This window comes from Malania oleifera, chromosome 12 (genome assembly GCF_029873635.1).
Source record: "Malania oleifera isolate guangnan ecotype guangnan chromosome 12, ASM2987363v1, whole genome shotgun sequence".
NCBI lineage: Eukaryota > Viridiplantae > Streptophyta > Magnoliopsida > Santalales > Ximeniaceae > Malania > Malania oleifera.
In genome coordinates, this window is record NC_080428.1 from 68,094,379 (window position 1) to 68,146,150 (window position 51,772).

At 36.7% G+C, this 51,772-nt stretch overlaps 1 protein-coding gene across 1 annotated transcript; it reads left to right on the forward strand.

Annotated features, from left to right (window-relative positions):
* Window positions 1-908: 908 nt before the first annotated feature.
* On the forward strand, window positions 909-7,067 carry LOC131145206 (probable methyltransferase PMT2). The gene is made up of 7 exons (XM_058094351.1): window positions 909-1,286; window positions 2,173-2,827; window positions 2,970-3,180; window positions 3,416-3,710; window positions 4,000-4,389; window positions 5,829-5,906; window positions 6,330-7,067. The coding sequence occupies exons 2-7, from the start codon at window positions 2,180-2,182 to the stop codon at window positions 6,553-6,555; spliced, it is 1,848 nt and encodes a 615-aa protein (XP_057950334.1). The 5' UTR covers window positions 909-1,286; window positions 2,173-2,179; the 3' UTR covers window positions 6,556-7,067.
* Window positions 7,068-51,772: the final 44,705 nt, after the last annotated feature.

Here is a 51,772-nt window from a genome sequence, read left to right on the forward strand (position 1 = left end):
GTCATATTATTTTTCTATTAAAAAAATTATACTGAGAAGCGAAATACATATTTTTATTGTTTTTAGATTTTTAAAATAAGACTGAACGTGAAAACATTTTTGTAATTATTTCAAAACTTGAAAATTAAAAATAAAGATTATTTTTTCACAAATGTAAAAACCCTGAAATTTTGTTAAGCTATATTTTACTCTCAAGAATTAAATGTAAATGTTTGCTTGCTTTATAAAATCTCAATTTCAATGATTTTGATGTGATCTAGACTTGTATTTTGACTTAAGACTCGTCTATAGTTGAATTAAATAAATAAATAATATTTAGAAAATATTTTCAACTTTTAAAATAATATTTTATTCAAAATATATTATAATAAAGCTTAGTACTAATTAAATTATGAAATTTAGAACAAGGAAAGATAAGTAAATCTTTTTGAAAATTGAAACTACGGAGTTAAAATTTAGAAACTTGAGCGAAAGTGGGTGCAAATTTACCCCGGTTGAAAATGGGTTACCATTACTCAAAAACCAATGGGTTACAAATTTACCATGTCCAAAATTTACCACGATTCCCCAAAACAATGAATTTACCATGCTTAAGATTTACCATGGCCGACAGGGCCATCACGGCAGAGGCCTCTTTCTCCACCGTGTCGTCCAATGCCACGTGGCCAACGCACATTGATCATGTCCCTTTATTTTTGCTGACAAAGTGGTGATGAACTCAGATCTCTGTCGGTGCTAAGTAGGATCCAATTCCACGTGTTCATTTACCATTTTACCCAATCTGGATCCAGCTTGATTAGCGCGTGGGCCCCCGCCGTTATGGCTAGCTGGGTCGCAAAGGACACGCGCTGGCGGTGCGCCGTGCGCACCCCCTCGCACTTTAGTAGGCCTCGGATAGATTTCGTTTCGTCGTAAATTACTTTTTGAATTAGTTAAAAACAGACATATACATTATTACATATCACTGGTTGGAAGAGAGATAAAGGGGGAGAGGGGAGAGAGAGAGAAACACGATCTATAAACTTCTTCGTCATCATGGAGCAATCTTTCTGCTCATAAACAATATATGTATACACAGATCTACCAATCTAAATCTTCAATCTACACCTTTATTTATTTGAATGGTTCAGTGTCATGATATAGTTATCGAGCTAGGGTTTTCAGAGATTTGCTGACAGCTCTGTGGATCGGGAGGTGTTGATAACATCTGTTGTACTTTTTGCTCTTTCGCCATTGCTCGGCTGTCGGTGATCTCAGTCCAGTGCTTCTGGTCCTTCATGCCATTGGTAAGAGATCTGACTGCTGCTAATTTGCTTACGCTCTCCATTTTTTTTTCCTTCTCTTTTATTTCTTGCTCTTCTGGCTTGGTTTTGGTTCATTTGTTTTACTCTCGTGTTTCGAAGTTTGTGATGTTATTGTTTGGTGCTAAATTTTATGAGTTTTCTTCTTTTTGAAAAGATATTTGTTGGGAGTCTCAGGTGTTGATCTGATGTTGGGGATTTTGTAGTCTTTCCGACCATTTCCTTACCACACGAACATACTTTTCAAATTTAGTTTTCCATTTTCTTGAATATACGAGCTTCACTGGAAGATCATGAATCTTGAGGTCTTTTTCGTTCAATTAAAATTAAGATAGAAGGCTGAAACTGAAGTAATTTGTAAACTTGGAGTTCCTAGAATGCTGCATCTCATAGTGTTACTTTCAGTAAAACCCTTAGCTTGTTTCATTACTTAAATATTCTACTTCTCTTTCTTTCTTAATTCTTTTCCAAAATTAATTATAATTTAGCAATTTACCAGATGTGGTTATCATTCACTGGACAATGGAGTGAAGAAATCACAATTTTCATTGTGGTTCGCTGATATGGTCTTGATTTTAATTTATGTTGAATGGAGGAGTGGTTGATCTGATCTTGGTTTTAGTTTATCTCTACATTTGTGGGCGGAGCAACATGGGCCGAATGGGATTCATAAAACAAAGATCTATGTTGTGGATCTGACGTTTTTGGGAGTCGGGGATTTGGTTTTGGGTTGATCAGTTGAGTGTAGTCCACGTTTTTTTTTTTAATTTTTTAATTTTTGTTTTGTTTTACACCGAGAGCTTGTTCTAACTTTGCATTTTAAGACACAATTGCTTTCATTTCCTAAACTGAAACTAAACTTAATCTTCAGGTGCTCCATGGCAACAAAGATTAACTCGACGGACAGTAGGACTAGGAGTTCTGTGTCTATTTTCATTGTGGTTGGATTATGCTGCTTCTTTTATATATTGGGTGCGTGGCAGAGAAGCGGCTTTGGTAAGGGAGACAGTATAGCTGTGGAGATCACAAAGAGTGGGGCAGACTGCAGTATTCTTTCAAATCTGAACTTTGAGACACATCACAATAGTGACACTGGGACTATTGATGATTCTGATTCAAAAGCCAAGGTGTTTGAACCATGCCATCCACGTTACACAGATTACACGCCATGTCAAGATCAAAGACGTGCCATGAACTTCCCTAGAGAAGATATGATTTATCGTGAAAGACACTGCCCTCGTGAGGATGAGAAGTTACATTGCCTTATTCCGGCACCCAAAGGATATGTTACTCCATTTCCATGGCCAAAGAGTCGTGACTATGTTCCCTTTGCAAATGCACCATATAAGAGCTTGACAGTTGAGAAAGCTATTCAGAACTGGATTCAATACGAGGGCAATGTATTCAGGTTTCCAGGTGGAGGAACACAATTTCCTCAAGGGGCAGATGCATATATTGATCAGCTTGCTTCTGCGGTACCTATTAAAAATGGGATGGTTAGAACAGCATTGGACACTGGTTGCGGGGTATGTTCAATTCCTCCAAAATTTTGCTGATTTCTATCGCTGGTGCACCACACTTGTTTCTTTTTGGTAGATTGAACTTATTTCCCCACTTTCTTTGTGTTGTGCACTTAGTTAAACCTCTGACCACGGGTTACTTTTTTAGGTTGCGAGTTGGGGTGCATACCTTCTAAAAAGAAATGTTATAGCTATGTCGTTTGCACCAAGAGACTCGCATGAAGCCCAGGTTCAGTTTGCTCTGGAGAGGGGTGTGCCTGCCGTCATTGGTGTTCTTGGATCGATAAAGCTGCCATATCCATCTAGAGCTTTTGACATGGCTCATTGTTCTCGATGCTTAATTCCATGGGGTGCTAATGGTGAGAAGTTATCTTTGTTAATAATAGTCTATGACATCCAACAATATAATTGTGAAGGACTTGCTTATTTTTCAATTTCTAGTGCAAATTCTAAAATTATTTCAACTAATTAAGCTTCTTCACCATCTCCCCCCTATCTGCTTCCTTTTCCCCCTTTTTTGGCCATTTTTACATTGTTACAGTTTTTAGTGATGGTTCTTTCTGTTCTTGAATCCTTGAAATTGTATCTCTATAGATGGAAAGTACATGATGGAAGTTGATAGAGTTCTTAGGCCTGGCGGCTATTGGGTGCTTTCTGGCCCTCCTATCAATTGGAAGAATAACTACAAGGGATGGCAGCGTCCTAAGGAGGAACTACACGAGGAACAGAGAAAAATTGAGGAGATTGCAAGGCTTCTTTGCTGGGAGAAGAAGTACGAGAAGGGTGAAATGGCTATTTGGCAGAAGCGAATGAATGCTGATTCTTGTCCTGGCAGGCAAGATGGTTCCCAGGCGACCTTTTGCAAATCTGCAGAGGCAGATGATGTCTGGTATGAAGCTGTGCTTACCTTTATATGCATAGCATTGCATTTTCAATAAATGCAGTTTCAGTAGTTGAATTTTCTCTAGTATTACCTTGAACATGATGACATAATATTCTAAAAGTTTCAGTAGCTATTTTTGTATTTGTAAAAGATATTAATTAATACTATACCCTGGGCTTACAGTTGTCTTCTTTGGAATTTGGAAGTTCTCCTTGTGTTCTTTGCGCCCTTCTATTTAAAGTGTTTTGCTTCTACCTGTGAGGTTTCAGTTTGCAATTCTTTTTTGGTGGTTTAGGTACAAAAAAATGGAGGCATGCATAACTCCATATCCCGACATTAGCAGTCAAGATGAAGTTGCTGGTGGGCAGCTGAAAGCATTTCCAGAAAGGCTTTATGCAGTCCCTCCTAGAATAGCAAGTGGGTCTGTTCCTGGAGTATCCACTGAGACTTACCTGGAGGACAACAAACAATGGAAAAAGCACGTAGCAGCTTATAAAAAAATCAATAAAATTATTGACTCAGGAAGATACCGTAATATTATGGACATGAATGCTAGGCTGGGAGGTTTTGCTGCAGCACTTGAATCTCCCAAATTGTGGGTTATGAATGTTGTGCCCACTATAGCAGAGAAAAATACTCTAGGTGCTATATACGAGCGAGGATTGATAGGCATCTACCATGACTGGTATGACTTGCAATCTTTAGTAATATCTTTTGCTAAATCTTTGATTTGAATCTACCAACCAGAGTATACATGATTGTATGTTTGTGTGGTTTGTGGGCTAAAATAGTATGGGAATGGAAAAGATACTGTATGGGGAACAATAGTGTTTTTAGGGGAAAAAAATTGTAGTGTCCTTTTCAGGTAAATGACAATGCAAACGTTTTGTGTTATTCAATCCAAAACGGAATAGAGATGGAATGGCTACTCCTGATAGCACTATGCAAATGCCTGTTTCCATGCTATTCCATGTTGATTGGAATGATACAAAATTTTGCATGTCATCTGCTTTAAAATGACACTACCTTTTTTGAGTATTGTTATATCCTTATACATTGCCTATCCCATGCCCACCTTATTTTATTCATACCAGACACAACATCAACACTTGCGTTGCCAAGAACCTGTCAGTAGATGGTCCCTTTTGGAATATATATTTTTGCTATTGATTTGGGATCTTGAGATATGTTGGGCTGTTAGATTTACTATTTTATGTTATATGGTGGATAATTTTAATAAAAGCTATACTGAAATTAGTATTAAGATGATACAAAATCATTCAGGCTGTGGCAATATTGAAAGGGTCCTGATCTTGTAACAGGTCTCTAATCACCGTAGTTATGTGTGGTATGTTTATTTGGTTGAGAACCTTAGTTACGATTTGAGATGACAGTTTTAAGTACCTTTTGGCACAATATTATTTTGTAGAAATGTGGTTTTATAGGTTAGTCTTAGAATAGAATTGTATTTTTTCATTATAGAAATCTAAAACAATTTGAGATTTTTTGTGCAATTTGGGATTATTGACATGGTCTCTATTCATGATAAATAACCGTGAGCTGCCCCTAGGGATTATTAAGAGAACTTTCCCTCTTTGCTGTAAAGAATGACATGTGACTTCTGTCTGCTTCTGCACACTTTTTTGTATGCGCTGTTTCTTTAGTAAAATAAACAACAATATAAGAATGAATGTTATAAAGAAGAACTAGTGACATTTATCTGCAAAAGATTTTACAAGTAATTGAATAGAAGTTTTGCTGTACCCCCCATTCTAAATGCTGATCTTCTCTGGCAGAAGAGCTGTCCTGAATGAAAAATTCTTCATTCTTACTTAAATCTCCTGACTAAAGCTTGGCAAACCTGGTTTTGTATCAACAAATGAAACAGTTGTCGATGTTTGACTTATGGCTTATGTGGTGTGCATATGCATGGCATTTTTTTTTTAATTAGTTTTTTTAGGTTTGTAAAGTCTTTACCTTCTTTTGAGACTTCTATTTGTTTCCTGAGGTCAAGTATTCCTGTGCTAGACCAGGCTTCTTTTTTGTTTAATTGCTTTTCGTCCATTGCCCTTTTCATTTAGCCATTTAAAAATGAAAATTTTCACTATTATCCTTCTGGTTCAGGTGCGAAGGATTCTCCACATACCCAAGAACATATGACCTTATTCATGCCCATGGTGTTTTCAGTTTGTACAAGGACAGGTAAGTGTACTTCAACTAACAGAAATTTTAAGTTTGGCCGTGTCTTTCATGTTGAGTAGAAAAATTGACACAGCTCATGATACCAATTCAAAATTTATTTTAAAATCTGGATGCAACTTTTTTTTTTTTCCCAGTTTTCAATGCAAATTAGCTTTTGAAACACAATTCAAAGTTCATTATATTCTTTGTAATGCCTTCATTGCTTTGCTGGCTTTTTGTTGGTTGCAACTGTTTATTTTGGCCTTCTGTTGGCAACTTTCAATGTCAACACAATTCCTGCCCCAATTATTCATTAGCCTGTTGTCGGTTTTCATTTTCTGATATGCATGCGCTCAAATTGATCTCAATCAAAGCAATCCATTGTTGTTATGGTCTGTTCTATTTCAAACCTGTCATCTCATGTATTTTTCCATATCAATGCAGATGTAACATGGAAGACATTCTTTTAGAAATGGACCGGATTTTGCGACCAGAAGGGGCAGTCATATTCCGCGACGAAGTCGATGTGCTGGTTAAGGTGAAGAAGACAATTGGAGGAATGAGATGGGATGCTAAAATGATGGATCATGAGGATGGCCCCCTTGTTTCTGAGAAAATATTGGTTGCTGTCAAACAATACTGGGTTGGTAATTCCACATCCTCACGATGAATGGCACCAATCTTTGAGGTGATATTCTTGTACGATTTGAACCCTGGCAAGTGCACCTGCCTCTTCTGTCAAGTCTTTGGCACATCTTTATTTACCTTGCCATAAGCATTATTGCTGGAAGAGAGATGCACACTTTGGAGGACGACTTTGCAGGCTATGCTTGACTGACCATTGGTCCATTGGTTGGCCCATGTTTTTTTTGTACGTAAGTTCTAAATGATATGGAGAGCCTGTAAGGGTCATATTATTTTTTGTGTTTTTGTTTTTTTAGCATAGCATGCTTTCCATATTGCATGATCTTATGGCAATCGCTTAACAAAAAGCACTCATGGCCTGTTAAAACTCTGAACTCAAATTTGTGAATTCAGTTTAAGTGTTGTGCTTTTTGGAGAAGGATGATTTAGGAAATGTCATTACGTTGTGTTTAGGATCATGAATTTATGTGCAAAACTTTAATACGCTACTTCCTATTGTATTTTGTTCAAATGCACAATTCAACTGCAAGTTCTGAATTTCCAGTTTCTAATTAACATATGGTTAGAACCTTGTTGCTTTCAATATTTATTGTTATAATAATACTTGAAGAGATAACCACTAGTGGTTGGGCCTACTGATGTGATAATGGTGGTCTCTTTCACTCAGTACTGTTTCTCTTGGTGCTTCTTGCTTGGGAGGTTATATGCATCAGGCTTCAATGAAATTAAAGATGGCTTGGTTTGGGAGTTGGGTAAGCATAGTCATATCTCTTTCATATCTCTTTCTGGCAGCTTAATTGACTATGCATGCTCTGTGTTTTGCCTCGAAGTCACAAGCATTTGGAATAAGATCATTGAATCAGACAACTGTAAATTTTAACTACGAATTTGAAATGTTAGATTTTCAGTAACTTCAATTCTAGACAGGACAATAAGTTTATGTTCGCCTATCAAATTGTTTGGATAGTAGGAAACCAGGAAATGATCAAGGGAGTCTTGTATCTCTCTATTTTCATTAAGTCAATACTTTTTTACTTTGTTATGGAATAATAAAATGGAAAAAAAATGGAGTTATTGCATATGCTTTTACATATTTGTCATATAATAAACCATTTTAACTTGCCAAACATTAGATTATGGCTGCATTAAGATTGGATTGAAGCTTCAGAACTCACTAACAAAGCCCCAGGGGAAGTGGGGAACCAGTCTCATCTTGGTTTCTTGGGGCCGTGTGGACTTTGGATTATGGCGTGGTTAAGTTGAACGTGGATGGGTAGCTCAAGTTGAATATGGATAGGTAGCTCACTAGGAAATCTGGGAGTTGCAAGTGTTGACGACCTGTTGAGATATCATTTTAGAAATTATATTATAGGATGTACTCTCTATAATACTGAACTTTGGGGTTATGTCGGAGTCAAAGACTCTCGAGAAGCATTGCGTGCTATTCAATGGAAACGGGGATAAACGCCGCTCTTATTCGGTCTTAATTTTGGACATTCAAGCCTTTGTTCATAGGGAAACTTAGTAAAATTGAGTATTAATCAAGACACCCCCTCCATTCACTATAACTTTACTCCCTTGGTGTCACGGTTTGACTATTTTCACACCGTTGTGAAGGGTTGTGCGGTGTTAGCTAAAACACTCTTGTTTAACTAGTCAGCCTATTGTTTACCAACATTCATCCACGAAACACTTTCATTAGCATTCAATCGAATGACAGTAGAAATAGTAAGCATTCATGAAAGTCGCAACAAGCAAGCAGTAAACATCGAAGCAAACGTAATTCATTAGCAACACCTCTGTTGACATTGTATGTTTAGCGAGGGAGGCAAGTAGGCTAAACACGTTGACAATAGTTAGGGAGTTTTACAATGACTAATGAACACTCACCCTCCCCTAAAGAGATTTTTATGTAATTATCATCCTAACACTAGGAAACATCAAAATGACCGAGGAGTCATACTGCTTTATTTGGCATACAAAGACAGTATTAGTAGAAAATAACCCTATATTAGTATTTATATGATGGAAACTCATCTCAAGCACACGAGATAAACAGTCACGTGTAAGCATAATGCCCTGAACAAGCTTAACTCGTGACACTTGGCTACTCAGAATCTCTACTACACACCAACATGTGCAATGTTGGTTTTTTGAGGATTTAATTTTCATTCTTCCTTCTTTCTTTTCCTCGCCAAAAAGGATAATGACCCTTGGAAAGAAAATAATGATGCAATCATGTTACAAAATTTTATTAAGTTTTTCACACATTTTTAAAAAGAAGAAAGACGTACAATGACACCCTTTTATAAACAGTATTATTCAGCTTCGTACTAACTTAACCTTCCCAATAATCTTTAAAAAAGAGAAAGATTACTTTCAAAGATTTGATCCCTTAATGTTTTACTTCTCACTGTAACCTTTGGTTCTTTCTTTACCCATCCAGTGCCATTTTTGTTATTGGTTACACACTGAACCAATTTTCATTTCATTTTCATTGGTCCAATGTTTAGAAATTCAAAGCTTGAATTTTAATTTTAAATTTGAATAAATTATGCTAAAATTTCTGAAAATTCATACAAACCCAAATCTTGAACTAGAAATTTATATCTCCAAACACTACCTCAGTATTTTTCTTCTATTTTCTAGAAACAAAAATTTTAGAAGAACTTACAGATACTAAGGCCAGAAATCAGAAATGAATATTAAAAATCAAAAACCAATATCCTATTTAATTAATATTTATAAAACTAAAACAAATTAAAAACTTAACTAAAAAAATGCTCATTTTCGTTTTTAAATCAAATAATATTAAAAAAGTATATGATTAAAATAATAAAATTACAAATAATATGCATTAAAAAAACTATAATAAAATAAAAATTTTTATGACTATTTTACTTAGTTGTTATACTTTCAAAATTTACTTTAAAATAAAAATTTTATTGGACATGAAAATAAAAAAATAGTAAAAATATTTTGTAATTGGATTTATTATTATTTTTTAAAATTTGTTTATATTTTTAGTTATATTTAAATTCATGTAATCATTTTATTTTTATTTTAATTTAAAAGAATATAAAATGTATGATTTAGTCTAAAAGAGTAATTTCTTAATGTTAAATTTTTTGACAATAGGTTGCCAAAACAACTTAAGACCACAAAATCTTATTGTGAATTTTTTTGTAAACAGTTGAAAATCTTTTTTGTAAACAGTTGAAAACCAACAATAGAAATAGAAAACTAACAACATATATAAATGCATATTTATAATTTTATTTATTCACTGTATAAAATAACAATAATATTAGACAAACACAAATCAAGTTTCTATTGCACAAAAGTGAAAGAGTTGGAAAGCTAGAATTTGGATCCTTGCTTGTATTTTGATTTACAAAGGGGGCTAAAGCCCAATGTTGGAGTATGTGGCTCATATTAAGTGGAATACATGCACGAGGAAAGCATGGTGAAATAAGAACAAGGAAGCTAGGCTGCAAGAAGAAACCGTAGACAGTTTGATCTCGGGAGATAACCATCAATGGTTTGCCTAAAACCATCGACGATCTTGTTCGGCGTTGATTATGGATTTTGAATCGGGAATACTAGTAGATTGGGAATTTTGGAGCATTTTCCTCCAAGATTACTACAAGGGTACTTTAGGAACTTTCTAAGCCTTCTGTACACATAGGATTAACATATATTTAATAAGATAGTGAAAATCAGCCACTTGCTTCTGTGGACGTAGGCACATTGTCAAACCACGTAATCTCTTGTGTCATTGATTGTTTGTTTTCTTTTATTATCTGTGTGATTGATTGTTTTGTATTGTTCATCGTTGGTTGTTGCATTGCATGATTCGATCGATTTGTCTTTCCATTGTGCATAAGGTATCTTTGCCTAACAAATTGGTATCAGAGCCAGGTTGCAATGGCTGGGATTTCTTCTACAAAGTTTGATATTGTCAAATTCGATGGATTGGGAAATTTCATAATTTCGTAGAGGAGGGTTAAGGGCTTGTTGGTGCAGTAAGGCATGGTGAAGACATTATATGGGAGGTGGCCAGAAGGCATGGACGACATGAGTTGGAAGGAATTGGAAGCGAAGGCTGTGGCGACTATCAAGCTTTGTCTACCTGATGACGTGATGTATCAGTCATGGATAAGGAATCGCTGTCGACAACTTGGCTAAAACTAGAGAGCCAGTATATGTCTAAGTCATTGATGAACAAGTTGTATCTTAAGAAAAAACTATATGAGCTTAAGATGGCAGAGGGTTTAGATATGAATCAACACATCAACGTATTCAATCAGATCATCAGTGATCTGAAGCGGGTTGATGTGAAGTTCGAGGACGAAGACAAGACAAGGCATTGATGTTGCTGAATTCCATACCAACGTCTCCTACGTATGAGAGTCTGGTTATAACTTTGACATGGGGAAAAGAAACGCTGGAGTTGGAGGATATCACGAGTGCCCTGTTAGGTTTTCATCATAGGAAGAAAGCCAGTGATGATAATTATCAAGGTGAAGGGCTTGTTGTGAAAAATAATTAGGATCATGGGAGAAGCAAGTTCCAAGGTGGATTGAGTAACTATAAGGCTCAGTCCAATTACAAGAAGAAAAAGGAAATTCAGTGTTTTAAGTGTGGGAAAAAGAGGCACATGAAATCAGATTGTCCAGAGAGAAATAAGGGGAATATAGAAAATAAAGAAGGTTCATCTAAGTAGGAAAATGTAGTGGAAGAATGAGACTTAGGGAGCAGTGATGGTGATATGCTTTTGGTCTCATCTGATTTAGATGGTCTCTCAGATTCTTGGATCTTAGATTCAGCGTGCTCTTATCACATGAAGCTCAACAAAGACTGGTTCACCACTTACAAATTGGTAAATTCTGGTTTTGTTCTGATGAGGAATGATGTTTCATGCAAAATTTTCAGAATGGGGAACATCAGAATCAAAATTTATGATGGTGTGGTGAAGACGTTCTGCGATGTTAGGTATATAATGGAGTTAAGGAAGAATTTGATTTCATTGAGCACTTTAGATTGTAATAGGTTTAGTTACAAGTCTGAAAGTGGGGCAATGAAGGTGATTAAGGGAGTTCTAATTGTGATGAAGGGGCAGAAAGTACCAGGGAATATTTATATACTGCTAAGCACCACAATTGTAGGTGGAGCTGCAACTATAGAGTCTGAGTCGGATAGTACTGTTTTGTGGCATATGCAGTTAGGGCATATGGGAGAGCGTAGAATGATGGAGATTTATAAGAGAAATCTTTTGAAGGGGGTCAAATCATGCAAGCTGGATTTCTGCAAGTACTTTGTGCTTGGGAAATAGAATAGGGTCCAGTTCAAGGAAGCCACGCACAAGACGGAGGAAATCCTTGATTACATTCATTTAGATGTTTTGGGGCCGGTGAGAGTAGCATCACAAGGAGGACATATGTACTTCATGAGTTTTATTGATGATTACTTAAAGAAGGTCTGGGTGTACTTCATGCGGCACAAGTCAGAGACGTTTGCCAAGTTCAAATTGTGGAAAGCTGAAGTGGAAAACCAAATCAGGAGAAAAATAAAATGCCTCAATTCAGATAATGCAACTAAGTACACTGATTCGAGGTTTATGGAGTTGTGCAAACAATATGACATTAGGAGACATTTCACAATACGTAAGACACCATAACAAAATGGTGTGGCAGAAAGTGTAATAACCCGAACTCAGAAAAATAAAAGAAAATAAATAAAAGGAAAAGGGAAAAGAATTTAAAAAGGGTTTCAAGCAGTGACTCGTCGACGAATTTGTTCTCCTCGTTGACGAATGCCCTTTTAGGTTTCGTCGACAAGTACACGTGTCTTGTCGATGAGCAATTATCGAGAGCAGGGAAAATTTAGGTTTTTAAACACTTCGTCGATGAACTTTTTGACCTCGTCGATGAAGATTCTTCTTGGCCTGATTCAACGATCGGATTTAGCCTGATTCGACGATCGAAAACTATCACGAAATTCCTGGGAAGATTCTTTGCAACATAGACGAAGCATATTTTCAGTTTGGAGTACTTAGGCAATACTCCAAAACCAGGGTAAGTAGGGTATTTTTAAGTTTTATTATTATTGTAAAATATCTAGGGTCTAGGGAACGATAAAATAACATTTTATTAAAGTTTGGGTTGATAAACTTGGGTTTTTGAATTAGGGTTCGGGTGAGTACCGCAGGCAACATTTTGGGATTTTCGTGGGCATAATTTAGGAAACCAGGTAAGGGGAAAACGTTATAGCAGCTTTTTATTAATTTTAATGGGTTAATTTCGAGAATACAAAAAATAAATATATATTTAGATTTGATTTATCTGAACAGTTAGGTATTTGAAAATAATGATTTTGTTTATATTTTATAATTGGGAAAATTCGTGTGGTAAGAAAATAATCTTCATAATTATATGGTTGTGAGTACTGCTTGATTATGATTGTTGTTTGCATGTGGTTGTTGATTGGGTTATAAATTCTGTTTGGTTGTGAATATTGTTCAGCTGTGGACATTACTGGATTGTGAATACTGTGGTGAATGTGATGGTGTGCCTGGATGATTGGATATGCTATGGATGTGTATTGTGCTATGGTTTATGTAAATTACGATATAGCGTTGGCAGTGGTATGAGGAGGTCGTTATATCGTACCTGATATAAATCACCATATAACGTTGGCAGTGGTATGAGGAGGTCGCTATATGGGCATTTATATTAAGAGGGTAAAACATTGGTAGTGGAATGAGGAGTTTGTTTATCGATTTACTATGATTCTGCCACAACACTTTCACTAACGGTATCTCCTTGGTATGCATCTTCTGAACTTTCTCATCCAGAATCTGAATGAGTGTCTCCTTATATGTCAAAGCATCCCTAATCTTTAAGGATTCGTAACTAATCACATGTGATGGATCCGGCACGTACCTCCTCAACATAGATACGTGGAATACATCGTGGATCCAAGAGAGCACTGGAGGTAGTGTAATCCTGTAGGCTACTGGACCCACTCGTTCAAGTACCTCAAATGGCCCTATATATCTCGGGATCAACTTGCCCTTCTTCCCGAACCTCATTACTCCTTTCATCGGAGCGATCCTTAAGAATATCTTACCCCCTACCTTGAATTCCAACTCATGACGGCGAACATCCGCGTAAATTTTCTACCAACTCTGAGCTGATTTAATCCTATCCTTGATCAAACCAACATTCTTAAAAGCCTGCTGCATGAGTTTGGGCCCCAATACCTGTCATTCACCGACCTCATCCCAATGTAGAGGAGACCAACACCTCTGACCATACAATGCCTCGAACGATGCCATCCCGATACTAGCCTGGAAGCTTTTGTTATAGGTAAACTCCACCAATGGTAAAAACTGAATCCAACTACGACCGAAGTTTAATACACAAGCCCGTAACATATCCCCCAAGATCTGTATTGTCCTCTCTGATTGTCCATCAGTCTGGGGGTGGAACGCTATACTTAAAGTAAGCTTCATCCCTAGTGCCTCCTGAAAGCTCTTCCAGAATCAAGAAGTGAACCTCGGGTTTTGATATGAAACAATGGACACCGGTACCCGTGCATTCTGATTATCTCCTACACGTATAAATCTGCTAGCCTACTCAAGGAGTAGCTAACCTTCATCGGCACAAAGTGAGCATATTTAGTCAACCTGTCCACGATCACTTAGATTGCGTTCTACCCATGAAGTACTGGTGGTAACCAGGTGACGAAGTCCATGGAGATGCTCCTATTTCTACTTCGGGATGTTCAATGGCTGCGAAGGCCCTGTCAACCTCTGATGTTCAGCCTTTACCTGTTGACACGTCAAGCATTGCTCCACAAATCGAGCAATCTCCCTTTTCATGCCACTCCACCAGAAAGATTCACACAAATCCTGATACATCTTCGTGCTACCCGGATGTACTATATACAAAGAATGATGCGCCTCTTCCAGAATCACCCTCCTTATCCCCTCGTCATTTGGAACACATAGTATGTTTCCAAACCTCAATACACCTCCCTCGGAGATGTTAAAATCTGCAGCCAATCCCTGCTGTACCTTCTCTACAACCTAGACTAACTCTGCATCATTAGCCTGCGCGACTTTAATCCTCCCTAATAATGTCGGCTGGATCACCAAGCTAACAATGATAGCTCGATGATTACCATCCACCAACTCCACACTAAGACTCTCCAGATCCCATCTGATGTGATGTTGAGCTGTCACAGTCCATATTGTTGCATGCTCTGATTTCCGACTCAATGCATCAGATACCACGTTAGCTTTTCCTGGATGATAGCTAATGGTGCAATCGTAGTCCTTAATCAGTTCCAACCACCTTCTCTACCTCATGTTCAACTCCTTCTACATGAAAAAGTATTTGAGGCTCTTATGGTCCGTGAAGATCTCACACTATTCACCATATAAGTAGTGTCTCCAAATCTTCAGCGCACATACCACTGCTGCCAACTCTAGATCATGCGTGGGGTAATTCTTATCGTACTCCTTGAGTTTCCGAGAAGCATAAGCAATTACTTTCCCTTGTTGCATTAGCACACATCCCAACTCCTTTAGCGATGCGTCACTGTAAATCACAAAACCACCGTCCTCGGATGGGATGGTTAAAATCAAAGCAGTGACCAGTTGGTGTTTCAACTCCTAGAAACTCTGCTTGCACTCATCGGTCCAATCAAATCTCACACCCTTCTTCGTCAACCATGTTAGAGGGCCAGATAACTTAGAGAATCCCTTCACGAACTGCCGGTAATACCTAGCCAGTCCTAGGAAGCTTTGAACATCCTGCATACTCTTCGGTTTCACCCAGTCAACCACTGCTTCTATCTTACCTGGATCAACTGAGATACCACCTCCCGGCACGACATGGCTAGGAAATGTGACCTACTTAAACCAGAACTCACATTTCTTCAACTTGGCATATAGTTTCTTTTCCCGTAGTACCTGAAGTACCAACCTCAGATGGTTTTTATGCTCTTTCAAACTCTTAGAATATACCAGAATATCGTCGATGAATACCACTACAAATTGATCCAGGAATTCATAGAAAACCCTATTCATTAAATCCATAAATACTGTTGGAGCTTTAGTCAACCCAAATGGCATGACCAAAAACTCGTAGTGACCATATCTAGTTTAGAAAGCAGTCTTCGCAACATCCTTAGTCCTAACCTTCACCTGACGATACCCTGACCATAGATCGATCTTCGAAAAGACCTATGTTCTCTACAGATGGTCAAATAGATCATCTATACGAGACAACATGTATCGGTTCTTTACTGTTACCTTGTTGATCTCACGATAATCAATGCACATTCTCATTGACCCGTCCTTCTTCACGAACAATACTGGAGCTTCCTAGGGAAAAACACTAGGTCTCATAAAGCCCTTATCCAGTAGTTCCTACAACTGCTCCTTCAACTCTTTAATTTTGGCTGGAGCCATTTGGTATGGAGCTTTAGAAATCGGTGCCTTGCCTGGCAGCAAGTCAATAGTGAACTCCACCTCCCGATCAGGAGGTAAATCGGGTAAGTCTTCCGAGAATACATTCGAAAATTCATTAACCACTCGGATATCTTCAAGTTTCATATCATCCTGAGGTGGTTCCTTCACACAAGTTAGGTACCCCTGACAACCGTCCAAGAGTAACCTTCTCGCTTGCATAGTCGACAGAATCTGTGGCGTCGAATACACATATGATCCTATGAACTCATATTCTTGCTCCTCAGGAGGTCTAAACACCACCACTCTTCTACAATAGTCAATCACAGCAAAACTGGAGGATAACCAATTCATCCCTAGTATAACATCAAACTCGTACATGTCGTATACTACCAGATTTGTAAAGACCTGCTTAAATTATCATATGATAAAATATAATAAATAAAATAGTCAACTCGAACCCGTGGGTAACGAGGATACCCATCATATACAGCGGAACCTAGGCAGCAGTAAATGTAAATCACAAACACATAACCACAAAATACATAATACTAGAGTCAAGTATATCTCAAAATATTGTGTTTATATACAATCTCCCAAAAATACAAAACATCCATAGGACCTCACATCAAAATCCCTTGATCCTAGTCCAAACTTACCCTCCTAGCAGGGTAGTACAACCGACTCAAAGACGGTCACGCTTCGCCGGTCTTTCTAGGTTTCTTGAAAATCATTTAATGTTCGGGGGTGAGACAATTCTCAATAAGGGAAAATAAACTAAATGCAATTGTGTGGTAACATGAATATTTGATGCAATTATACATATGCAGTACATTTTATATATCTATAACATTCATCATAACATACTGAATAATCAAATACTTTTGTATTTTCTAATAAATCATATAGTTCATAAAATGTCTAGTATAGCTGATAATACTGAAAACATACCCAAGATGAATAGCTAGCTGATGTCATGTATTACCCCCCATGACGGGTTGTGCAGCCCGAAGGCGAGACCCGACAATGGTTGGCCGACCACTGCTGAGTAAAAAATGTCTATAAGTATGATGGACCCGCTACACCCTTGTCTGGACTGCTAGGTGGACGTCTACAACTCTACACTAAAAGTCACGCCAACTATCCATCTCCCATCCTCTCGTGGGGCGGTTAGAACAAGTCTGAACATAGATATCTGATCTATATTGCCACGGTACTGTGCTCCTGAGACTTAACTAAACTAACATCCAGGTTCTGATAACATATAGTACATGATTATATAACATTTAACATAAATGGATTGATAGCATTTCTATACTTTCATAAATACGGTCTTGCGCCAAGCATTTTGTAAATACGGCCTTGCGCCGGAAACATATAACATGCATGGCCTTGCGCCGGCTATCAATCACGGCTTTGCGCCGAAAATCTCATACATATCATTCTGAGTAAATAAGTCATTTATCATGTATTTCAAAATCATCATATACTGCATTATTTCATAATTCTTGAAAACATGCTTATTCGTAAAATTGCCATAATATATTACATATCATGTAAAAATAATATTTATGCCACACAATGCTGAATAAAATCATACATTTCATTCTAAAATCGTAATTCTTGTACAACAGCAGTATTTTCTCAAATGTACATTTACTCAATAATATTCAGACATAATACATGTTTTTCTGAAAATTACTTTGCTGATAAATAATAGTAATTTGCGTGGAAAATAACTGTTTAAGTTTATTCTCTTACCTGACTACTGGAAAGAACCCCCTAAAATATGCCAGTCCTGCACTCGCAGGGTTCCCCGAGCAACACCCTGAAACAAACAATTCTCAAAACTAAACTTCAGTATTTTCACGTGAATATCATTTCCCATAACTATGAAAAGACCAAATTTCGCTTAAAAAGCCTTACCTCAACTCAAGGATGAATTTCAATTCAAACCCACCAACGATCCCCTCCGGCAAATACGCAAAGAACTTCACTAGGAGCGTCGTGGTGGCTTCAGATCGTCGAACCGGCAAGAATCCAGCCCAAGATCATAGAGAGCAGGTAAGAAGGACGTAAAGGAGAGAGAGAAAGAAGTCTGCGCATCAAATTTCAGTCTGAAAATGAAGTTTGAGCAATTTATACTATAGGCTTCGTTGATGAGCCACGTCACCTTGTCGACGAGGTCATGAAGAAATTCGTCGACGAACTCCCCCATTTGTCGACGAAATTTAGAGTCGCCCAAAAACATATTTTCTGTATTTTCTCGTCAACGAAACACACCTTCATCAACGAGCTCATAACGCGATGTCTTCGCGTTCGTTGACGAAACTTGCTGCCCCCTTTTCCTTTCTATTTCCATTTCTACTCTCTTAATTATTTAAATACCATTATTCTTCGAGTCATTACAAGATTCACTAGGAGCGATCTTCCATGAATTACCATTGGGTAGTTCCCTAACATCTTCCTACATATCATCACACTCCCAGACGGTGTAGCCATAGACAACCCGTCATCCATCACTTGGGTCTCAGCCCCATACATTTTCACAAAATTCGCAGATATAAAGGCGTGGGTTGCTCCTGAATCGAATAAAACAACAAATTTATTTAAAAGCAATAACATAGCACCAGTCATCTCGTTGCCAGTGTGTTCTGCATCCACTGGAGTAAGCAAGTAGACTCTTGCTTGAGCTGTGTTTCCCCGAGGCACTTGGTTCTATCCTCAGTTCTGACTCGGTGCTGCCGTACCAGTCATTGGTGTAGGGCAATTTTGGGACACATGGCTCGGTTCACCATAGTGGTAATAGTTACCCATGAATGGTTAGCACTCCCCGTCATGCCACTTACGACACTTAGTACAACGCTCACGAGATGGATCCCCCTACAGACCCTGTCGTTCCATATTCTAGCGATTTCCTATACCATAGTTCCTCTTCTTCCATTATCCCTGTCTAGAACTAGTCTGAGAACCAGAAGGTACCGGCCTTTTCTTCTGATCCTGTGTCACCTCATCCTCCTAGAGACCAGCCTTAACTACGGTGGCTTTCTCCACTGGAACTGAAAATTCCTGCATCTACAGCATTCCCACCAGCCTCCGGATGTCCTTCCTCAGGCCCTTCTTGAACCTCTGAGTCTTTTCATACTCGTTCGAGATCATACATGGCCCAAAGCGAGACAACTTGATGTATCTAGTTGCGTAACTCTGCACTGTCAAGGTTCTATGAGTCAGACTTAAGAACTCGTTTGCCTTTGCATCACAGATGGAAGCCGGGAAGTATCTCTCGAAGAACACCTCCTTAAAGTGGCCTCACGTCATCCCATATGAATCGACTCTCTGCTCCTTAAGCAGACTCACAGCCACCCACCACCTCTCAACTTCTCCTACCAATTGAAACGTAGCATAGAGAACCTTCTGCTTGTCGGTGCAGTGTAGAAATTTCAGTATCTTTTCTGTCTTCTGCACCCAGTTCTTCACTACAATTGGGTCAGATCCCCTCAGTAAATGTCAAAGGATGCATACAGGTGAACATCTCAATGGTGTAACCCGCAGCTGTAGGTGGACCCTCCCGTCCTCTAACACTTCGCCCGATCTCTCGCATAATATGTCTGGTCAAACCCCGTGGCACGGAAGGTGACCCCTCACTTGCAGTCCCCTCCGAACTACTATCCCAGTTGCTATCTTTGGGCTCCATATTGAAAATAGTATAGATATAGATTAGCATTCCTATATCATAGTACAATTAACACAATCATTGTAGAATAATCATGTTAAACTCTAGACTCTTAGGCCTAAGTCTGCCCTACCGTGCAAACACGAAACCATCAATGGTTTGCTGTGATTTTACTGAAATCGTCATTCCAAGAAAAACATTAAACACCGCCAATGAGCCCCCGTCTAGCTACAAGACAAACCTCGACCTACTTCACCCATTCCCTACATCCTATACTTTGGTATGTTCACATAACTACGCCTAACCAAGTCTACAAGACCTAACAACTTAATTTGCTCTGATACCAAACTGTCACGCCTCGAACCCGTAGATGGGCCCCAGGGTGTGATTTAGTAACCTAACCTGACTCTATATCATTTAAAACATACATGATACTACACTGAATGAGGGTCCGTCCCCGTGGGGTACACGTATACTCTATACACATTCACATACACATACATACACATCACATATGCATCGGATATGTTCTTTCTAATACATACAACGTACCATACCAGAGTTTATACATAACCAGAATCTACGCTCCAAAATACAGTGCATACCCCGGGTGTCTACGAAACCCAACAATGACAACCCTGTTACAAAATCAGTACTTACACAAGTATTATACGAGGAAAACCAATAACCACACTCCCAAACACTAGGACGCTAGTTTTGGCTACTCGAAGGACCAGAAACACATTTGTATAATCAGGGTGAAACACCTCTCAGTAAAGAAGAAACATGTTATATTAGTGTGTGGCACATAAGTGTTATTTTGACATAAAACATAACACAATACAGTTCCAGTATTTTCATAACGCAGTTCCAATATACATCTCACCAAACATACGGTTAGTGCCATCACACTCTTCGGCCTAAGATGGGCCACATTACACGGAACACCTGATAACTTGGCATTAGCCGAAGCCCCATAGCGATATTGCTGCTAATACAGTGTCAAAACACCCATCGGTGACCAATCGGTATATAGGTGGTATTTCACACCCTCGGATATAGAGTCAGACACTTTTGCCCATGGTATTTAGCCGATACATGGCAATTTCACAAAACCTGGAACATTTTACATACAACAGTTCATTCCACACTTATTTGGGTATACAACGAATCATATCGTTTTCAATTTGAGAATATAGTTTAATACAAATACAGGTACGGTCATCTCGATACCATAGTTTATAGAAACATACGTTTTCAAACAGAAACAGAGATTTTACCCAAAATCCCCAATTTTTCTAGAACTGTAACTCAAAAATCCTATATTTTTACCCGATAGATTTTACCAAATAAGTAGCCAAAACATACATAGAATCGTAAACTACAGTTTTACCAATTCAGATTTCAAAAATAACTGATATAAACAGAATCCCCTTACTTTTTCCCGAATACCAAAACCCGAACTCTACGGCTCCAAAACTACGAACTGAGTTCCTAAAACCTAAACATCAAAGAACTATACTTCACTATAATTCTCACTACTACATATATATCGAAACAAAAACAAAATCGGACCCTTGCCTTGATTTTGGGTCAAAACCCAAAAATCCTAAAAACAAAGATTTGATCCGCTATCCTCGAAGAGATTCTCTTCCTGATCCACGTAGCAACATTAGATCGTTGATTCGGGTAATGAACGGGTCGAAATATTAGAGAGAGAGAGAGAGTGTGTGTTCGAGTTCTAGAGAGAGAGAGAGAATTTTGGTTTCTTGACTCTTAAGCAAAGCCAAAAGATATTTATAACCAAGTTGACTCGGCCAGCCTCGTCGACGAGACAATGTCCTTGTTGATGAGCCATAGAAGGAAGTTCGTCGACGTCAAGGTGGACTCGTCGACTAGCCTGAGATTTCAAAATTTTCCAAAATCCCTCGGTATCTCCTCGTCAACGAGCTACTGAATTTTGTCGCCAAGTTATACAAGAGACTTCATCGATGAGAAAAGAACCCTTGTCGACGAGCCTTGCTAATTTTTACCTTCTTAATTTTCCTTCTATTTTCTTATTTATTTGATACACCTATCTTGGGTCGGGTTCTTATATGTTAGAATTAATTAAAAAGTATAGATGTGGTTAGCTAGTTCTTAAAATTGTGAAAATATGAAATTAACGAATTTCGAGGGCAAAATTCTTTTAAGGAGGGAAGAATGTAATAACCCGAACTCAAAAAAATAAAAGAAAATATCTAAAAGGAAAAAGGAAAAGAATTTTAAAAAGGTTTCAAGTAGTAACTCGTCGATGAATTTGTTCTCCTTGTTGACTCTGGGTTTCGTCGACGAGTACACGTGTCTCGTCGACAAAGAATTACTGAGAGCGAGGAAAATTCAGGTTTTTAAATGCTTCGTCGATGAACTTTTTGACCTCGTCGACGAACCCACGTGTCTCATTGACGAAGGTCTGGTTATAAATAGGCCATGGAACCCATATTCCGTGAATTTCTCTCTCCTCTCTCATTCTCTCTCTCTGGGTTTCGGTTCTCTACCTATTTACTTCAAATTCGGACCGGATTTAACCCGATTCGACGATTAGAAACTACCACGAGATTCTTAGGAAGATTCTCTACAACATAGGCGGAACAAATTTTCAATTTGAAGTACTTGGGTAATACTCCAAAATCAAGGTAAGTAGGGTATTTTTAAGTTTTATTATTATTGCGGAATATATATAGGGTATAGGGAATGATAAAATAACATTTTATTGAAATTTGGGTTGATAAACTTGAGTTTTTGAATTAGGGTTTGGGTGAGTACCGCATGCGATGTTTTGAGATTTTCATGAGCGTAATTTAGGAAAGCAGGTAAGGGGAAAACGTTATAGCAGCTTTTTATTAATTTTAATGGGTTAATTTTGAGAATGCAAAAAATAAATATATATTTAGATTTGATTTATCTGATCAATTAGGCATTTGAAAATAATGATTTTGTTTACATTTTATAATTGGGAAAATTCGTGCGGTAAGAAAATAACCTTCATAATTATATGGTTGTGAATATTGCTTGATTACGACTGTTGTTTGCATGTGGCTGCTAATTGGGTTATAAATCTGTTTGGTTGTGAATACTGTTCAGCTGTGGACATTATTGGATTGTGAATACTGTGGTGAATGTGATGGTGTGCCTGGATGATTGGATATGCTATGGATGTGTATTGTGCTATGGTTCATGTAAATTGCGATATAGCGTTGGCAGTGGTATGAGGAGGTCGTTATATCGTACCTGATATAAATCGCCATATAACATTGGTAGTGGTATGAGGAGGTTGTTATATGGGCATTTATATTAGGGCGGTAAAACATTGGTAGTGGAATGAGGAGTTTGTTTTACCGATTTACTATGAATAGGGTTGTGTGTGTGGATTTGTAACCTGTGTGATTGTGGTGCCTATGTGGGCTATGATGTATTCTATGAAGATGATAGTCCTGTGTGGACCGTGTGTTTTGTACGGATCAGAGTCCTGCGTGTGCTGTATTTTCGTGCGTGGATATGGACCTTGTTTGGTTGTGAATGAAGATTGTGTATACATCCGGTGTGGTTCGATTGTGGTATGCATATACATGTGGATATCTGTGAAATTATTAGCATTTGGATGCGTGTAACTTTAATTATATAAGTATTTATGGTAAAGTAAAATTCTCCACCGAGGGCTTGCTGAGAAAGGCGAGTGTCTTGGTAATTATCTATGGGTCACAGAGCAGAGGGAAACTACTTGTATAGGCGAGTAAGCTTCCCTATTCTCGGAGGCTTTGCCTGGATACATAACTTGAGGGCTTACTGAGTAAGGTGAGTGCCTTAGCATTAGTGTTAGAGTAGAGGGAAGCTACCTGTATGGGCAGGTAATCTTCCTTATTCTTGGGAATTATCAGTAAAAATAGTTATGAATGTGTATATGATATCAGATACCTGTGTTGCTATTAATGATGTGATTTCTCAACTTCTATGTTACTGATTATCAGATAATTATTTTCGGTATGTATTAAACTTTCTACCACACACTGTTTATAGTTTTTTCTTCCGTACTGAGAGGTGTCTCACTCCGACGAATTATTAATATTTTAAGGTCCTTCAGGTGATCGAGTTTAGAAAGCTCCAGGGCGGGGTTTAGTTTTGTGAGTTCTTAAAGGAACAGATATATGTTATGTATTATGTTTAATTTCTTTTTTGTACATGTAATATGGAGAATTTGGTTACGTTACTTTATGGGTTTGTATATATGTTATAGTACTTTGGTATATTATTTTAGGTGGTCTACTTAGTTCTGCTACGTGAATGGTATCAGAGACATATGATCGGTCTCATAACACCTTGGGCCCCACTTGGTGGGTTTGGGGTGTTACAGAAAGGATGAACCGAACCATAGTTGAAAGGGCTCGGTGTCTCAAGTTGAATGCAAGGTTCACGAAGAAATTCTGGGTAGAGGTAGTATATATGGTGTGTTTCCCAATTAATAGATCACCAAGGGCAGCACTAGGTGGGAAAGTTGTAGAGGAGGTGTGGACAGACACTGAGGTAGACTACTTCGGTTTGAGATTATTTAGGTGTCCAACCTATGTGCACATTCCTAGTGAGGAGAGATCAAAGCTTGAGGCAAAGTCTAGATGGTGCATCTTTCTCGATTATCAAAAAGGGCTGAAAGGGTTCAAGTTGTGGGATCCGAAGGCAAACAAAGTGGTGATCAGTAGGGACGTGGTTTTCGATGAGAAAGTCATGTTGCGGCGTACTTAAGAAGAAGAGGAGAAAAAGGTGCCAGAAAACTGTAGCAACAATGAGCATACGGTGCAGGTAGAGTTAGAGACTTAAGGTACAGATGAAGTTGTTTAGAACACAGGGAGTTCTAGCTCAGGAAACCAGCAGCAACGCAATATAACTATAAATAGACCTAGACGCACTATAAGGCCACCGCCCAGATACAGATATGATGTCTTATGCACTTATCACTAGTAGCGAGGTTCCTACTACCTTTTAGGAGGTGGAGCATAGCCAAGAGAAAAGTATATGGATGGGCGCTATAGTGGAGGAGATGGAGTCATTGCATAAGAACCAGATGTGGGAGTTGGTAGAGCTTCCTAAGGGGAAAAGGGTGATAGGATGCAAGTGGGTGTATAGGAAGAAAGAAGCGATTTCAGAAAAAGAAAAAGAGAAGTTCAAGGCTGGGTTATTAGCAAAGGGTTACTCAAAAAGGAAATAGGTTGATTATGATGAGATCTTCTCCCCTTTGGTCAGACACACTTCCATCAGGGTAGTGTTGGGATTAGTGGCACATTACGACATGCATTTGGAACAAATGGACGTAAAGACAACGTTTTTCGATGGTGATATGGAGGAACTAATTTACATGGTACAACCAGAAGGGTTTAGTCAACCTAGATAGAAGCACTTGGTTTGTAAACTAAAAAAATCACTTTACGGGCTGAAGCAGTCTCCGAGGCAATGGTATAAACTTTTTGAATCCTATATGATCCGGATTGGCTATAGGAAATATGAGTATGATTGATGCGTCTATTTAAGGAGTCTTGAGGACGGTTCACTAATATTTTTGTTGCTTTATGTTGATGACGTGCTGATTGCTGTGAGGAATATCACTGAGGTAAATCAGTTAAAGACTCTATTAAGTACAGAGTTTGACATGAAAGACTTGTTGCGGTCAAGAAGATTCTTGAGATGGAGATTCGCAGGGATAGAGCTGCAAGGAGATTGTGGTTATCTCAGGGCAACTATGTGGAGAAGGTGTTGGAGAGGTTTAACATGGTTAATGCTTAACCAGTGAGTACACCATTAGCGAATCATTTTAGGCTATCTACCACCCAGTGCCTAAAGATGAATGATGACATTTGTGACATGTCAAAGGTACCCTATGCCAGTGCAGTAGGGGTGTTTGATGTATGTTATGGTATGTACAAGACCGAGTTCGGCACAAGTTGTTAATGTGGTGATCAAGTTCTTTTCGAATCTGAGTCGAAAACATTGGGATGTAGTCAAATGGATTCTCAGATACTTGAGGGGTATAATAGGATATTACATTATGTTCAGTAGACAACAGGGTGATCCTTTAGCGGTAGGTTATGTGGATGCATACTATGTAGGAGACTTGGATGACAGGAGGTCTACCACAGGGTATGTGTTCACCCTTGTGGGAGGGCCTATTTGTTGGAGGTCCATGGTGCAGTCACTTGTTGCTTTATGTACTATTGAATCAGAATACATTGTAGTGGCCGAGGTTGCCAAGGAAGTGTTGTGGCTTACAAGATTAGTCAAAGAGTTGGGTATTCAGTAAGGTGGAATTCAGCTGCATTGCGATAGTAAGAGTGTCATCTATTTGGCAAAGAACCAAGTATATCATGTGAGGAATAAACACATAGATGTGCGGTTTCACAGGATCAAGGAACTGGTTGCTTCTGGTGAACTACTACTTGAGAAAGTTCACACGTCTGAGAATGCAACAAATATGTTGACAAAGCCTGTTACAACGGACAAGTTTAAGCATTGGTTGGACTTGATTAACGTCTCTAGGTGCTAGATGAAAGGAGTCCCAATCTACTGTCCCAGGTGGAGTTGCAGGTTATGGTTTCGTATTTTTCCTAAGGGGTGAATATTTGCCAAGGTGGAGATTGTTGGCGTATGTGGCTCATATTGAGTGGAATACATGCACTAGAAAATCATGGTGAAGTAAGAATAAGGAAGCTAAGCTGGAGGAAGAAACTGTGGCTAGTTTGGTCGACTGTTTGGTATCGGGTGATAACCGTCGATGATTTCAGTCTGCATACTTCAGTCTCGATATTAAACTATTGACGATTTGATGAAACCGTCAACGATATTGTTTGGCACTGATTACGGATTTTGAATCGAGAAGATGAGTAGATTGGGGATTTTAGAGGATTTTCCTCCAGGGATTACTATAGGGGTACTTTAGGAACTTTCTAAGTCTTTTGTACGCATGGGCTTAGTATATAAACAATATTGTAGCCCTTATTTGATAAGATAGTAACCGTGGACGTAGGCACATTGCCGAACCACATAATCTCTTGTGTCATTGATTATTTGCTTTCCTTTATTATCTATGTAATTGATTGTTTCTGTATTGTTCATCATTGGTTGTTGCATTGCACGATCCGATCGATTTGTGTTTCTGCTGCGCATTGGTATCTTTGCACAGCACCCAAGAAACAAAACCAGAGAAGAGCCCAATTATGGGGGAAGAAGGTTTGCCCTAAGGCCCATTAGAGGCTCTTCCAATCTAGACCGGCCCATACTAAATCAACATTGGGCAACATTTGTTTTATAATAGTCATGGTAGCTCCTCAAATCGAGTCTCTAGATATGAAGTCTCTACAGTTTTTTTATGAGGTTATTTCACCAAAATCATAACTTATATTTGGCTCTAGAAATGGAATAGAATAAAATAAAATAGGAGTTAAAATAATTTATAAAATTACTTATATTATGGGGGTCCATTTGGATCAAGAATTTTGCTTAAGCAAAGGAAAAGAAAAGAAAATATGACTTTGTATTTTCCTTCTCTATTAAATGCTATAAAAAATGAAAGTTTGTTTCAATATGATTAAAATTTAAGAAAAATTAAATATTAATGATGTGTAAAATAAAGAGCTTATAGAAAAATTTGGTATGTATTTTATTTTCTTTCTCACTTTCCTTAATAACCAAACATGAAAAAGTGGATTTTTTAATATTTTCCTTTCCTTTTTCTAATATTTTTTGAATTCCAAGCGAGGCCTAAAATTTGTGTTATTTTAAACAAGCTCTTTGTTTTTTTTTTTTTTTACCTTTTTAATATGCATTGTTTAAATGTGCAAAAGAATTTTTTTATCTTTTTATTTCTAAATTTTAAAATAATTACAAAAAAGACAACTTGTTTTCTAATTTTTCAAATTTTTTATAAAGTAATATTTGGAATCATGGATTTTGGGGATTGAATTTGAATTTATAGGGATTTAGAAAAAACTCTATACATAATACATAAATTAAAGTTCTAGATCCAAATTTCATGCTCTCATACGCAAAGTAAAATTTAAAAATTTTAAAAAAATAATGAAAAGATAATTTTCAACATTTCTATACAAATTTAGAAAATTAAAAAATAAGGTGACATTTTTTTATTTATTTGAAAAAATAGAAATAAAAAAAAACATAAATATTTATACAAGTAAATAGCCCCAAAGTTATTTACTATTATTCATTTAATTCACACAAATATTGTAAAACTAAAAAAAATAGTTATTTTTTAAAAAAACTTTTTACAAAATGAAAGTAAAAATAAAAATTATCACTGGTATTTTCAAAAGTTGAAAACCCTTAAAAAAAAAACTAAATACAAATGGTAAAAAATTTTTTAAAGCATTTTTTACTATTCAACACGGAACCAAGGTTTGTAGATAATTTACAATTAATTAAGCCTATATTTGAAGAGATTTTAGATTTGGATTTGCATTGAATTTGAATGAAAATGTAATATTAAATTGCATTAAAATTTATCCAAATTCATCTAAATCTAAATCTAAGGTCTAAAATACATACTTCTAAATGCAACATAAAAGTATTATTATACCAATACTTTCTCCAATTGCAATCATATACACCTAAGCTCGAGTTTTGACGACGTAAACTAATTTTTACTTTTTTTTTTTGTTACATAGGAACTCCACCCACCAACAAACCCTTCGAACCCCTTGGTGCGACGCCAAATCTACGAATCAGCGTCCTCCCCCTAAGTCTCGCTGATCAGGTAAAGTCCAGAATGCTGATATGGCTTCCATGCATCAGTTGGACGTTCGGTCAAGCCAACTCTCGGGACACATCTTCATTACCATCTACAGTCCCGGCTGACTCACAGAAAACTCTTACAATTCACGGTCCCCGCTGGCTTACAGAGCGAACTTTCACCATCCACGATCTCCGCTGACTCACAGAGTAAATTCTTATCATGTACTGCTGGTTCCGTGAGTATATCTAATTGAAATTGAACTCCTGATACTCCTTCTTAATAATTTAGTTTTACTGATCAATCACATTTAGAAAAATGAAGGGTTGATGACAACTTCAATGACTAAATAATAAAACCTCATTATCTAAGCATTTTTCAAGTTAGACTTTGGATCCCTCAAATTCCACACATTGCGACGAAAACAAACTTTCTTTGTCAAAGTATTTTCTTTCAAAATTTTCTTGAGAAAATATCATGGGAGCCCCTCCTCCTCATTGTCAAACTAACCACCACTAAGTAGTAATATTTTACAATTCAATAATTATATAATGACAGCTGCTTGTCTTTTCAAAGTAGCAATATTTTAGAATTCAATAATATATGACATGCATTCCAGCAAGTCCTTCTAACAATTTGATGGAATGACCTCTTGATATTTAATTTAATTCTCTCCACATGCCAACAAAAATAGCTTCTGATCATAATTGAAGTTAATGATAAAAAAAACATAATTTTAAACTTTATTGTTTAAATAGTACATTTGAGACAAACCGTAATATAATTGTACTATCGTAAAAGGGTATTTTGAGGTTTATATATATATATAAGGATCGTTTTCAAGTGATGATTGTGAAAATTATACTAAAGATATTGAACACATAAATTTCTTGTTTTTTGTTTTCTTTTTTCTCTATTTTTCATATTTTCAACCTTAAGGCATGATTGCAGTAAAAGACATTGACCTTCTTTTAAAATAACAGTATACCAGATGACCACAGAGTCCATGCTCAACATGAAGGGACTTGCATTTATTGTAGTGGGGCTGGCTGGGTTTCCAAATGGCTTGATTTTGTGTGAATAACATTTTTTAACACCATGTTTGGAACCTTGGGCCTTGGTTTTTACATTTAAATTTTCATAAATTTAGGCAAATTTTACTGGTTCATACTTAAAAGTCTAAAATTATGCGGCCAAACATTAACATTTCATAAAATGGACTACTAGTTGCATGCTATAGTTTATTTTTTCTTTTTTTGTTTTTATAATTGATAATGGTGTCTGAAATCCTATCAACACTCGACTAATTCATTGAAATAATAAGTCTATCCCTTCATCATTCTCCATTTAAGTATCAAGATATTATTTCAAATGAAAAGTTATAACTTCTAAAAATTCGGACCTTGAACTTGACTGTTTAATAAGAAGAATCATGAGTTTACCATCTCAATCACCCTTCGGATCGAAAAAAGATGCAAATAAAGAAGAAATTATATAGGAGACCTATCCCTCCACATGTCTGTATATCTATTTTCTAAATCATACATATATTAAAAATGGATCTCCCTCTTTACATGTATGATATTAATAAATATAAATCAATTACCACATGTCTAACATGTAAAATACAGACACACACACACACACACACACACACACATATATATATATATATATATATATATATATGAAGGGTGCCACATTGAATATATTGTTTCTAGATGTTCTTGCGGCTTGAATTGTCTTCACCTCCATCTCCCTTTTTAGGGGAAAAAAAATTATAGAAGCTCAATTATGTGTGGGTAAGAAATCGCAGCATAAGCATACTCTATGTGGTTCAAATTATAACACATGTGTATGGTTAACAACATAAAATATTTAACTTGTCCCCTAAGATTTCTCTGGAAACCCATTTGATTTGGACATGCCTTTTTCACTGAAATGCATACGAGTCCTTATTCAAATGAGAGTAAGTAAACAATTAGCTTGGAGTTTCATCCCAAATAGACATCTATGATTAAAATACTTTTGTGTGTTTTTTTAAACATGATTTCATTGTCATTAAGAATACGATGATTTTTTTTATTAATTTACTTGTTTAAATTTGGGATGGAAATTGATTTTAAGGTCGAATGTTGATTTGAGCGTCTATTTCCTCATTATTTGAATTTGGGTTGATTAGAAGATTTGTTCATGCATGTTTACGAGTGACATTTTTTTTTTTTTTTTCAAAAATGATACCATGGTGGGTTAAAACTTAATATACATTGTTGGTCCACAGCCTAATAGCTTAAGCTTTTAGGTAAAGTGGTAATCTAATATGGTGACTCCTTATATAATTAGATCCTGTTAAAAATGAGAAGTTTTTTATTCAATCCAAAAGCTTAAATTATTATGTCTTGAGCACATCATGTATAAGCCACTCATCCTCCACTTAATTTTTTGGTGTGGGATAACTCTCACTAATGAATTTTCAATAAATGTCTCTTCACTTGTGAGTTTCTATAACTGTCCTTTCGTGAGAACCATCTCCCTATAAAAACTGACTCAATTCTATGATAATTGTTCAAGTGGACTTTACTGGCATGTCCTACGTGTCTCAAATTATATTTCATGTGTTTCCAAACTAATCTTACCTCTCACGTCTTGACTTATCTACTTGAGAGGGATGATCCTTATTTCAAAAAGGATATGATGTTTAATTGAGATGATCCCTTTTTCACCCGTTTGGATTCATCTACTCAACTGAGATGATCCTCATATGACTTCCTAGAAATGGGAAGTTTTCGCATAATTTAAATATACATAGATGAGTATCAACTTGATCCAAAAGTTTACACTATTAATTTTTTGGTCCATCCATGTATACAAACCATCATCCTCCATTTAGTTTTTCAATGTGAAATTATGCACAAATGAATAATGCCCTCTTGGATCGCCATCATTAATTTATGTAATTTATGACTTAGGAATAACAATCCACTAGGATTCCTACAACCTAAATTAGGTTGGCGGTTCTAATGCCGGTAATGAGTATTTATTATTCAAAATTTCAAAATTAAATGAGTTAGAGGTGATGACACGTTATAAGGTTCCTATGACTTGATTTATTTAATTTGATTAGGACTAGTGACTTATTTCAATGTCGAAGAAACTTGAATCCAAAATCATTTTTGACCAAAAAAATATTTTTCTTTGTAAAATCTCATTCTTAAATTAAAATAAAAATAAAAGTTCTTCCCAATAAAAAATATTCATTATAATTGTATTATTTATTTTTGGGGGACTTAAGGGCAGGGTTCACACGCTGATGAGATTGGCTATCAAAGTGGAGGGACAATTGATAAGGACAAGTATTAGGTTGGATGATCCAACTTGATTGAGTAGTCAATAAAGTAAAATTAAATGCAAACTGAGCTATGTAAGTAAGGATGGTCGTTAGCTTGGTTAACTTAAGATTAGTGGGTGAGGGCAATCAACTATCTTACTAGGAAAATGCCAGTTGAAACCATTAGGTATGTCTTCGTAATGGAAACAATAGACACGAGCAAAGCTAACAATCAACTACCTTCACATTGATTCAACAATGATCCCTAGGGAATGTCCAATAGTTAAACTTGAGCTTCCATTATTAAAGATCTCAAGTTTGAATCTTTGGGTAGGTGGGAAACTAGATGAGCTGTCTCCATTGTGTACTCCACTGTGTACTACAAGCCTCATGGCAACATGTGCATAATCATATTTAAGAGGGCAATGGGAGTATATTGTAACGACCCGATTTCCTATCATTTTTTTTTTTATATACAATAATAATCAATCATCTAACAAACATCTCTGATACCATATATCAATATAACCTAACTCGAAGTGGGGTACCAAAAAATTTGTTCATCAAAACATACTATCCAAACAATGGAATACATAAAGTGTGTGGGATCCATATATAATACTAGAGTGCTATAACCTCCCTACATATACATATACATCCCAAAAAATTCACAAAATACTCTAGGAGTTATACAAAAACATATCTCCAACTCCAAACACTTACCCTAAATACTAGGGTAACAAGATCTCCTCTACCTCAGAGTTCTCTCTGCTTATCTAATCTGATTTCTTGAAATATTTAAATTCTGAATGAGACACCTCTCAGTAAGATGGAATAAATTATTGATAGTGTGCGGTAACATGAGTTTTGATATATATATATTGTGAAATGGATCGTATAATGAAATTGCATAGCGGAATAAACAACAAGAAATAAATAACACAACCAATAAGAACAACACAAAGATTTACATGATTCGACAAAGCCTACATCCACAGAAGAAAAAGACACACAAATTTCACTATGGAAATCACAATGTACACAATACACTTCAATAATGATCACTCTCACTCTCAAAAAATGTCCAGATGACATATATAGAGTTTCCACAGCTTATATCCCTTCACGCCCTCTGGATATCTCAAGAAGATGCAACGATAAGACTTCGGGTCAAGTTTAGATGTAATGACCCAAAAAAATTGAAACTATTTAAAATAATAAGAAGGATAAAAGGGAAGGAAAAAGAAATTTTTAAAAGGTGACAGCGAGCAATTGTCGACGAACCAATTGGTCTCGTCGATGAGAGTTCTGTCTTGGCTTGTCGACGAGGGCACATGTCTCGTCGACAAGGAATTACCGAAAGGGGTTTTCATATGACTGAAATTTGTCGACGAGTTTCTAATTTCGTCGCCGAACGGTGTACTTGGACTCGTCGACGAGTCCACATGTCTTGTCGACGAATCCCTGCCTATAAATAGCGAGTTCTTCCATTTTAGCGTGAAATTTTCTCCATGTATCCTCTCTCTCTCTCTCTCTCTAAAATTTCAACCCTACTACCTTCTCTCTTTGATTCCGGGCTGGATTTAACTCAGTTCGACGATCGGAAGCTACCACGAGACTCCTGGGAAGATTATTTACAATATAGGCGGAGCTGATTTTTGATTTGAGAAGTTTGGGAAACATCTCAAAACTAGGGTAAGTGAAATAATTTAAGATATTATTATTATTTTGAGGTATTTGGAGCCTAGGAAGTATTATAAGGGTATTTTACTAAGATTTGAGGAATTTTGAATTATTGGAATACAGGGTCTTGTTTTGTTGATTTTAGGTCGAATCCTGAGGAGCAGGTAAGGGAAAATATTTTATAATAGCTTTTTGATAATTTTTAAAACGACTAATTTTGGGTATAATTTCTACATATCCAAGTATAATTTTCCTGAACCATGCTGGTATTGAAAATACTGTATATATATATATATATATATATAGGAAAAAATCGTGTGGTTGAAACTATGACAACCCAAATAAAAATGGAATTTAAATAATAAAAAGGAAGGGAAATGGAAATGGTAATAAAAGGAGGATATCGACGACATTGCACTTTGGAAGGAATAATCGAGGGGAATCATCAGGGCTTCGTCAATGAATACAAGGGATTCGTCGACGAGGGTTTAAGAGAATTTGTCGACGAAAACTGAATTTCGTTGACGAAGAAATACAGAGAGAGGTTTTGGCCGACTAAATTTCGTCGATGAGGACTGAATTTCGTCAACAAAATTATTAAAGGATTCGTCGACGTATGACGTGGCTCGTCGACAAATCTAGTCCTATAAATACTAAAATTCTGGATTTTAACTTCATGGTTAAGCAAACTCTCTTCTCTCTCTCTCTCTCTCTCTCTCTCTCTCTCTCTCTCTCTCTCTCTCTCTCCTCTCTCTTTCTCTCTCTCTCTCTCTCTTCGATTTCAGGCCAAATTTGCGTCGTGTCGACAATCCAAAGTCACCACGACGCTCTTAGGGAAGTTCTCTCCAAATTTGCCAGAGCGGATCGTTGGTGAAAGCAAGTTGGAAATCATCCCTAAGTTGAGGTAAGGCTTTTTAAGCCAAATTTGACCTTACGGTTAAGAAATGATGTACACGTAGAAATACTGAAGTTTAGTACTGTGAGTTTTTATTTTCAGGGTCTTGATCCGGAAAATCCTATGGGTGTTAGGCTAGGATATTTTGGGGGCTTTCTCAGTAGTCAGGTAAGGGAATAAATTAAAGCAGTTACTTTTCACGCAAATTATTATTATTTATGAGTAACTTGATTTCCTGAAAGTATTTACGATATTTGAATACTATGGAATAAATGTACGTTTGCGAAAAATACTACTAATGTGATGAAACGTATATATATGTATGAGATGCCAGAAATTATGATTTTTAGAATATAATGTATGGTTTTATACAACAAATGTGTGGCATAAATATTATTTTCCATGGAAGAATATTATGATACGACAATGATACGAATGAAATATGTTTTATGAAATTATGAAAGAGTACAGTATATTATGATAATTTTGAAATGCATGGTAATTGATTTAATTTCATAACGATATGTATGATATGTTCGGCATGAGGCCGTAATTATGATATGTTCGGCACGAGGCTGTAATTATGATATGTTCAGCACGAGGCCATAATTATGAAATGTTCGGCACAAGGTCGTAATTATGAAAGATGCTATATAACCATGTACTATATGTTATCAGAACCCGGATGTTAGTTTAATTTAGTTCAGGAGCTCGGTACCGCAACTATATAGATCAGATATCTATGTTCAGATTAGTGCTAACCACTCCACGAGGGGGTGGGAGATGGATAGTCGATGTGGCTTTCAGTAGAGTGTGGACGTCCACTTGGCAGTCCGGACCAAAGTGTGGCGAGCTCATTGTACTTACAGACATATTTGACTTGGCAGTGGTTGGCTAGCCATTATCGGGTCCCACCTTCGGGCTGTACAACCCGTCATGGGGGGTAATACATGACATTAGCTAACTATTCATCCTGGGTATGTTTTTAGTATTATCAGTTATAACAGATGTTTTATGTACGTTATGATTTATTAACAAATATGAAAGTATATGCAAATTTAGTATGTTGTGATAAATGTTTACCAATATATGAAATGTATTGTGTATGTATAATTACATTAAATGTTCATGTTGCCACATAGCTGTATTTAGTTCATTTTCCCTTACTGAGAAGTGTCTCACCCTTAAACTAAATATATTTTTCAGGAGACCCTGAGTGACCGGCAGGTTGTAGCCGCCATGGAGTTAGTGGTATTACCCCGCTAGGAGGGTGAGATTTTGTACTAGGGTCAGAATCATTTTGTATTTGATCCTAGAGTTATTTTGATGTTTATGAGGATGTATATAAATACAATTTTATGATGTTGTAGTAAACTCTGGTATTATGCTTTATGGATGGATGATTGAGATTTTATACTTGCTGTTGCTTAGGTTTCCGCTGTGATTGACAGGTGTCCCCGTTACCCATGGGTTCGGGTTGACCATTTTATTTATTATGTTATATTTCACATTAAGAAATTGAGGTCGTTATAGAAACCATATTTGATAATTAAATGATTGTGAATAATGTGGAATGATGAATTATTGAGACTGCGAATATTGTTTGGTTGTGAATTCTCCTTGGTTGAATATACTAGTTGATTACATATACTGATGTTGTGTATACTGTGGTAGAATTGTGGATGTGTTGAATGATTGGTTTGCGGTTGACTTTTCTTGTGGTTCATGTAAATTGTGATATAGCGTTGGCAGTGGTATGAGGAGGTGGTTATATAGTACCTGGTATAACCGTCATATAACGTTGGCAGTGGTATGAGAAGGTCGTTATGTGGGCATTTATATTGGGAGGTAAACATTGGCAGTGGTATGAGGAGGTTGTTTACCTATTTACCATGAATGAAGTGTTTGTTTTGTACCTTTGTGGTTTGATTAGTCCTGTGTGGACCAGTCTTGTGTGGACATGTATGTTGTGTGATTGGTTTGTCCTATGTGGACCATGTAATATGTGTGATTGGTTAGTCATGTGTGGACATGTATATGTAATTGACAGTCTTGTGTGGACGTGTATGATGTGTGTGTTAGAGTCCTGTGTGGACGAATACATATTGTGTGGTTGTAGACCCTGTGTGGGTATGATTGAAGACTGTATGATTATCCTGTGTGGATTGATTTGGATATGCATATATGTGTGGAGTTCTGTAAACGAATATTATTGGCTGCATGTGACTTCAATTAATTAAGTATTTATGGTAAAGTAGATTACTCCACCCGAGAGCTTGCTGAGAAAAGCGAGTACTTTGGTAATTATATATGGATACCAGAGTAGAGGGAAGCCACTTGTATAGGCGGGTGACCTCCCCTATTCTTGGTGACTTTACCTGGATACATAACCTAAGGGCTTATTTAGAAAGGTGAGTGCACCGGTGTTAGCACTAGAGTAGAGGGAATCTACTTGTATGAGCGGGTAGACTTCCCTATTCTCTGGAATTATCAGTTAAATAATTAGGTATGTGGACATGTGATTTGGATGACAGAGAAATTTGCCATGGTGTGATTATGAATGGGTTACTTTGGCTGCTATCGGAATTTGAATGTGCGATATGGATATTTTAATTATATATTAAACACTTCGCCACACACTATTATAGATTATTTTTTCCTTACTGAAAGGTGTCTTACCCTGTCATTGATTAAATCTTTTCAGGTTATCCAGGTGATCGAGCTTAGATAGCTCCAGGGTGGGGTAGTTTTGTGAGTGATACCAGAACAGTTATGTTTTTAGTTTTTATGATATATATATTACTCAGGTTTTGTAATATGAAGAATTAGATTGTAATTATTATGGATTTGCATGTGTAAATATAGAACTCTGGTATATTTTGTTGAGTTATTTTTATTTTCGCTGCGTGAATGGTATTAGAGATGCATGTTGGTCTCATAACAGTCCAGGTCTACGTGACGGGTCCGGGGTGTTATAGTTGGTATCAGAACATAACGGTCTTGCAGACTTTAGGAGGATCAATACCAGAGTATAAGTTTGAGTTAAATAAGGGTAGGAATGGGTAGATTAGGGTGTTGATAGAAGTTTGAGTTTGTTTTGTAGCTTGCAAGTAGAAATCCCTTGATAGACTTCATTGATTTTTTGAATCAATTGACGATTTCAGAAAACTATGGTAGATCCATCAACGGTGATGTTTCCGAGCAGAGGAACTAAAATTTGGAATTTGATTTTGAAAGTTAAGATGATTGTAGCTAATTGGATGTTGGATATTTAATTGAGGACTGGATATTAAATTGGTTTTATGTTTTATGATTATGTCAGAAATATATTAAGATCTGGAGATTCTACAATTGCCTCAGTTGTATATTTATATTTAGGGATGGATCCAAGAGACAAAGGCGTGGATGAAGGAGGAGGAAGTGAAATGGGAGCTTCCAGTGGGGACAAAATTGACACCTATCGACTATTACAAGGAATAGCTCGTCAGGTTAGGGAAGAAATGAGACGGGACTTCGAGGGATCAAGCTACCCACCGGTGCACCAGGGTTGCACAATTGATCAATTTACTCGTATAAAACCTTCATATTTTGAGGGTGGCACCAATCTGGTTAAGGTTGAGATATGGATGCAAGAGATGGAAAAAATACTTGCTGTGTTGAACTGTACCGAGGAGCAAAAGGTTCTTTTCGCCACCTTCAAACTAACCGGAGAAGCTGAATGGTGGTGGCATGCAATGAAGCTGTTGGAGGAACAACGAGCGGTACCTATAGAGATGACCTGGGATCACTTCAAGTAGGTTTTCTACGACTAATATTTTCCTCCCACTACCAGAATTGCGAAGGCGGAGGAATTTTTTTAGCTTGACTGAGGGGCGCCTCGCTGTTCAACAGTATGCCACTAAATTTCTGAAGCTATCTTGTTTTGCACGTTATGTGATTCCAAATGAATATCAGAAGGCGAGATGGTTTGAAAGGGGCCTGAATCAGAGGATTCATGAGCATATGACGTTTCTGCGGATTCCGGATTTCACGGAGTTGGTGGAGAAAGCTACTGTGGCAGAGTCGAGTCTGCAGAAGGGTACAGAGGCATCAGAACGAAGGAAAAGGCATGCGTCTCCACATTCCCAAAAAAATGTCAGACAAGGGTCGCGGAGGGGAGACAGAGATGCAGCGGGCTAGGGGTCAGAAAAAAGTGATCAGGGACGACAAGGTGATTCGTCATGCCCCTACTGCCCTAGATGTAATCAGCGGCATTGGGGAGAATGCCGGAGTAGGGGTGTCGTATGCTACATATGCGAAAAACATGGTCACATAGCTCGAGAATGTCGAGAACCGCTGAATAATGCACCAGTTTCGAATCAGAACTAAAGGAACAACTCGGTACCTCGCAACGGCAGTGTCCTGGCGCATGTCTATATGTTGGGTACACCTAAAGAGGGCAACACTAAAAGCCCGGGTATATATTTATGTTAATATGAATGTTAATTTTGTTTAGCTATGCATGATTCGGTGATGTACATGTTTAGATTGGTTGAAATTTATGAATGTGTGTAGTTAACTTTTTGATGTTGAAAATAGTGATTAACGAATTTCGAGGAAGAAATTCTTTTAAGGAGGGGAGAATGTAATGACCCAAAAAATTTTAAACTTTTTAAAATAATAAGAAGGATAAAAGGGAAGGAAAAAGAAATTTTTAAAAGGTGACAGCGAGCAATCGTCGACGAACCAACTGGTCTCGTCGACGAGAGTTATGTCTTGGCTCGTTGACGAAGACACATGTCTCGTCGATGAGGAATTACTGAAAGGGGTTTTTATTTGAATGAAATTCGTCGATGAGTTTCCAGTTTCGTAGCCGATCGGTGTACTTGGACTCGTCGACGAATCCCTACCTATAAATAGCGTGTTCTTTCATTTTAGCACGAAATTTTTTGCTTGTATCCTCTCTCTCTCTCTCTCTCTCTCTCTCTCTCTCTCTCTCTCTCTCTCTCTCTCTCTATAATTTCAGCCCTACTACCTTCTCTCTTCGATTCCAGACCGGATTTAGCTTGGTTCAACAATCGGAAGCTACCACGAGACTCTGGGGAAGATTTTTTGCAATTTAGGTGGAGCAGATTTTCGATTTGAGAAGTTTGGGAAACATCCCAAAACCAGGATAAGTGAAATAATTTAAGGTATTATTATTATTTTTAAGTATTTGGAGCCTAGGAAGTATCATAAGGGTGTTTTACTAAGATTTGAGGAATTTTGAATTTTTGGAATACAGGGTCTCGTTTTGTTGATTTTAGGCCGAATCCCGAGGAGCAGGTAAGGGGAAATATTTTATAATAGTTTTTTGATAATTTTTAAAACGACTAATTTTGGGTATAATTTCTACATATCCAGGTATAATTTTTCTGAATTATGCTGGTATTGAAAATACTATTTATATATATGTATATTATATTGGGAAAAATCGTGTGGTTGAAACCATATTTGATAATTAAATGATTGTGAATAATGTGGAATGATGAATTATTGAGATTGCGAATATTGTTTGGCTGTGAAGTCTGCTTGGTTGAATATATTGGTTAATTGTGGATACTGATGTTGTGTATACTATGGTAAAATTGTGGATGTGTTGAATGATTGGTTTGCAGTTGACTTGTGTTGTGGTTCATGTAAATTACGATATAACGTTGGTAGTGATATGAGGAGGTCGTTATATCGTACCTGATATAACCGTCATATAACGTTGGCAGTGGTATGAGGAGGTCATTTTATGGGCGTTTATATTGGGAGGTAAACATTAACAGTGGTGAGGAGGTTGTTTACCTATTTACCATGAACGGAGTGTTTGTTTTTTACCTTTGTGGTTTGATTAGCCTGTCGATATCTTCTAGTTGACGAGACACGTTCCCGTCAACGAGACCCTCATAAGTGCTCTTCTACGAATCCCCTGTATTTGTCGACGAGACCCTGTTTAATTTTTGAATTTTAATTATTTTTCTCTCCTTCTCCTATTATTAAATTATGAAAATTATTCAGGTCTCTACATCTAGGACCCCTCAACAAAATGGTGTGGTAGAAAAAAAGAATAAGTCATTACAAGAAATGGGTAGGACCATGTTGAATGAGCATCAACTACCTAAATATTTTTGGACTGAGGCCATAAATATTATATTTTATGTCATGAATAAAGTGTTGATTAAACTGACACTTAATAAAACCCCTTATGAATTGTGGAACAACCATAGACCGAATATTTCTTATTTTCATGTTTTTGGTTGTAAATGCTTTGTGCTTAGGGATAATGAGCATTCAGGGAAATTTGATTCTAAATCTAATGAAAGCATTTTCCTAGGTTATGCTCTTAATAGTAAAGCATATAGAGTTTTCAATAAAAGAACCTTAACTATCATTGAATCTATTCATGTTGTATTTGATTAATCAAATCCGTTTTCAAAGAAAAATGATGAAGATGACATTGACATTAGAAAATGCTTAGACAAGCTATCTATTGAAAACAATGCAAGTGAAAATTCAAAAATAAATGATAAATCATCTGAAGATAATAACAATGAGAAGGAAATTCAAGAGTTGCCTAGGGATTGGAAATTTATTAGAAACCATCCTATAGATTAAATCATAGGTGAACCATCCCGTGGTGTAGCCATAAGATCCTCCTTGAAAAACCTTGTGAGTCATTCTACTTTCTTGTCCCAAGAAGAACCTAAAAATATTAAAGAAGCAATAGAGGATGAGTCTTGGATGATGTCCATGTAAGAATAACTTAATCAATATGAAAGAAGTAAAGTGTGGACCTTAGTTCCTAGGGCAAGTGATCATACAATTATTGGAACCAAATGGGTGTATAGAAATAAGAAAGATGAGAATGGGGTAGTAACTAGGAATAAAGTTAGACTAGTTGCTCAGGGTTATAATCAGGAAGAGGGAATTGACTTTTATGAAACCTATGCTCCTGTTGTTAGGATGGAAGCCATTCGTATGCTACTTGCTTATGCCACTTTTAAAAATTTTAAATTGTTTCAAATGGATGTTAAAAGCGCTTTTCTAAATGGCTATGTTAATGAAGAAGTGTATGTAGAACAACCACCCGGTTTTGAAAATCATAAATGTCCAGATCATGTATACCGGCTGTCTAAATCCTTGTATGGATTGAAGCAAGTTCCTAGAACTTGGTATGAAAGGTTTAGTGGTTTTCTACTAGAAAATGGGTTTACCCATGGTAAGATTGACACTACATTTTTCATCAAATCTAAAAATGATGATATGCTTATCGTTCAAATTTATGTTGATGATATCATTTTTGGAGCTACTAATGATGAGTTATGTAATGAGTTTTCCAAATGCATGCAAAGTGAATTTGAAATGAGCATGATGGGTGAACTTAGTTTCTTTTTAGGGCTGCAAATTAAACAAGTTAAATATGGAACCTTCATATGCCAATCTAAATATGTCAAGGACTTGCCAAAAAATTAATATGGAAGATAGTAAAATTTTTGGTACTCCTATGAGTTCTTCCATCAAACTTGATAAAGATGAGTAAGGAATCCCTATTGATGTGAAATTGTATCGTGGCATGATTGGGAGTCTTCTATATCTCACTACTAGTAGGCCTGATATTATATTTAGTGTGTGCATGTGTGCTAGGTTTCAAACCACTCCTAAGGAATCTCATCTATTAGCAGTTAAACAAATCCTTAGGTATCTAATTGGAACCATAGTGTAACAACCTCCTTATAAAGATAAAATTCTCTACTATTTTAAATTAAAATTGTTTTCTACACAGCGGAAAGCAAATAACATGAAACATAACCTTATATATATATATACATATACAATACCAGAGTGTCTAAAAATTCCACAAATATTACATATTATGTTGTACTCTCAAGAACTGCTCTTACTAATACCAGGATTAAGAAAATTGAACCCCAAAACACTCACCCTCAGAAAGGGCAGACTAACAGCTCCTTTATCTGCGAGCCTGCTCTGCCCGCCCAACTGGCTCACCTGAAAAATAATTCAACACTGGAATAAGCCAAAGCTCAGTAAGACGAAACATGCTATCACTAGTGTGTGGCTATTGAGATGTAAATCTGTAAAAATTAATCCAAGTTAAGAGTAGTACAAATAACTAAAACTGGAAATGTTGATACTACATAACATATTATAAAACCTTTAACTACATAACTTAACATGTCAAACTGTATGAAATTACTTTTCATAATAATACTACTATTTCGGAAAATCTGATAATACTATAATATCTGAGAATATTTCCCTAGATGGTTGTACGTTATGATTTAAATTCTTATGACAGAGTTGTGCGGCCCGAAGGCTGGATCTATCCTGGCTGGCCGACCAGGGTAAACCACTCTACTCCTCAGTCAGATCGGCCCTCCTCAACCCATATTTGATGGGGAACCTATCCACAACTAGGCACGATCGACCTTATACCACTTACTATCTGAGTTAAGTGGTTGTACTCTGAACTGAATATTTGTATATCTGTAGTTACGGTACCGTGCTCTGCTGTCTGATCTATCAGGGTCTGATACTATATAATACGTTTTTATATACAACTAACTGTTTTACCATGATTCTGTAATAATTGTATCTTTTTAAGATAAACTGTAAATCTACCTGTCATGATGATGTAAAACTGTAAAATCATGGTATTTTGAAAGATACTGTAAACGCATTTCATTGTCTGTATATTCTGAAAAACATATTCCTGAAAATACTGTATAAACATGTTTCTATACTGTATTCATACTCTTATGCCACACAATAATTTAAAATATTTTAACCTTAATAATAAATTGCATAAATTTCTGCTCTGAATAATAATCAGGTAAAAACATAAACTTCATACTAAAATCATACTAGGTTTTTCCTAGCATAGCATGTTTCCCTTACCTAACTATCGAAAAGCCCCTATCGCATACTGGTCCTACACCCGCAGGGCTTCCTATTCCATACCCTGAAAACCACATTTTCCAAAATAGAATATCAATATTTCTTGGCTTACATCATTTTCTACAACTGCCAGAAGGCCAAAATTTGACTAAAAGGCCTTACCCTGATTCGGGGAAGAAATTCGACTCGATCCCACTGACGATCCGCCCCAGCAGACTTAAAGAGAACTCTGCCAGGAGCGTTGTATTGGCCTCAGATCGTCGATCCGAAGACTGACGAGGCCGAAATCGAAGAGAGATGGAGGGAGAACAGTCCAAAAGAGAGAGATGAGAGATTTTCATCGATTTCCTGCGATTAAAATCAATTTAGGGCTATTTATACTGTGGGATTTGTTGACGAGCCACGTCACCTCATCGAAGAGTCCTGTAGAAAGTTCGTTGACGAATCTACACCATCGTCGACGAATTTCAGACTTCCCAAAAATCCTCTCTCGGTATCTTTTCGTCTACGAGGTCCTAAAAAATCCTCGTCGATGAAACCCCTGTGTTCGTTGACGAGTGCTTGGAAAATTTCTGGGATTATTATATCCAAAATGTAATGTTGTCGATGAAGTCGACTGCCTCCTTCTGTTACTATTTCCATTTCTCTCCCTCTTTATTATTTAAATAACATTATTCTTCGGGTCGTTACACATAGAGTTAGGCTTATAGTACTTAGGCTTATAGTCCCCTAAGCATACTACTTTTGAGATTGTGAGTTATACTGATGCTGACTTTGCTAGTAGTAAGGTTGATAGGAAGAGTACTAGCGGCACTTGTCACTATTTAAGACAATCTCTCATTTCTTGGTTCTCCAAGAAACAAAATTCAGTTTCCCTATCTACAGCCGAAGCAAAATGCATCACGAATGGAAGTTGTTATGCTCAAACTCTTTGTATGAAACAACAACTTATGGATTTTGGGTTGCACTACGATATTGTACCGATTAAATGTGATAATACTAGTGAAATCAACATTTCGAGGAATCCTATCTCACTTTCACGAACTAAACACATTGAGATTAGATATCATTTCTTTCATGATCATATGCAGAAAGGGGATATGGCACTTGAGTTCGTATGCACAAATGAACAATGGGCTGACATTTTCACTAAACCACTTCCAGAAGATAGGTTCATAAAAATTAGACGTGAACTAGGTCTCATGTATAGTAGAGATGCTTCCTAGATATTTCATAGTTTGCATAAACTTAGGGGGAGCTTTCTAATAATTTCAAAGTCTAACAATTATTATAACAATTGATTGGTATCTTTCATTGGCTTGGACTTTATGGAAATGGCTATGTTTTATCTACTGCATGATGATGATTGTATTTATGTTTTATGTATTGATCATACTGGAACTGCTTAAGTTGAGTAGTTGTGGATAAACTGTTAGATATTAAAAACTCAAAACAGGTAATTTTTATACAGGATTTTTTTGGTAAATGTCATATTTTCAAACGGGATGCTGCCGAAATTTTTAAAATTCCCAAACTTATCTTGTATACTAATGATTTATACCCATTGCATAAGACTATCACTTTCATAGCCTTTTTTTCTGTTGCCAAAAAGGGGAGATGGATAAGAGGCAAAAATTGGGTTGACTTGAAAATTGGGTTGAATTAAACTTAAATGAAAAATTATTTAAAGTTTTACATTATGCATATTGTTAGTGTGACGACCTGCTTAATTTTCACATTTTTTTTATAATAAAATCAATATCATAAATCTCAGAAGATCATAATCTACCTGGACTCGTGGGTACTAGGGATACATTAGAACACATAACGGAAGCCTAAGCAGCAGGAAACATATAATCACAATATTATAAATACGAAAACATCCATTACATTACCATAAGTACTAGAGTTACTATAACCACTGTATTTCAGTATATACATCCCAAAAACAAGATCTAGGGACATTTCCCACAAATCCAACTGTCCCTACTAACACTTACCCTTCAAAGAGGGCAGACAAACAACTCCAAATTAGCGGGCCTTTTCCCGCTCTCCTATCTGGGGCTCCTGAAAAGTTTATAAAATTTTGGGGTGAGACACCTCTCAGTAAGGGAAATAAACTAATACTAGTATGTGACAACATGAGTATTCTGTGTTATACATATACCATACAGAACATATTCAGTAACTGTTTTGTCAAATCTGGGAAAGCATATATATCATCAAAACATGGCAGAACATACTACATTTTCATAATCATATTTCATCTAATATAATAATAATACAAAAACATTCCTGGTAGGTTAGCTGATTGTTGTCATGTATTACCCCCACATGACTGGGTTATGTGACCCGAAGGTGGGACTTGACAATGGTTGGCTGACCACTATCAAGTCAAAAGTACAATCTGTAAGTCTAATGGGTCTGCCTGACCTGGTCCATACACCAGGGGCGCTCACACATTTCTTAAAAACCACATCGACCATCCAATCTCACACCACTCTGTACAGCGGCATTAACATAAATATCGTGATCACGAAAACCATGGACACATAGCAACGGTACCGTGCAAGTGCTAGCTTAGACCAAGCCAACCAGGTTCTGATATCATATAACATATACTGAAACTGTGATACATGGATATTTCATATCATTAATTATCAAATCAATCATATCATTTTGCATATATACGTATATCATGAAAATCATTGGCCCGTACGCCGATATTTCACATTTTACTATAGCTCGGCCTGTACGCTGACAAATCATACACATAGCTCGGCTCGTATGCCAAAAAATATATTAAAATCTCGGGCCAAACGCTAGTTTTCCATTATAAAAATCCGTATCGTTAACACATTTCCAGAAAACAATATTTTATAACAATTTCTACTCATGCCACATTAACAGGTTTTTCGCATATTCAACATATCATCATTTTCAACAGTATTTTCCCAAATATAAATCATATATAAATATATTTATTTTCCCGAAATCAAATGCTATAACAATATACATATTTTTTATAAAATGCTAGCTTAATTATCTGTAACGACCTAGAAAATACTGATATTTAAATATTAAAAAGAGAGGAAAAAAATGGAACAGGAATAGAAGGACGCGGTAGACTTCTTCGACGACATCGCATTTTGGAGATAATAACGATAATAATAATAATTTCAAGGATTTTCTAGAATTCGTCGATAAATACAGGGCTTCGTCGACGAGTACAGTCAACGAGTACATAAGGAAATTCGTCGACGAATACAGGGCTTCGTCGACAAGTACATAAGGAAATTCGTCGACGAATATAAGGCCTCGTCGACGAGAAAGTACCGAAAGGGGTTATGGGGCAGCCTGAATTTCGTCGACGAGATGATGTGTCTCGATGACGAAGACTGCAGTATAAAAGTGGGAAAACTCAGATTTTTATCATTTTTCCGCACCTCTCTCTCTCCTCTCTCTCTCTCTCACTTCTCTCTTCGTTTCTGGCCTGTTTCTCGCCGGATCGAAGATCTGAGGCTACCACGACGCTCTTGGCAAGATTCTCTGCAAGTCTGCCGGAGCTAATCGCTGGAAAAGTTGGGTTAGATTTCGTCTCAATCTCAAGGTAAGGTATTTACTCAATATTTGCCTATCCCTTAGTTATGAGAAATATTGTAGGTAAGAAAATACTGATATTTTGTTCTAGGGGATTGTTTTTTTAGGATATTGACCTAGGAACCCTGCGGGCATAGAGCCAGAATTTTATAGGGGCTTTTCAAAGTTAAGGTAAGGGAAATATGCTATGCTAGGAATTTTCATAATGCTATCAGAGACTTCATATATACATATTTATACCAGTGTATTATACAGTATTTATAGAATATGAGTTTAAATTCATGTGTGGCCTGAGTAGATTTTTATGTAATGAAGAAATGTATACAGCTTTCATGATGAATCATACTATACTAGATATACAGATATATATATATTCACAGAGAAATGTACCTGCATATACAGCCTTTATATGAATAGTTTCATGAAACAGATATATATATATATATATATATATATACGTGTACAGGTATACAATTTTGTTCAGATCAATATTTATATCACAGCTTTATACAAAACAATATATACAAAGTTATAGTATGTCATGTTTCTTGTTACCATAACATACAGAGTATATAGACAGAGTGTATAGACAAACATACAAGGGTAGCATCAAGATGATACCGATATAGTATACAGAGATTACAGTATTACAGTACGAAAATATAGCATTATGGTAACTTTGGAAACATGGCGAAAACAGTAAAGGAGTATATATGTATATATGTATATAGTATCAGAACCCTGTGGAAAGATTACAGACAGATACAGTACAGATACAGTTTACAGAGCACGGTACCTTTGCTATATACAAATAGAGTGCAACAACATATCTCAGATGGTGTGTGGGTACCGTCTAACTGTGCTCGGAGAGGATGCAGCTCCCCAGTACGTTGGGTAGAGGGGGCCGGTTGGATGAGGTAGCAGCCAGTCTCGCGCCTAGGAGAGGATGCAGTTTGGCTGGGCTGAGGTAGTGTAAAGTATATTGACTCATCTGGAGGGCCGATCAGATGAAGTCCCGCCTACGGGCCACACAACCCTATCATGAGGGGTCAAATCATGACGCACAGAGTCCCAGGGATAAAGTATAGATATGTAAATGTATACAGTTTTATAGTATATGATGAGTATAGTATGATATTATCAGTATGAAAAGTAGAAAATACAGACAATACAGTATATCTTAAATTGTGAAAGGAAAATATGCTTTGCGGATGTTTTATTGCATTACAGTTCAGTACTATTTTTTTAAGTATTCTTAACTTAGTTGTCACACACTAGTAATAGCATATTTCCACTTACTGAGCGTCAACTCGCCCCATTACTTTACCATTTTTCAGGTGAGCCGGCTAGGCAAGCAGATCAGGCTCGCGGATAGAAAGTTGTTTGATCACCTTAGTTATAGGGTGAGTTTTTGTCAGAGCTGAGTATTTTTGAGTAAATGATGCTGGAAGGGTATTTTTGTGTGACTATGGTCTGTATATATATGTATATATAGAATTCTGGTATTGCATAGTAAATATGTAAATGGTTGCATGATATGTGTTTCCGCTGCTTAGGTATAGATATGGATATATATATATATATATATATATATATATATATATATATAATGGTATGAATTTTGAGGTCGTTACATTATCCCCTTACCTGATTCCTGAAAAACCCATAGGAAAATCTGTCCCGCACCCGCAGGATTCCCAACTCAACACCCTGGAAATAATATTTCCCAGAACTAAAGTTCAGTATTTCCAAGCGTATAACATTTTCTACAACTGCCAAAAATCCAAATATTGTGTAGAAAGTCTTACCCTGGATTTGGGATGATTTCCACTTCAGCCCCACTGATAATCCGCTCCGGTAGACTTGTAGAGAACTTTCCTAGGAGCGTCATGTTGGCTTCAGATCGTCGAATCAGTGAAAATCTAGCCCGAAATCGAAGAGAGAATGAGGAGAAACCGTATGGGGAGAGAGAGGAAAGTTCTGCGTAGGAAAAATGACTGAAAATCACTTTTAATCCCTATTTATACTGCAGGATTCGTCGACGAGCCACGTCATCTCGTCGACGAGTCCTTTAATAATTTCATCGATGAAACCCACTCCTCGTCGACAAAATTCAGACTGCTCAAAACCTCTCTCAATATCTTCTTGTCGACGAATCCTAACCTCGTCGACGAGCTCCTATTGTACCCTCGTCGGCAAGTCCCCTGTATTCATTGACGAGGAGCTGAAAAATTCTCAGGATTATCCTTTCCAAAATGCAATGTCGTCAACGAACACAAAGCGTTCGTCGACAAAGTCGACTGCCTCCTTCTATTTCTAGTTTCCATTTCCCTTTCTTTTTATTATTTAAATACCATTATTCTTCGGGTCGTTACAGTTAGGGGGAGCCTTCTAAGGCTATATCCATTTTTTGCACGATGTATTTGTCATCATCAAAAAGAGGGAGAATGTTGACCTTATTGGTCACACCCGGTTTTGATAATAACAAATACTCAAGTATTTGATGGCTTTCAAGTGTATGTGCAGGTTCATTTTAGCAAATCAAGTAATGGCACATGAAAGCAACGCATGAAGATATTGAAGATTAGTTTCATGTTGTAAATTCATTTTATGTAATATGGATCTGTAATAGTAAGTAGGATATAAGGTCTATAATAATTACATGTATGTCATGCATATAGGATATACTGTAAGCTCAGTAAGACCCTAATAAGACCTTAGGTCCCAACACTCATGCACAAATATCATTCATAATCAGGTGTGTGAAAAGGAATTGAATTGAACATAAAAAGCATAAAATGAGTGAGGTCGGGCTACCGAACCCGAGGAGTACAAAACTCCTTGGGCGCCCAAACTACTGGAAAGTCAGCAATTTGACTTGAGTTCATGCTACCGAACCAAGAATGAACGCATCGCCCTCAGGCAACCGAACCCTTAGAAAGGGACTTCTCACCAATTCAGGCTACCGAACCTCTTAGTTCAAATCAGGCCTTAGGCGACCGAATTGGTTTGTTCGGTTAACGGAACATTATTTAGGGCACCCAAACAGTTTAAAATAATTTTTCAGCTGAGTTTGTTCGGGCAACCAAACTAAAGTTCAGCCACCCGAATCTTCTCGGGTTACTTAAGTTTTTACCGAGGTTAAAAAGCTTAAAGCAGGGTTAATTTTTCTAAAATAGTTTAAACCTTTTCTAATAATACCATATAGGTCCTAAACGGTTATATTTTTGTCTTGGTCTATAAATATGAGTTCATTTGTGTGGATTAAAGAGAGATTAGCAAAAATCATTAAGTGCAAAATCCTCTCTACTTCCAAAAGCTCATATTGCCTAAATACTCTCAAAATTCATTGCCTTGATACATCCTGATATTGTGAGAGCTTATTGAGTGTGCTTGTGATTACTAGATATTACTAATACTCCCACTATTCTTGTTTGATTGTTTGAGTTATTCTTGGAGAGTTTTAATTAAGTTTATCCCATAGATTTCACTATTATAAATCTTGTGTTGGGATAAACTAACAAGTTTTAGGATATTTGCATTGTCATTGCAAGTGTCATATAGCTTTGTTTTTGTTATACAAAAATATTTCCTACAAGCTAAAATATTTTCAAACTACTCTTTTGCATTTTTCATTGAAGGAAATTTTTGAATTAGTTTGAGTATTTGATTTGCATCTTTAAAACCTTAATTTGTTATTGAGATTTAATATAACTTGTTTCAAAGATATAGCTTGTTTAGAACACTCTTGAACATTCTGGTGATAATATCTTGTTGACGGATGTGTACCTTTTATACTAATGATGTGCTTGTGATTGATTACGTTTGGTACACATCTGCTTTACTAAGAAGCATAATCATTGTACCTTGTCATATTGTGAAAATACTGTTGTATTCCAGGCATGGCCTGAGGGGGCGATCATCCAGTTCGGTAAGGATTGTCTGTAAAGGTTGAGGTCAGTTCTGTGCTAATTGATATGATTATTTATATAATGCCCCAAAAATAATTATTACGGAAGGATGTAGTGGATCTTAAAAAAAATAAAAAATAAAACAAAAATAAAATAAATAAATTTAATTAATTTAATTAAATAAATAATTTAAATAATAATTATTAATTAAATAATATAATATAATATATTAATATTATAATATATAACATATATAACCTAACCTTCCTAAAGCAGAGACTTCAGGAAGGAACTGAGCTTTTTGTTTTTAAAGAAGAAGCAGAGCGTCCCTCTGAGCTTTGTCTCTCTCTCCTCGTTCTCTCTCCCTCTCTCCTCAATTCCGTGACGGATTTTCGCCCAATCGAAAATCAAAAGATACTGTTGGGTTTTATTTTCCGCTGTCGTCATTTCTACTAGAGTGGATTGGTGGTAGGAGCAGCGTAGGCGTATCTCCTGAGGTAAGCCAAATCTCATCGTTTACCTCAATTTCTTGCAAATTATAAGCTCAATTGACGATCGGACACCATCAAGAGAATTTAAGGATGATTCTCTACAAGTCTAGCGGAACGAAATTCTCGTGGGATCGTTGTAGGTATAACCCCAAATTTGGGATAAGGGGCTTATTAAGGGGCTTATTATCATTTAATTGGTGTTAATTTAGAAATGTTAGAATATTAAGCATCTGAGGTTGAAGTAGAATTTTCGAAATTTAGGGCCCGGATGAGTACCGCGGGTGTAATTTTAGGACCCGCAGACATAATTCAGAAAATTAAGTGGAGGTGTCAAATATTAGTTTAAATATTAATTTGGGGTGTATGGAGCCTAGGAAAGGTTAGATGAGTATTATTTTAAGAAATGAGTTAATTAATCTGGGGAAAATGTAAATTTTAGGATTTGAGTTTTGGGAGCCAAGGACGTAGGATCTAGGTGTTAACAAGACTCTCAG

Excerpts from the sequence above, each read along its gene's own strand:
- LOC131145206 (XM_058094351.1), top strand. The coding sequence starts at position 2,180 with ATGGCAACAAAGATTAACTCGACGGACAGTAGGACTAGGAGTTCTGTG. Across the intron at positions 3,181-3,415 it reads AATTCCATGGGGTGCTAATG|ATGGAAAGTACATGATGGAA; the intron begins GTGAGAAGTTAT and ends GTATCTCTATAG. Across the intron at positions 4,390-5,828 it reads ATAGGCATCTACCATGACTG|GTGCGAAGGATTCTCCACAT; the intron begins GTATGACTTGCA and ends CTTCTGGTTCAG.